This window comes from Pristis pectinata, chromosome 2 (genome assembly GCF_009764475.1).
Source record: "Pristis pectinata isolate sPriPec2 chromosome 2, sPriPec2.1.pri, whole genome shotgun sequence".
Classification (NCBI taxonomy): domain Eukaryota; kingdom Metazoa; phylum Chordata; class Chondrichthyes; order Rhinopristiformes; family Pristidae; genus Pristis; species Pristis pectinata.
Genome location: NC_067406.1, coordinates 7538457 through 7610545, shown reverse-complemented (window position 1 = coordinate 7610545; position 72089 = coordinate 7538457). Strand labels below are relative to the sequence as shown.

Below are 72089 nucleotides of genomic sequence, written 5' to 3'. Positions count from 1 at the left end.
AAGTTTTTCACTGTACCTCGGTACAAGTGACAATAATAAACCAATACCAATATCTTATCTTATACCCTCTAAACACTTCCTATCCATGTACCTGTCCAAGTAACTTTGAATGTTGTTAATGTACCTGCCTCAATCACTTCATCTGGCAGCTCATTCCATATACCGACCACCCTCTGTGTGAAAAAGTTGCCCCTCAGGTTCCTATTAAATCCCCCCTCTCACCTTAAATCTCTGCCCTCTAGTTCTTGATTCCCCAACCCTGGGAAAAAAGACTGTGCGCATTGACCCTGTCTGTGTCCCTCATGATTTTATTTGTTGTGTAAAAACTCATTCTCTCTTTCTGCTTGAACCAGGACTGGCCAGTTTTGCCAGCCATACCTCTCTGCCTTTCTATTTTGTTTGTATATTCAGGCCTGCTGGGCATGTCCCGTTAGGTCAGACTGCACAACATCACTCAGACTACAACAGATTACACAGACATAGAAGCTTATCTGTCTAGTCAGTGGCTACGTTATTTTGTCTTATCACAGACATTCCCCAGTCTCCACCCACTTCCCTCCCCCACAGGCACAGTACTGTAGTGGTTAGTGTAACGCTTTACAGCGTCGACGACCCGGGTTGAATTCCGGCCACTGTCTGTAAGGAGTTTGTACATTCTCCCCGTGACCGCGCGGGTTCCTCCGGGTGCTCCGGTTTCCTCCCATATTCCAAAGACGTATGGGTTAGGAAGTTGTGGGCATGCTACGTTGGCGCCGAAAGCGTGGTGACACTTGCGGGCTGCCCCCAGAACACCCTTCGCAAAAGGTGTATTTCACTGTGTGCTTCAATGCACATGTGACTAATAAAGAAATCTTATCTTCTTCTGCTACTTAGACTAACTTGTTTTCTCAGTTCTTTGTCCTGAAACGTTGACTGTTTCTCCCTCCATAGATGCTGCCTGACCTACTGAGTTTTTTTTTCCCAGTAGCTTCTATTTTATTTCCAGCATCTGCAGTCTTATTAAATTTTCATTTACTGCTGTGTAAAAACAAGTTGTTGTTGTTTCTCGGTGACAATTTTGCCAGTGAGAGTGAGAGAGGAACTTTCCCCGCCCTTTCTCCCTGAATTAGATTCGTGAGATCCAACCGGGTAAGGGAGATTTGGGTTGATAGATCACTTGTCAAACTCCTGAGTGTGTCAGATTCAATGGGGTGAGGTTGCAGAGTAGGTACTGCTGTAATATAGACACATAGCAACCAAACTGAGCACAGCAGGATCCCACAAAGAGGAATGCGCAGGTGATCTGTTTTATCTCAATTCTACATTCAGCTATTGCACACAGTGAACAGACCTGAGGAAGTTCGATGCAAAGTCTTTCTGAGGTCCCGCATGGTAGAATAGAACATAGAACATTACAGCACAGTACAGGCCCTTCATGTGCCTATCTAAGAGTCTCTTAAATGTCCCTAATGTATCTGCCCCCACAACCTCTGCCGGCAGTGCGTTCCACGCACCAACCACTCTCTGTGTAAAACATTTACCCCTGACATCCCCCCTATATCTTCCTCCAGTCCCCTTAAAATTATGCCCCCTCGTGTTAGCCATTGTCGCCCTGGGAAAAAGTCTCTGACTGTCCACTCGATCTATGCCTCTTATCATCTTGTACGCCTCTATCAAATCACCTCTCATCCTCCTTCTCTCCAAAGAGAAAAGCCCGAGCTCACTCAACCTATCCTCACAAGACATGCTCTCCAATTCAGGCAGCATCCTGGTAAATCTCCTCTGCACCCTCTCCAAAGCTTCCACATCCGTCCTATAATGAGGCGACCAGAACTGAACACAATACTCCAAGTGTGGTCTAACTAGAAGGATGGTCCAGAAGGTTAGAATACATGGGATCCAGGGTGAGCTAACCAATTGATCTAAAATAGACAGTGGTAGGAAGCAGAGGGTGGTAGTGGTGGTTGTTTTTTTTTTCAGATTGGAGGCCTGTGACCAGTGGTGTGCTACAGAGATCAGCGCTGAATCCACTGTCTACCATGTGAATGACTTAGATGAGAATGTAGTTGGCATAATTAGCAAGTTTGTGGATGATGGTGAAGAACGTCATCTGAGGCTACAACAGGATCAAGGCCAACTGCGAAAGTGGACCAAAGAATGGCAGCTGGAATTTAACTCAGACAAATGTGTTTTGGGAAGTTAAACCAGGGCAGGACGTACACAGTGAATGACAGTGTCCTGGAGAGTTCTGTAGAACAGAGAGACCTAGGGGTACAAGTACCTAGTTCTGTGGAAGTGGTGACACAGGTAGACAGGGTGGTGAAGGTAGCCTATGGGGCGCTTGCCTTCATCGGTCAGGGCACTGAGCGCAACAGTTGGGATGTCATGCTACAGCTGTACAAAATGCTGGTGAGAACACACTTGGAGTACGGTGTGCAGAACTGATTGCCGGTGTTTTGGAAGGATGTGATTAAGCAAGAGAGGGTTCAGAAAAGAGTCATTGTTGCCTGGACTGGAGGGCTTATAGAACATAGAACATAAAAGAGTACAGCACAGATCAGGCCTTTCGGCCCACAATGTTGTGGCGATATAGTTAATCCCTCCTACCCACAGAATGCCCATATCCCTCTATTTCCCTCTCATTCATGTGCCCATTCAAGCCCCTCGTAAAAGCCCCCAATGAATTTGCCTCCACCACCCTATCAGGCAACGCATTCCAGGCATCCACCACTCTCTCAGTAAAAAAACGTACCCCTGACTTATTATAAGGAGAGACTTCTAGAGGAAGTCAGCGGGTCGAGCAGGATCTATGGGGGGAGAGGAATTATCATTTCAGCTCAAGAAGCTGCAGAGAGTTGTGGACACAGCCCAGCACGTCATGGAAACCAGCCTCCCCTCCTTTACCTCTCGCTGCCTTGGTAAAGTAGCCAGCATAATCAAAGACTCTACCCACCTGGGTCATTCTCTCTTCTCTCCTCTTCCATCGGGTAGAAGATACAGGAGCCTGAGGGCACGTACCACCAGACTTAAGGACAGCTTCTACCCCACTGTGATAAGACTATTGAATGGTTCCCTTATACAATGAGATAGACTATGACTTCACAATCTACCTTGTTATAACCATGCACTTTATTGCACTGCACTTTCTCTGTAACTGTGACACTTTACTCTGTACTGTTATTGCTTTTACCTGTACTACATCAATGCACTCTGTACTAACTCAATGTAACTGCACCGTATAATGAATTAACCTGTACGATCAGTATGCAAGTTTTTCACTGTACCTCGGTACAAGTGACAATAATAAACCAACACCAATACCATAGAACCATAGAACACTACAGCACAGAAAGCCCTTCTAGTCTGTGTCGAAACTTTATTCTGCTAGTCCCATTGACCTGCACCCAGTCCATAACCCTCCAGACCTCTCCTGTCCATGTATCTATCCAATTTATTCTTAAAACTCAAGAGTGAGCCCGCATTTACCACGTCAGATGGCAGTTCATTCCACACTCCCACCACTCTTTGAGTGAAGAATTTCCCCCTAATGTTCCCTCTAAACCTTTCCCCTTTCACCCTAAAGCCATGTCCTCTCGTACTTATCTCTCCTAATCTAGGTGGAAAGAGCCTACTCGCATTAACTCTGTCTATACCCCTCATAATTTTGTAAACCTCTATCAAATCTCCCCTCATTCTCATACGCTCCAAGGAATAAAGTCCCAACCCGTTCAATCTTTCCCTGTAACTCAACTCCTGAAGACCCAGCAACACTCTACTAAATCTCCTCTGCAATCTCTCAATCTTACTGATATCCTTCCTATAGTTAGGTGACCAGAACTGCACACAATACTCCAAATCTGGCCTCACCAGTGTCTTATACAACCTCACCATAACATCCCAACTCCTGTACTCAATACTTTGATTTATGAATGCCAGGATACCAAAAGCCTTCTTTACAACCCTGTCTATCTGTGACACCACTTTCAGGGAATTATGTATCTGAATTCCCAGATCCCTTTGTTCCTCCGCACTCCTCAGTGCCCTACCATTTACTGTGTATGTCCTACCTTGATTTGTCCTTCCAACATGCAACACCAATACCCTGCGTCAGGAGGTCCCCCAACCTGATTGTGTCCCAATCCCAGCATTCCTGCTTCTCCCTCTTCCCCAAAGTCCACAAGCAAGACCGTTCTGGTTGGCCCATTGTTTCTGCCTGCTCCTGCCCCACTGAACTTACCTTTTCATACCTTGACCCCATCCTGTCTCCACTTGTCCGGTTCCTTCCCTCCTACATCCGGTTCACATCGCATTGCCTCCACCTTAGAAAGATTCAGGATAGACTGGGACTGTTTTGCCTCAGGCGAAGGAGGCTGAGAGGTGACCTCATACAGGTTTATAAAATCAAGAGGGGCATAGGATCAGGTATATGGTCTCAGCCTTACTCACAGCTTGGGGGAGTCTAAAACTAGAGGGCACTGGTTTAAGCTGAGAGGGGAAAGATTTATAGGGGAGGGACAAGTTTTAAGGGGGAGGGGCAAGTTTGGAAGGGAAAGATTTAAAGGGGAGGGACAAGTTTTAAAGGGGGGGCAAATTTGGAAGGGAAAGATTTAAAGGGGAGGGACAAGTTTTAAAGGGGGCAAATTTGGAAGGGAAAGATTTAAAGGGGAGGGATGTTTTAAAGGGGAGGGGCAAGTTTTAAAAGGGAGGGACAAGTTTGGAAGGGAAAGATTTAAAGGGGAGGGCCAAGTTTTTCTCACAGTGGGTCCTGTCCATGTGGAACTACCAGAGGAAGTGGTAGAGGCGGGTACAATAATAACGTCCAAAACACATTTGGACAGGTATATGGACAGGAAAGGTTTAGAAGGATATGGCCGTACGTGGGCAAATGGGACTAGCTCAGGTGGACAACTTGGTCAGTACGGAAGAGTTGGGCAGAAGGGCCTGTTTCCGTGCTGTATAACTCTATGACTCTAAAAAATGGAGCAGGTAGCTCTTAGTAAATTTGTAAATCAGTTTATTACCTTGATGAATGGAGCAGAGTCAAAGGACCTGACGTTCCACAGTGGGGAGAATGAAGTAGGATCAATGTAAATGGGTGGTTGATGGTGGGTACAGACTCTAAGGGCTGAATGGCCTCTTTGTTGTGCTGTATGACTCTATGACAATCCTGCTCCTTTGTTAAATCGGGACTTCACATTCAGGTGGATATAAAAGATTCCTCCTGTACTGTTTCAGTGAGCTCCACGACGTGCCTGAACCAACATCACTCAAGCAGCAGATAACCTGGGCGTTACAACCTTGCTGCTGATTAAGGAGGCAGCCGTGTGCTTCCTGCATAACAGCAAGGTGGTGCAGCCTCACAACGCCCGGGACCCAGGTTCGATCCTGACCTCAGTTGCTGTCTGTGTGGAGTTCGCACGTTCTCCCTGTGATCGCTCCAGTTTCCTCCCACATCCCAAAGGCGTGCGGGTCGGTGGGTTAATTGGCCGCGGTGAATTGGCACTGGTGAGGATCTGGGGGGAGTTGATGGGAATGTGGGGAGAATGAAGCAAATCGGGTTTAATATAGATTAGTGTAGAGGGGCAGTTCACGGTTGACACAGTCAGAATCAGAATCAGATTTTTTGTAACTGGCAATGACGTGAAATTTGTTGTTTTGCGGCAGCAGTACAGTGCAAGGCATAAAAATTTAGAGGTTAATAAAATAAGTAAATAGTGCAATAGTAAATGTAAATAGGGCACGGTAGCGTAGCGGTTAGCGCAAAGCTATTACAGCGCTAGCGATCGGGGTTCGATTGCTGTCACTGTCTGTAAGGAGTTTGTGCGTTCTCCCGCGTCTGCGTGGGTTTCCTCCGGGTGCTCTGGTTTCCTCCCACATTCTAAAGACGTATGAGTAGGTTAATTTGGGGGTTTAAAATGGGCGGCGCGGACTCGTTGGGCCGGAAGGGCCTGTTACCGCGCTGTAAATAAAATTTAAAAAAAAGAATAACAAGGTAGTGATCATGGGTTCATGGACCGTTCAGAAATCTGACGGCGGAGGGGAAGAAGCTGTTCCTGAATTACCAAGTGTGGGTCTTCAGGCTCCTGTACCTCCTCCCCAATGGTAGTAACGAGAAGAGGGCATGTCCCGGATGGTGAGGGTCCTCAGGGATGGATACAGCCTTCTTGAGGCACCGCCTCTTGAAGATGTCCTCGAAGGCGGGACTTGGTGGGCTGAAGGTCCTGTTTCGCTGCTGTATCTTCTCCATGACAACACTGAGATCATTTCATTGCCCGTAAAACACTTTGGGGTGCCCTGAGGAGGTGAATGGTGCTACGCCAATGCAAATTTTGTTTTCATAATTAAATCATTGTGCAGAGTTAGTAAACTGGAGTATCTTCAGCAGCTGAATGACTCACTTTGAGAATAATTGTCTGATACTTTGCTCCCAGCACCTCAGGGTGTAAAAACAAAGAGTTAAACTTCTATTTATACACTTCATTTATTGATTAAAATATACACATCAAAAGCAATTTCTCATCCACCGGGCAACTGTACACCCTTGGCATTCTCAAATATTACGTACAAAGCAGTGTCTACCAGGTTGGTATTAACAGAGAACGAGGCCATTTGGCCTGTTGTGTCTATGCTGGCTTTCAAAGAAATCCCATCAGTCCCATTCCCCTACATTTCCCTGAACCCATTCTCTCTCAGAAACCTACAAACCTCCCCTCCTCCCTCACCTACACTCCAGGGGCAATATACAGTGACCAATTGATGAACGAGTCGGACTGAAGGGCCTGTTTCTGTGCTGTATAACTCTGTGACTCTATACGGTGATAAATTGGGTGGTGAAGAAGGTGTTTGGCACACTGGCTTTCATCAGTCAGGGCACTGAGTATAGGAGTTGGGAAGGTATAAGACATTGGTGAGGCCTCACTTGGAATATTGTGCACAGTTTTGGTCACCCTGTTAGAGGAAAGAGGTTATTAAACTAATGTAGAAAAGATTTACCAGGATATTGCCTGGACTTGGGGGCCTGAGTCACAAGGAGAGGTCGCGTAGACTAGGACTTTATTCCCTGGGACGTAGGAGATTGAGGGGCGACCTGATCTCAGATTAAGAGGGGCATAGACAGGGTGAAAGCACATCGTCCTTTTCCCAGGGAGGGGGAGCTAAAAACAAGAGGACTGAGATTTAAGATCAGAGGCGAGAGATTTAGAACATAGAACAGTACAGCACAGGACAGGCCCTTCGGCCCACAATGATGTGCCGACATAGCTAATCCCTCCTACCTACAGAATGCCCATATCCCTCTATTTTCCTCTCATTCATGTGCCCATCCAAGCCCGTCTTAAAAAACCCCAATGAATTTGCCTCCACCACCCTATCAGGCAACGCATTCCAGGCATCCACCACTCTCTCAGTAAAAAACCTACCCCTCACATCCGTTCTGAACCTACCCCCTCTCACCTTAAATGCATAAAAGGGACATCAGGGGCAGCTTCTTCACGCAAAGGGTGGTGTGTATTTGGAATGAGCTGCCAGAAATAGCGATTGAGGCGGGCACATTAGCAACATTTAAAAGTCACCTAGATAAGTACATGGATAGGAGAGGTTTAGAGGGCTATGGGACTAGCTTGCCGGGCAACACAGTCAGCTTGGACGAGTTGGGCCGAAGGGCCTGTTTCCATGCTGGGTGACTCCATGCCTAACTAATCCACCAATCCGCACGCCTTTGGGATGTGGGAGGAAACCGGAGCACCCGGGGGAGACCCACGCGGTCACAGGGAGAACGTGCAAACTCCACACAGGCAGCAGCCGAGGTCAGAATCGAACCCTGGACGCCTTCACCGCCCGCTACCGGCTGCAAATTATTTTGCTTACAGAACTTTCCTTTTTTTTTGCACGTTGTTCGCAACGATGCAGAATAACGATTCTTTTGGTGACAGGTGGATCCGAGGAGTGATGAACAGATGGCATAAATATAGTAATAACATAATATAATAAAAATAGTAAATTGTCCCTTTTCTCTCTCCTCCTGAGCTACCCAGTTCCCCCTACACCCACCCCAGACCCCCATCACCCTGTTTCTATCCCCTCCCAACTCGCCCGTGCCGACCAAGATGCCCATCCAAGCTGGTTCCATTTGCCAGCGTTTGGCCCCTAACCTTCTAAACCTTTCCAATCCACGTACCTGTCCAGCTGTCTTTTAAAAGTTGTTATTGTACCTGCCTCAACCACTTCCTTCCACATACATACCACACTTTGTGTATAAAAGTTGCCCCTCAAGTTCCTATTAAATCTTTCCCTCTTATCTTTAAACTATGCCCTCTAGTTCTTGATTCCCCAAAAGACTGAGTGCATTTACTCTCTCTATGCCCCTCATGATTTTATACACCTCTAGCAGATCACCCCCTCAGTCTCCTACGATCTGAGGAATAAGTTCCCAGCCTGTCCAACCTCTCCCTACAATTCAATCCCTCAAGTCCTGGCAACATCCTTGTAAATCTTTTCTGCACTCTGTCATGAAACCACTTAGACTCATCCTATCACAGTCATTCTCTTCGTTTGACACCTCCTTCCAACCCCAACTTTCTCTTCCACTGAAAACGAACTTGCATCTCTGTCTGCTCCCAGTTCTGACGACAAGTCACAGGCCCCAAAACATTGATCACTTTGTCTTTCCACAGATGCTGCCTGACTGGCTGAGTTTTTCAAGCATTTCCTGTTTTTACTTATGATACATCGTTGTATCAGTCACTGCTATAAGTTGGTTGTGGTTTACCATCAATAAAGGGTTGGTTGGAAGCTCTGGCCTTGTTCCACCCTCTATTGTACAACCGTGGAGAAGGACCTAGGGACACTACTCTGCTTATCACCACGTCTGGGATCTTGCTGTGTACAGATTGTCAGCTGTGTTTCCTCCACTGCAGCAGCAACTGGACTTGAAAAATACTTGAGCACTTTTAGATGATATGAATGCAAATCGCTTTATACTCTCGCCACAGATGCTGCCTGTTCTGCTGAGTGTTTCTAGCATTTTTTTACCTTTGTTTCCATTATTCCACAGTATTTAGCATCGATCAGTGTAACACACTGACCAGAAACAAGCTCTGAAGCAAGTAAAACATAACAACCCCCTGCAAATCGAGCATTATATTAAATTTAAAAATGCAGTAGGAGGTATACAAGCGCTTGTTTTCAATGTAATCCTTGAAATGTTCAAAGACTGTGGAAAATATAACAAATCGCACATTCTTTTGCTAAAATTTGATAGCTTCACTTTGACCGAGTTCTCTCCTCCTGATGGTGTAAGGTTGTAATTTGCAGCTCAATGCTGTCTCCTTGTGGCCACTCTGTGTATGGCAAGTTAAACCAGCGATCGAATTTTTAGTTCAGTTCAGGTGTTTCCTGAAATCTGCACTCCTTTGTTTCTCAGGTGTTTCCTTGGTTATTATCTTTGTTTGGAAAAATCAGGTAATTCTAGTCATATAATAAAAAAATTACACAAACGTCTGCATTTGCAACTAAACTGGTAAACATAATTAGCCTTTTCTGTCACTCTTATCAGTTCCCCGATGATGCCTCTATTATCAGCCAGATCGACAAAAATGATGAGACGGAGTACAGGAAAGAGATTGCGAACCTGGTGTCAGAAAAACAATCTAGCTGGTAACACCAGGAAGACGGAAGAGCTGGTTGTTGATCTAAGGAAGCGGTCGAGGTTAATACAAGGTTAATGGCAGGACTCTAAGCATTGTTGAGGAACAGAGGGATTTTGGGGTCCACATTCATAGATCCCTCAAGGTTGCCATGCAGGTCAATAGGGTTGTTAAGAAAGCGTATGGAGTGTTGGCCTTCATAAGTCGGGGGATTGAGTTCAAGAGCCACGAGGTGATGTTGCGGCTCTATAGAACTCTGATCAGACCACATTTGGAGCATGTGTTCAGTTCTGGTCACCTCATTATAGGAAGGATGTGAAAGCTTTTGAGGGGGTGCAGAGGAGATTTACCAGGATGTTGCCTGGATTGGAGAGCATGTCTTATGAGGATAGGTTGAGCGAGCTAGGGCTTTTCATTTTGGAGAGAAGGAGGATGAGAGGTGATTTGATAGAGGTGCACAAGATGATAAGAGGCATAAATTGAGTGGACAGTCAGAGACTTTTTCCCAGGGCGACAATGGCTAACATGAGGGGGCATAATTTGAAGGTGATTGGAGGAAGGTATAAGGGGGACGTCAGGGGTAAGTTTTTACACAGAGAGTGGTGGGTGCGTGGAACGCACTGCCGGCAGAGGTTGTGGGGGCAGATACATTAGGGACATTTAAGAGACTCTTAGATAGCCACATGAATGATAGAAAAGTGGAGGGCTATGTGGGAGAGAAGGGTTAGATCGATTTTAGAGCAGGATAAAATGTTGGCACAACATTATGGGCCAAAGGACCTGTACTGTGCTCTAATGTCCTATGAGGTGAACACAACTCTTGTCATCATCAACAGAGGTGGTCGACAGCTTCAAGGTCTCTCACATCAATATCACCAGCAACCACACCTGCTCCTTTCACACTGACATGGTGGACAACAAAGTCCATCAGCACATGTACTTCCTTGGGTGTCTAAGAAAATAGTGGGCAGGCAGGGTCGTAACACTATTCCGGGGTTCAATTCTGGCTGCTGTCTGTAAGGAGTTTATACATTCTCCCCGTGTCTGCATGGGTTTCCTCCAGGTGCTCCAGTTTCCTCCCACATTCCAAAGACGTACGGGTTAGGAAGTTGTGGGCATGCTATGTTGGCACCGGAAGCGTGATGACACTTGTGGGCTGCCCCCAGAAAACTCCACGCAAAAGATGCATTTCACTGTGTTTCGATGTACATGTGACTAATAAAGATATCTTAAAAATTCAGCTTGTCCACAAGGATTCTCTCAAACTTTTGCAGATGTGCTATAGAAATTATTCTGGCGGGTTGTATCCCAACCTGGTACGGAAACTGCTCTGCTCTGGGCCAACAGAACCTGCAGAGAGTGGTAAACACTGCCCAGTCCGTCACAGGCTCTCACATCCTTCCATCCGTTCTGCCTTCACCGGGCGTTGCTTCAGGAAGGCTGACGGCATCATCAGGGATACCTGCCACGCTGGCCATTCCCTTCTCTCTCTTCTACCTTCTGGGAGAAGGTACAGGAGCTTGAAAGCCCGGACGACCAGACTCAAGAACAGCTTCTTCCCCACTGCTGTCAGACTCCTGAACCAATCACCTCTCTCTCACCCCCTTCCCAGTGGGTGCTGCCACATTCTCGAACCCTTAATTCTACCTCTTCTGTTATTGTCACTTCAGCATTTCTTTCTGCGCTACCTCAGACTGCACTGCAATCTTTGCCCCACTCTGCTGCTTTGCAGTTGTCGCTATATGGAAACCACACAGACACGGGGAGAACGTTTCCTCCGGGTGCTCCGGTTTCCTCCCACATTCCAAAGACGTATAGGTTAGGAAGTTGTGGGCATGCTATGTTGGCGCCGGAAGCGTGGCGACACTTGCGGGCTGCCCCCACAGCACTACGCAGAAGATGCATTTCACTTCGTGTTTCGATGTACATGTGACTAATAGAGAAATCTTATATTTAATATTACCATGTGTACTGCTTACTCTGAGAGCTTCACATGAGCAAGGTATTTCATTGCACCCTGGTGTATATGACGATAAACGAAACTAACCAACTAACTAACTAGCACTTTTAACTCGCCCGTAACCTTAATTACATTTTCCTTGCTATAGACCTGATGTGAAGGACTCATTTATTACCTCATCCGTGCCCTGGGCCATGTTGTAGAACAGAGGGACCTCGGATTACAAGTACACGGTTCCCTGAAAGTGGAGTCACAGGTAGACAGGGTGGTGAAGAAGGTGTTTGCCACGTTGGCCTTCATCAGTCAGGGCACTGAGTGTCGGAGTTGGGATGTTATGTTCGCCATTGTACAAGATGTTGGTGAGGCCACATTTGGAATATTGTGTTCAGTTATCGTCACCCTGATATAGGAAAGATGGCTTTAAGCTGGAAAGAGTGCAGAGGAGATTTATGAGGATGTTGCCGGCACTGGAGGGACTGAGTTATAGGGAGAGGTTGAACAGATTGGGACTGTTTTCATTGGAGCGTAGGAGAATGAGGGGTGACCTTATAGAGGTGTATAAAATCATGAGGGGCATAGACAGGGTGAATGCACACAGTCTTTTCCCCAGGGTTGGGGAATCAAGAACGTGGAAGACACAGGTTTAAGGTGAGAGGGGAGAGACTTAATAAGAATCTGAGGGGCAACTTCTTCACCCAGAGAGTGGCCAGTATATGGAACAAGCTGCCAGAGGAAGTGGTTGAGGCAGGAACATTAACAACATTTAAAAGGTACTTGGGCAGGTACATGGATAGGAAAGGTTTAGAGGGATATGGGCCAAACTCAGGCAAGTGGGGCTAGCTTGGATTGGGATCCTGGTCGATATGGACCAGTTGGGCTGAAGGGTCTGTTTCCGTACGCTATGACTCCATGTTTAGATTTCCTTTATGCTTTCGGATCAGCCCCCTCTCTTATAACCTTCTCCTGTCCACATGACCGCTGAATATTTTTTGATTCATTCTGGTGTTAGCTATCAGCTCTCATGCCCTGGCAGAATTTTCTGCAATCATTCTGCTCTTTTATTCTCACCTCTATTTTACTCTCGATCATTATGCCCATCCAGGGAATTCTGGCTTTAATTTACCTTGGATTCCCTGAAGTGCTCAGAAATTTCTTCAATATAATTCAATGATGCATCGCCCACAGCCTTCCAGGATGGGAATACTCTAAAGGTTCAGCAGGCTCCAAGTCGATGAATTTCTCCTCAACCCACCCTTAAGCTGCTGACCCTTTATCCATACCAAAAAGATGTGGTTGTGCTGGAGAGTGCAGAGGAGATTCACCAGGATGTTGCCTGGATTGGAGGACTTTAGTTGTGGGGAGAGATAGGATAGGCTGGGCTTGGGGCAGTCACGGTAGTGTAGCAGTTAGCGTAACGCTATTACAGCGCCAGCGACCCGGGTTCAATTCCGGCCGCTGTCTGTAAGGAGATTGTACGTTCTCCCCATGTCTGCATGGGTTTCCTCCGGTGCTCCGGTTTCCTCCTATATTCCAAAGACGTACGGGTTAGGAAGTTGTAGGCATGTTACGTTGGCGGCGGAAGCGTGGCGACACTTGCGGGCTGCCCCCAGAATACTCCGCGCAAAAGATGCATTTCACTGTGTGCTTTGATGTACATGTGACTAGTAAAGATATCTTTCCCTGGAGCAAAGCATGCTGAGGGCTGAACTGATAGAGGTTTATAAAATTATGAGGGTATTGGTATTGGTTTACTATTGTCACTTGTACCGAGGTACAGTGAAAAGCTTGTCTTGCATACCGATCGTACAGGTCAGTTCATTACACAGTGCAGTTACATTGGGTTAGTACAGAGTGCATTGAGGTAGTACAGGTAAAAACAATAACGGAATGCAGAATAAAGTGTCACAGCTACAGAGAAAGTGCAGTGCAGGTAGACAATAAGGTGCAAGGTCACAACAAGGCCTAGGTAGGTTAGACAGAATCTTTTTCCTCTGGTAGGGCGATCAAAAACAAGAGGGCACAGGTTTAAGGTGAGGGGAGGGAGTTTTAAAGGGGACTTTACACAGAGAGTGGCCATGGAAGTAGACAGGGTGGTAAAGGTGGTGTAGGGCATACTTGCCTTCATTGGTTGTGGCATTGAGTATCAGATTCAGGAAGTCATGATGCGGTTGTATAAAACCGGTTAGGCTGCACTTGGAGTATTGTGTGCGATTCTGGTCACCCCATTACAGGAAGGATGTGGAGGCTTTGGAGAGGGTGCAGAAGAGGTTCAGCAGGACGCTGCCTGGATTCAAGGGTATGAACTAGGAGAGGTTGGACAAACTTGGGCTGTTTTCTCTTAAGTGTCAGAGGCTGAGGGGAGACCTGGTAGAAGTTTATAAAATTATGAGAGGCATAGATAGGGTAGACAGTCAGAATCTTTCTCCCAGGGTAGAAATATCAAGTACTGGAGGACGTGCCTTTCAGGTGAGAGGAAAAAAGTTTAAAGGAGATGTGCGGGGTAAGGTTTTTTTTACACAGAGAGTGGTGGGTGCCTGGAACGGGCTACCAGGGGTGGTGGTGGAGGCAGATGTGCTTAAGAGGCTGTTGGACACATGAACATGCAGGGGTTAGAGGGATATGGACCATGTACAGGAAGAAGAGATTTAGTTTAATTTGTCATCATGGTATTGGTATTGGTTTATTATTGTCACTTGTGCCGAGGTACAGTGAAAAGCTTGTCTTGCAGGCTGATCGTACAGGTCAATTCATTACACAGCGCAGTTACACTGGGTTAGTACAGAGTGCATTGAGGTAGTACAGGTAAAAACAATAACAGTACAGAGTAAAGTGTCACAGCTACAGAGAAAGTGCAGTGCAATAAGGTGCAAGGTCACAACAAGATAGATCGTGAGGTCAGGTAGGCGCAGACATGATGGACCGAAGGGCCTGTTCCTGTGCTATACTGTTCTATGTTCTATATCTGGAACACACTGGTGGTGAAACCAGATACAGTCACCATGTTTGAGAGGCATTCAGACAGACACATAAATAGGCAAGGCACAGGAGTATCCTAATACAGGCACATGGGGTTACTGTGGATGGGCAATAATGTCAGCATGGACACAATGGGCCAAAGGGCCTGTTTCTGTGCTGTACAACTAGGACTCCACAGACCTGCCTGCCTTGCTGACTGTTTCCAGCATTTGCCGTTTTCACTTCAAAAGTAATTTCCCCACGGCACACATTCTGCAGGTTTTCTTTCCCCTCTGTTTTCCCACAGTCTGCCTCTCCCCATGTCTTGCCATCCACAAATACTGCAATTCCATTTCCCAATCTGGAATCCAAATGCTTCCCGTCAGCACACACATCCCCATCCAGTATACAGACCCCAGGAAGGCCAAAAGCCAGACAGCTGATGCGATAATTAGAAACCTGTTGAATCAAAGCTTGGCGTTATAATTTCAGATACTGAGGTACTGAAAGCCTTTTGCATTTGATGATATGTTTAATGAGTCTTTCCATCAATTAAGATACAACGCAATCCAGAATCCAAATCCTTGGTCAATGTCACCATCTAGTGGTGAGACTAGAAATGGCAGGACAATGCCACACAAACCCTCAGCCCTCAACTACCCCTCAACAGCCATCACACAGAGCTTAATGGATCAATCATAGAATCATAGAACAGTACAGCACAATACAGGCCCTTTGGCCTACAATGTTGTGCCGACCTTTAAACCTTGCCTAAGACTACCTAACCCCTTCCTCCCGCATATCCCTCTATTTTAAATTCCTCCACATGCTTATCCAGCAATCTCTTGAATTTGACCAATGTACCTGCCTCCACCACCACCCCAGGCAGCACATTCCATGCCCCAACCACTCTCTGGGTAAAAAACCTTTTCTGATATCTCCCTTGAACTTCCCACCCATTACTTTAAAGCTATGCCCTCTTGTATTCAGCATTGGTGCCCTGGGAAAGAGGCGCTGGCTGTCCACTCTATCTATTCCTCTTAATATTTTGTACACCTCTATCATGTCTCCTCTCACCCTCCTTCTCTCCAAAGAGTGAAGACCAAACTCCTTTAGTCTCTCCTCATAATGCATATTCGCAAAACCAGGCACAATTTGGGCTTGAATTTTACTGATGCTCAGTAAAGTTGGGTATTTTCAGTTATTAAATAAAACTCAAGCAGCAACTTTTCCCTTGTATAAAGAGCAAATAGATCAAAAGATTGAGAGAACCCCTCAGGCTCTCTCTTAACCGGAAACACTCAGCGTGTCAGGCGGCTTCTGTGGGAGGAGAATCGACCAGTGTTTCAGGTCCAGGACCTGAGTTGTTGCTTCTCTCTTTCCCAGTTCCAATGAAGGGTCTCAGACCTGAAACATTAACCTTTTCTCCTTCCACAGCTGGAGCCTGACTTGCAGTGTTTCCAACATTTTGTGTTTTTGTTTCAGATTAGTAAATTGTGTTATTATTGTCACCTGTCCTGAGGTACAGTGAAAAATTTTGTCTTGCATGCCATCCATACAGATCATTTCATCACATCAGTGCATTGAGGTAGTACAAGGGAAAACAATAAAGGGTTACAGTTACAGAGAAAGTTCAGTGCAGGCAGACAATAAGGTGCAAGGCCATAACGAGGTAGATTGCGTGGTCAAGAGTCCATCTTATTGTACCAGGAAACTGTTCAATAGTCTTATAACAGCTGGACAGAAGTTGTCCTTGAACCTGGTGGTACGTGCTTTCAGGCTTTTCTATCTTCTGCCCAATGGGAGGGGGGAAGAAGAGAGAATGTCCGGGGTGGGTGAGGTGTTTGATGATGTTGGCTGCTTTACCGAGGCAGCGAGAAGTGTAGACAAGAGTCCATGGAGGGGAGGCTGGTTTCAGCATCTGCAGACTTTTTTGTATTTTCAGATTCACCTTTTCTTTCATCCATTAACAGCAGCCGCGCAGCAGCACAGCAGATAGAGCTGCTGCCTCACAGCGCCAGAGACCCTGGTTCGATCCTGGCCCCGGGCGCTGTCTGCGTGAAGTTTGCACGTTCTCCCCGTGACTGCGTGGGTTTCCCCCGGGTGCTCCGGTTTCCTCCCACATCCCAAAGATGTGCAGGTTGGCTGGTTAATTGGCCTCTGTAAACTGCCCCTGGTATGTAGGTGAATGGCAGAATCTAAGATTTATTAGTCACACATACATCAAAACACAAACATACAAACTCCTTACAGACAGCGGCAGGAATTGAACCCGGGTCAGTGCTGTAATAGCGTTACACTAATTGCTAAGCTACTGTGAATCTAGGGGGAGTTGAGAGGAACGTGGGGAGGGTAAAATGAGATTAGTGTAGATGGGTGGTGATAGCCCACACAGGCTGAAGGGTCTGCTTCCATGCTGCGTTATTCCAGGCCAGCAAGCTGAGATTGCGGTCTGGGACAATCAGAAGGCAGAATGGTCGACTCCCATCTGGATCCCAAGGGCTGACAATCTTACAGGGGAAGCCAGCCTTGGTCCCACCCACCCCCAACGATGCTCGATGCCCAGACTGTCTGAAGTAATATCTGGACAAGCACTTGAATCTCTAAGGCAGAGAAGGCTATGTCACAATTGCTGGAAGGTGGCATTAAGTAGAGATGGGTACTTGGATGGCTAGCATGGATTTGATGGGCTGAAAGGCCTCTTTCTGTGCTGTTTGACTATCAAGTACAAAAACTAGGTCACATACTTTGGCTCTATTGTTTTCTGTGGTCAGGAATCGTTGGTACCGATATCACTGTTACCACACACATCTACCTTCATGTCTTATGCGGATAGGTTGAGTGAGCTAGGGCTTTTCTCTTTGGAGAGGAGGAGGATGAGAGGTGATTTGATAAGAGGTGTACAAGATGATAAGAGGCATAGATCGAGTGGACATTTTCCCAGGGCGAAAATGGCTAACCCAAAGGGGCATAGTTTTAAGGTGATTGGAGGAAGGTATAAAGGGGATGTCAGAGGTAAGTTTTTTTTTTACACAGAGAGTGGTGGGCGCGTGGAACGCACTGCCGGCAGAGGTTGTGGGGGCAGGTACATTAGGGATATTTAAGAGACTCTTAGATAGGCACATGAATGATAGAAAAACGGAGGGCTATGTGGGAGGGGTTAGATAGATCTTAGAGCAGGATAAAATGTCGACACAACATTGTGGGCCGAAGGGCCTGTACTGTACTGTAGTGTTCTATATCCTCCCTGACCCATGCCCCATTTACAGTCATTAAATCACAGAGTCATACAGCACAGAAACAGGCCCTTCAGCCCAACTCGTCCGTATCAACCAAGATTCCTGTCCAAGCTGGTCCCATTTGCCTGTGTTAGGCCTTCGCTATCCATTTCACTGTCCAAATGTCTTTTAAACATAGTTGTATCCACCTCCACCACTTCCTCTGGCAGCTCGTTCCACACACCCACCACCTTCTGTGAGAAAAAAGTTGCCCTTCAGATTCCTTTTAGAGTTCCCCTCTCATCTTAAACCTATGCTCTCCAGTTTTAAACTCCCCTGCCCTTGGAAAAAGACCACGACCATCCCTTATCTGTGCCCCTTGTGACTTTATAAACCTCTATAAGGTCACCCCTAAGCCTTCTTCGCTTCAGGGAAAACAGTCCCAGCCTGTCCGGTCTCCCCTTGTAACTCGAGCCCTCCTGTCCCGGTAACAATCTTTTCCACACCTTTTCCAGCTTAAAGACATCCTTCTTATAGCTGGGCAATCAAAACTGCACACAATACTCCAAGTGTGATCTCACCAATGTCTTGTACAGACATAACATGTACTCTTGTACTCAGTGCCCTGACCGATGAAGGCCAGTGTGCCCAACACTTTCCTCACCACTCTGTCTACTTCTATCACGACTTTCAGGGGGAACTAGGTACCTGTACCCCTTGGGGTCTCTGTCAGATCCTTGTCTTCCACAGTAATACAATGCAACACACAAAGTGCTGGAGGAACTCAGCAGGTCAGGCAGCATCTGTGGAGGGAAATGAACAGTCGACGTTTCAGGTCGAGACCCTTCGTCGGGACTGGGGAGAGAGATGGCCAGAATAAAAAGGGGCGGAGCGAGGGCTGGCAGGTGATAGGTGGATCTGGGTTTTGGGGGGGGGGAAAGGGGGGAGAGTGGGAATGATGTCAGAGGCTCGGAGGTGATAGGTGGGAGAGGCAAAGTGCTGAAGAAGACGGAATCTGATAGGAGAGGACGGTGGAGCATGGAGTAGAGGGAGGGAGGTGGGGTGGGGAACCAGTGGGAGGAGCGTGTGGGTAATGGGCTGAGGGCGGGGGGGGGGAGGGGAAAGGGAGACGGTGCTGGGGCCAGGTGGGATCAGGAGAGAAAACAAAAAGGGGGGAAAAAGGGGAACAGAGGGGACGAGCGGTTACCAGAAGTTTGAGATTTACGTGGATGATTCCCGGAAATGAAAGGGCTTACGTACAAGGAGCGTTTGTCGGCTCTTGGACTGTACTCACTGGCGTACAGAAGAATGAGAGGGGACCTCATAGAAACATATCGAATGTTAAAAGGACTGGACAGAGTAGATGTGGTTAAGTTGTTTACCTTAGTGGGGGAGTCCAGGACTCGAGGGCACAGTCTTAGAATTAGAGGGCACCCATGTAGAACAGAGATGAGGAGAAATTTCTATAGCCAGAGGGTCATGGATTTATGGAATTCGTTGCCACATACGGTTGTGGAGGCCCAATCATTGGGGTGATTGATCATTGGGATCATTGACAGGTATCTAATTAGTCAAGCTATCAAGGGATATGGGGGAAAAGGCCAGGAATTGGGGCCAGATAGGAATAGTTTAGTTTGACTCATGGAGCAGACTCGATGAGCCGAATGGCCTACTTCTGCTCCTTTGTCTTGTGATTTTGTGAATTCAAAGTGCATGTCGTCACAAAGCCGAGGTCCCTTCACTTCCAATCTCTGCCTCTTATTTACACACCAAAACACAGTAAATCAGCAGGCCATTCAGTCCCACTGCCCACACCTGTTCCGTCATGAAATAAGATCTTTCACCTCAGCACTCACCCCATTTCCTTTGACACCTAAAAATCTATCCACCTCTACCTTGACTGCATCTGCATTTACGTATAAACTTTTAAATCTCTCAAGCTTTCACAGAACTGGCATTGACCAATTCACCTCCTGTGGATGCTGCCTGACCTACTGAGCATTTCCACCATCTTTTGTTTTTACTTTGGACTTTCAGCATCTGCAACATTTCACTTTTTAAAACTGGTAACCCTGGGGCGCTTTTCCCAATGATGGAACCAAGTAATGAACAAGGATTGTTGGAATATATACTGTCCACAAGACACAAATATTGTTTTCTCTGGAGCGTTGGAGGTTGAGGGCAGACCTGATAGAAGTTTATAAAATTATGAGAGGCATCGATAGGGTAGACAGAGTCTTTTTCCCAAGATGGAAATGTCTAATACTAGAGAGCACAGGTTTAAGGTGAGAGGGAGAAAGTGGAACGGAAATTTATGAGGCAAGTTTTATTTTACACGGAGTGGTAGGTGCCTAGAACACACTGCCTGGGTAGGTGTTGGGAGCAGATACGATAGCAACGTTTAAGAGAAATTTAGACAGACACATGAACAGGCAGGGAGTGGAGGGATACGGATCACGCGCAGGCAGATGGGATTATTTTAAATTGGCATGTTCAGCACAGATATGGTGGGCCGAAGGGCCTGTTTCTGTGCCGTACTGTGTTCTACAAGAGCCACTATCGCTCGTTGCCTCAGGAACACTGACAACACAGAGCAGCGGGTGCAGGCGAACACCACCACTGCAGGCTCCCCTCCAACTCCCACAACTGCACAGGGAGCTGCGGACACAGCTCAGCACATCACCGAAACCGGCCTCCCGTCCACTGACTCCGTCTACACTTCCCGCTGCCTCGGGAAAGCAGCCGACATAATCAAAGACCATTCCTACCCTGGATGTTCTCTCTTCTTCCCTCCCTCCCCCCCCGGGAAGAAGATACAAAAGCCTGAAAGCGCGTACCACCAGGCTCAAGGACAGTTTCTATCCCGCTGTTGTAAGACTATCGAACGGACCTCTTGTAGAGATGAAATCTCGACCTCACAATCTACCTCGTCATGGCCCTTGCACCTCATTGTCTGCCTGCACTATCTCTGTAGCTGTTAAACTTTATTCTGCATTCTGTATTGTTTTCCCCTTTGGACTACCTCAATATACTGATGTTTAGAATGATCAGTATGGATGGCATGCAAAACTAAGTTATTTTTTAACTGTATCTCGCTGCATGTGACAATAATAAACCAATTACACCACCTTGACCTTGAAATACATCACCAGTCCTTCATCAAGACTGGAACACCCCTCCCCAACCAGTCTGAGGGACCAGCTTCACCAGATGGGCTCACCAGCAACTTCTCAAAAAAATAACTGGGGACAGGCGATAAATGCTGGCAGTCGGGGGACGGGCGATAAATGCTGGCCTTGCTGGAAATGTCCAGATCCTGAGTAGGGCTGGATAGGCTGAACTGTGATCCAACGCCAGCAATAAACTACACCCATTACTATTGGACGAGAACCACCCAGTGATTGGAAAGGTTGGCTCATGTCTTTCTTCACACTCAGTGACAGTCTGTGGAATCAAAATAGAACCCTTGCCCCCCTCTCAGAGGGCCATGCCAATTAAAGGTCAAAGTTCAACCACATCTTGTTTTAATTAGACAGGCCTCACGACCCCGATTGTCAACATAAGGCAAATGTGTTTTCACAGCCACACAGTTTATAAAGTTTATCATTTCTGTTTCCCAGCAGATGTTGCGATCCGCACGAGCTCATCCTTCCTCCTGTAAACCGAGTTCAGTTCCCGAGCTGCCGTCCCTTTCGGAAAACGGCGAAGGCTCCGTGTTCTCTGGCGGCATTCCTGCCGGGTCCGGGAGCAGCGTCGGGTCCTCCCCGCCGATCGGCGACCCACTGCGCCGGCCGTCCATTCCCTCCCCTCCCTGGGGGCCGGGCGCGAGGTTCAGCTCTTTGGGAGGAGCCTCCTCATGGTCGGGGCTCTCCTTCCCTGCTCCCTTCCCCGGCTGCTCCCCGCCCCAGATTACTTCCTGGTCGGCTGCCCCCGGCTCAGCGGTTTCTCCCACCTTGGGTGCCAGAAGACCTGGAGGCTCTTGGTCCTCCTGACCCCACGGGGAACTCCCCTGATCCTCTCGCAGGGGCTTGCCATCTCCAGAGGAACTGTTCGCAGAGCCTGAAGCCTCTGTTGGTCCATCCAGTCGATCGGAAGGCGCAGAGGCCGCCTCATCGGCTGCAACGGGGTTCTCGAGATCTGGCTCCTCATCCCTGGCTGGCGGAGGGGGCTCCTGCAGGGGGGAGGACGGCTTGATGAGCTGGTGGCACATGGGGCAGGTCTTCTGCACATAGAGCCAACGACGGAGGCAGGAGGAGTGGTAATAATGGCCACACAGAGTGATGATCGCCGTCCTCATCACCTGCCAGAGAGAGAATCCACCGTTAACATTGTGTGTTCAGTGGACAGTCAGAGACTTTTTCCCGCAGGGTGCCAATGGCTAACACAAGGGGGCATAATTTTAAGGTGACTGGAGGAAGGTATAAGGGGGATGTCAGGGGTAAGTTTTTTTCTTACACAGAGAGTGGTGGGTGCGTGGAACACACTGCCAGCAGAGGTTGTGGGGGCAGATACATTAGGGACATTTAAGAGACTCTGAGAGAGCCCCCATTCCTCTATCATTCATGTGTTTATGTGGGAGGGAAGGGTTAGATAGATCTTAGAGCAGGATAAAATGTTAGCACAATATTGTGGGCCGAAGGGCCTGTACTGTGCTGTAGTGTTCTATGGCAAAATTGGTATTGGTATATTATTGTCACTTGTACCGAGGTACAGTGAAAAACTTGTCTTACATACCAAGCATACAGGTCAATTCATTACACAGTGCAGCTACATTGAGTTAGTACAGAGTGCATTGAGGTAGTACAGGTAAAAACAGTAACAGTACAGAGTAAAGTGTCACAGCTACAGAAAAAGTGCAGTGTAATAAGGTGCAAGGTCACAGCAAGGTAGATCGTGAGGTCATAGTCCATCTCATCGTATAAGGGAACCATTCAATAGTCTTATCACTGTGAACGGCCTCTACCTGCACTGCACTTTCTCTGTAGCTGTGACACTTTACTCTATACTGTTATTGTACAGCATCAGAATCAGATTTATTATCACTGACTTATACGAGGTGAAATCTGTTGTTTTGCGGCAGCAGTAGTGCAAAGACATAAAATTACTATAAATTACAAAAATAAATCAATAGTGCAAAACAAAAAGAAATAACAAGGTAGAGTTCATGGACCGTTCAGAAATCTGATGGCGGAGTGGAAGAAACTGTTCCTGAATCACAGACGCAAGAGAGACTGCAGATGCTGGGAATCTGAAGCAACACTCAAAGCGCTGGGGGATTTCAGTGGGCAGGCACGGTAGTGTAGCAGTTAGCATGATGCTATTACAGCGTCAGAGACCCGGGTTCAATTCCAGCCGCTGTCTGTCAGGAGATGGTACGTTCTCCCCATGTCTGCGTGGGTTTCCTCTGGGTGCTCTGGTTTCCTCTCACTTTCCAGCTAAGGGTTAGGAAATTGTGGGTATGCTATGTTGGTGCTGGAAGTGTGGCAACACTTGCGGGCTGCCCCCAGAACACTCTACGCAAAAGATGCATTTCACTGTGTGCTTCAATGTACATGTGACTAATAAAGAAATCTAATCTTAAATGGGTGTTTGATAGTGCAGACTCAATGGGCTGAAGGGCCTGTTTCTGTGCTGTATCTTTACGACTCTACGATGAGATAAAGCAACCACAGTGGTGCAGTGGGGTAGAGCCGCTGCCTTACAGCTCCAGGGGCCTGGGTTCAATCCTGATTTTGGGTGCTGTCTGCGTGCTGTGCTTGTCCTCTTCATAATCTTCGGCCTGGTGATGTTTGCCGCCAAGATCTATTTCTACCTCAGCTGCTTCCAATGAGGGCCTGATCTTCGTCTTCCTCACCAGGTACAATTGACCCCCGTCTGTCTTCACTTGAAGATGACCAAACTCTTTAAGAAGCAACGCTCCTCTTTACTCAGTTAGAATTTTGGATTCATAGAGACATAAGAGACGGCAAATTTTGGAATCTGGAGCAACAAGCAATCTGCTGGAGGAACTCAGCGGGTCAAGCAGCATCTGTGGGGGGGAGAGGAAGCGCCGACGTTTCAGGTAGAAACCCTGCATCGTGATTGAGAGTGGAGAGGGGAGATGGCCAATATAGAGGAGAAAGTGAGTGGTGAGACAGGAGTCTGAGGTGATTGCAGCATCCGCAGTCTCTTGTCTCTCCTAAGTAGGGGAGTTGATGACCAGGTGGGAGACAATAAACTGTAGAGTTTCGGGGTGGGGGGGGGTGGATTGGATCAATGTCAAATTCGAGTTTATTGCCATATACACAAGTACATGTGTGCACAGGTGCAGTGAAAAACTTAGTGAAAAACATTCACAAACATAAATTTTACAAAATTATACAATGAAGAACACAATTAGAACAAAATAAAAAGTCCTCAATAACTTTCCAATTTAGAGGAGTGGAGTTGACGACATAATATTGCTCTGTTTCTACTGAGAAATTTCAGTCCAGTCTTTTGTTCTGTCTATTTTTTTTGAATTTTTTCTTTTTAATTTGGTTTGATATATTGTTTATAAATTTTTTTTATTGATTTGGGTTTTTTTTCTTTTATATACACAATAAATCTTCTTTCCTTTCTTTTATATTATACTTACTAAGAGATCGTGAGATCTACAGATTTTTTTTTATATTTTATTATTTATGCCATGATTGTTCTCTTGATCTCTTTGTATTACATGTACAAACATCGATGTTATACATTAATCTGCATTAATTTAGAAACTAATAAAAAGAAGAAAAAAGAAAAGTCCATTGTCGTGCAAGTGGTCATAGTGTTGCTAAGCTGAGGTAGCGGATGTTGTCTATTTGGACTTTAGCAAGGACTTCGACAGGGTCCCGCATGGTTGGCTGGTCTGGAAGGTTAGGTCCCATGGAATCCAGGGAAAGCTAGTTGGGTGGGTTCAAAATTGGCTCGGAGGTAGGAAGCAGAGGGTGGTGGTTGAAGGCTGCTTCTCGGAATGGAGGCCAGTGATTAGTGGTGTGCCGCAGGGGTCGGTGTTGGGACCCTTGTTATACGTTATTTCCATAAATGATTTGGATGCGAATGCACAAAGCTTGATCAAAGTTTGCGGATGACACGGAATTAGGAGTTATTGTCGATAGTGAAGAATGTCATTGTAGATCTTGATCATTTGGGGAAGTGGGCTGAGGAATGGCAAATGGATTTCAATACAGATAAGTGTGAGGTGACGCATTTTGGAAAGTCAAACCAGCGTAGGACTTGTACTATGAATAGTAGGGCACTGGGGACTGTCATGGAACAGAGGGACCTAGGGGTACAAGAGCATAGTTCATTGAAAGTGGCGTCACAGGGTGGCGATAAAGGCAAGGTTTCAGGACCCGGGCGAGGTTCTACCTGGTAGCAGATGGCGCAGACGTCACTGTGGTCCTGCAGCTGCTGGGCAGTGGCCTGGGGCAAGGCGCTGATCTTCTTGGCGGCCTCCCGGCGGAGGAGGAAGCTGTTCCAGCCGGCCCGGGCCCTCAGCCACACGTTGAAGTAGGAGTGGACGATGATGACCGAGGCTCCCATCCAGCTCCACTCACCCAGCACTGACTCCAGTCCTCCGTAGGTCACCACGCAGACGGCCACCAGGAACTCCAGCACCCGGCACCCGCTGTTCACGTAGTAGATCACGTCCTCCAGGTCCTCGATGGGCTCCCTCCTCAGGCTCTCCACCAGGAACAGCCCGTAGATGAAGAGGGTCCCCGTCACCTTATTTAAATTACAAAAATAAACTTTATTCATCATAAAAGAAATATATACAAAAGAAGAAATAGTGCAAAACTTTCATGATCCAAACATTCAGTTATGTTCATGTTTTTTTTTGTAAACCATAGCACCATTGACACCCACGTGGCCCCCTGGGGTGATACAACCTTGAGGGGCTTCACCACCAGTCTCAACCCCTCCATGTTCAGTAGCGGAAGGAGCAGAGACTGTGGCCCTTCCCCACACAGCCTTAGCGTTAGCTGCACCCAGCTTCAGTGCATCCTGCAGCCTGGACTCTGCCAGTCAGCAGCATTCCCTTACGGACCTCTCGCTGTGCTGGAAGACCAACAAATTTCGGGCAGACCAAAGGGCATCTTTCACCGAGCTGAGGACCTTCCACTTGATATCTGTCTCGGTGTGTGTCCCCGGGAACAGCCTGGAGATCAGAGTCCTCTGTTACCTGCACTGCACTTTCTCTGTAATTGTAACATTCGTTATTCTGCACTCTGTATTGGTATCAGTTTATTATTGTCACTTGTACCGAGGTACAGTGAAAAACTTGTCTTGCATACCGATCGTACAGATCAATTCATTACACAGTGCATTAAGATAGTACAGAGTGCATTGATGTAGTACAGGTTAAAAAAAAATAACAGTACAGAGTAAAGTGTCACAGCTTCAAAGAAAGTGCAGTGCAATAAGGCGCAAGGTCACAAAAAGGTAGATCGTGAGGTCATAGTCCATCTCATCGTATAAGGGAACCATTCAATAGTCTTATCACGGTGGGATAGAAGCTGTCCTTAAGTCTGGTGGTACGTGCCCTCAGGCTCCTGTATCTTCTGCCTGATGGGAGAGGAGAGAAGAGAGAATGACCCGGGTGGCTGGGGTCTTCGATTATGCTGGCTGCTTCTCCAAGGCAGCGAGAGGTAGAGAGTCCAAGGAGGGGAGGCTGGTGTCCGTGATGCTCTGGGCTGTGTCCACAACTCTCTGCAGTTTCTTGCTGTCCTGGGCAGAGCAGTTACTGTACCAAGCCGTGATACATCCAGATAGGATGCTTTCTATGATGCATTGATAAAAGTTGGTGAGAGTCGGGACAAACCGAATTTTTTTAGCCTCCTGAGGAAGTAGATGCACTGATGAACTTTCTTGGCCATACCATCTATGTGATTTGACCAGGACAGGCTGTTGGTGATGTTTTACTGTGTACCACCTCAGTGCACTGTTGCAATGAATTAATCTGTATGAACAGTATGCAAGACAAGTTTTTCACCGTGACAATAATTAACCAATTTATGCAGCTTCTTGGGGTGAACCAAGCCAAGGACTCTTGCATCCTTCAGACCCAGGTCTGATGGAAGGTCACCCACCTGAAACAACAACTCTGTTTCTCTTCCTACAGATGCTGCCTGACCTGCTGTGTATTCACAGCATTTTACAGCCTGTAAAGAGGCGGGTGAGCTGTCCCGGTCACCTGCAAGAGGAGAGTTTCAGTGAAGTGTCCCATTTCCGGAGTACAGTGACTCACTCGCCTGTGGGGGTCGGTGCTGGACTCCATCAGAGAAACAAGGGCAGGGGAAAGACATTGCCCGGGGAAAGATGGACGAACGTTCAGCACACAGTCTGAGACACTCCATCCCCTCCTCTCCCCTCCCCTAACCCTGGGCTGGAGGTGGAGAGCTTGAAGCACCACTCACTCTTTTCCCCCTCTCCGAGTGGTGAGAGGGGAGTCCGAGGTGACTGGTGCACTGAGGAGGGATGAAAGATGACCCGAAGGTAGGGGAGGGGCAGATGGGGTTGGGAGACAGTTACGCGTCATAGAGCACTACAGCACAGAAGCAGGCCCTTCAGCTCATCTAGTCCATGCTGATCTGATCTTCTGCCTACTCCCATCTACCTGCACCCAGACCATATCCCTCCAAACCCCTCCATCCATGCACCTACCCAACCTTCTCTTAAGTGTTACAATTAAACCCGCATCCACTACTTCCGCTGGCAGCTCGTTCCACACTCGCACCGTCCTCTGAGTGAAGTTGTTCCCCCTCAGATTCCCCTTAAATATTTCACCTTTCACCCTGAACCTATGTCCTCTAGTTCTAGTCTCACCCAACCTGAGGGGAAAAAGCCTGTATGCATTCACCCTATCTATACCCCTCATAATTCTGTACACCTCTAAGATCTCCCCTCATTCTCCTGCGCTCCAGGGAATAAAGTCCTAACCTATTCAACCTTTCCCTATAACTCGGGTCCTCGTCCCGGCAACATCTGTGTAAATTTTCTCTGCACTCTTTCAAGCTTATTGATATCTCTCCTGTGGGTAGGTGACCAGAACTGCACACAATACTCTAAATTCAGCCTCACCAACATCTTGTACAACTTCAACATAACATCCCAACTCCTGTACTCAGTGCCTTTACTTATGAAGGCCAAAGTGCCAGAAGCTCTCTTTACGACCCCATCTACCTATGATGCCACTCTTAAGGAACGATGGATCTGTATTCCCTGGTCCTTTGTTCTACCGCACACCTCAGAGCCCTACCATTCACAGCGCAAGTCTTACCCTGGTTTGTCCTCCCAAAGTACGTCACCTCACACTTGTCTGCGTTAAATTCCATCCACCCATTTTCCAAGTTGGTCAAGATTAGTGTGCGTAACTATTTCTTTCCTGATCTAAAGTTTGCATGCTCAGCCAAGATCCAGACTAATCCTTGCCCAGAAATGGGACAGACACTGTGACCACGAGACATGTGACCACCCTTCACCCCTTTCCAGCCCACCCACCTGCAGAGAAGTGAGGGCACTGCTGGAGACAATGATGAGTAACCAGAAGTCCATCTCGAAGAACTGCGCAATCTTGTAGGCCATGAAACTCGGGAAGACCAACAGAAAAAGGCACATGGTGACCGCTCGGAAATGCTTCCAGAAACTCCTGGCAGGGGAAAAAGAAAGAGAAGAAAATAACAAGTGGGAGACTGTAACCAGTAATGACGGCCAGGATAGGAGTTCAGAGATTTACCACCTTCTGCAAGATGAACTTCCAACACATTACAGCTTTAAATGACCACATCCTCATCGAGCACAGAATCAGACCCTTCGGCCCATCTTGTCCATGCCGACCAAGCTGCCTAACTGAGCGAGCCCTGTTTACCTGTGTTTAGCCCAAATCCCTCTGAACCTTTCCTATCCAGGGGCCTGTCCAAATGTCTTTTAAGTGTCATAATTGTACCTGCCTCAACTATTTTTTCTGGCAGCTCGTTCCATATACCCACCACCTTTTGCGTGAAGAAGTTGCCCCTCAGATCCCTTATAAATCTTTCACCTCTCACCTTAAACTTCTGCCCTCTAGATTTTAGTTCCCCTTCCCTGGGAAAAAGAATGTGTGCGTTCACGCAATCTGTGCACCTCATGATTTTATACACCTCCATAAAGTCACCCCTCAGTCTCCTACGCTCCAAGGAATAAAATCCTAGCCTTCCCAATCTCTTCAGTTTAATCATGGCTGATTTGCCCCAGGCCTCAACTCCTCTTAGTAATAGAGTACAGAATACAGTAATACAGAAAATCTTAATAATAATCTTAGTTATACAGTAATCACAGAGTAATACAGCACAGAAACAGGCCCTTCGGCCCAACTGGTCCATGCCAACCATGGTGCCCACAAAGTTAGTCCCATTTGCCCACGTTTGGCCCATATCCCTCTAAACCTTTCCTATCCACGTACTGGCCCAAATGTCTTTTGAATGTTGTTATTGTACCTGCCTCCACCACTTCCGCTGGCAGCTCGTTCCATATATCCACAACCCTCTGTGTGAAAAAGTTGCCCCTCAGGTCGCTTTTAAATCTTTCCCCTCTCACTTTACACCTATGCCCTCTTGCTTTAGACTCCCATACCCTGGGGCAAAAGACTTTGGCTGTTCATGTTATTAATGCCCCTTGTAGTTTCATAAAACTCCATAAGGTTACCCCTTAGCCTCCTACGCTCCAGGGAAAAACTCCATCAATAGGAAGAGTCTCAGATCCGAGGGCACAGCCTCAGAATAAATAGACGTCCCTTTAAAACTGAGATGAGGAGGAATTTCTTCAGCCAGAGGGTGGAGAATCTGTGGAATTCGTTGCCACAGAGGGCAGTGGAGGCCAAGTCACTGGGTGTACTTAAGGAAGAGATTGATAGGTTCTTGATTGGTAAGGGGGTTAAGGGTTATGGGGAGAAGGTAGGAGAATGGGGTTGAAAACAAATCAGCCATGATTGAATGGCAGAGCAAACTCGATGGGCTCAATGGCCTAATTCTGCTCTTATGTCTTCTGGTCTAAAAATACCCCAACCTATCCAGTCTCTCCTTGTCACCCAAGCCGAGTAACATCTTCAAATCATTTTTGCAGCCTCCCCAGTTTATTGACATGCTATGTTGTAACCATGTCCCCTTTGTCTGGGATTCTCCAAGTAGTGGAAACCCAATCTCACACCATAACCGGAGGAACAGAGACTCCAGGAAAGAGTAGGGAATCGGGAAGTGGCTCCAGGAAGTGTGGGGAGCAGGGATTGGGAAGTGGCTCTCAGAGAGGTGTGATCCGGAAGTTATGCTTGGGGGCTGGTGAGGGACTACAGTGGAGATCAGGAAAGAGAGGAAAGTGGAGATTGGGGAAATAGGGAAGTAGTTTCCGGTTGGAGGTGAGGGAGTCAGAACGGGAATCTCCAACTGGTTTTGGGGGAGGAAGAGCGAGCAGGAATTGGAAACTGGTTTGGCAACTCGATCTGTGGGTTGGCAAGGAGCGATAGACACGAATCAGGAAGAGTTAACGTACTGTGCTGCTGCTGCAAAAAGCTAATTTTCATGTCACTTATACCCTGCGTGTGCATGTCCAGGACAAGAAACTGGAATGGGGAGCAGATCTCCGGAAGGACAGGAACTTAAACCAGGAGGAAGATCGTGCTTTGCACTGCCCCAGGATAGAGAGCAACTGACAACGGGCCAAATGGCCTCCTGTGATACCGGAAAGGTCAGGAGATAGAGTCATGGAGTCATCCTGGTCCTGCCACACCTGTGCCTCTATTTCCTCAGGATAAGGATATTCAGTGTGTAACCGATGACCCTCACCAATTTTTTTCAGGTACAAAGTAGAAAGCATCCTATCCGGATGCATCACAGCTTGGTATGGCAACTGCTCTGCCCAGGACCGCAAGAAATTGCAGAGATTTGTGAACGCAGCCCAATCCATCACGCAAACCAGCCTCCCCTCCATTGACTTTTACATTTCCCACTGCCTCGGTAAAGCAGCCAACATAATCCAGGACTCCTCCCACCCCGGACACTCTCTCTTCTCCCCCCTCCCATCGGGCAGAAGATATAAAAGCTTGAGAGCACGTACCACCAGGCTCAAGGACAGCTTCTATCCCACTGTTATCGGACTCTTGAACGGACCTCTCATACGATAAAGATGAACTCTTGACCTCACAATCTACCTCGTCGTGGCCCTTGCACCTGGTTGTCTGCCTGCACTGCACTTTCTCTGTAACTGCAACACTATATTCTGCATTCTGCTTTTCTTCTTACTACGTCGATGTACTTATGTATGGAATGATCTGTCTGGATGGCACACAAACAAAAGGCTTTCACGAGGCATCTCGGTATGTTTGACAATAATAAACCAATTTAGCATGGAAACAGGCCCTTCGGCCCAACTTGTCCATGCTGACAAGGACACCCATCTAAGATATTCCTATTTGCCCGCGTTTGGCCCATATCCCTTTATTCTGAGGCTGTGCCCTCGGATCTGAGACTCTTCCTATTAATGGAGTTTTTCCCTGTAGCGTAGGAAGCCGAGGGGTAACCTATCCACATACCTGTGCAAGTGCCTTTCAAGTGTTATTATTGCCTCAACCACTTCCTCTGGTTCTGCCCTTTATGGAACAGGTGGGCAAGGGTGGGAATGCTCTGACCCAAAACCACTGGAAGGTGTCCACATCATGCAACCAAATGGAAAATGCCCCGGATTTCGTTCCTGATCCGTGCTCAGTTTGATTCAACTCAGCCAAACCCAGTGTCCGGGGTCAAGGACACAGGCGACAGGAGATGAGCCCTGGTTCTCCGAATGCTCAGCAATTGCCCGCAGACTGTACGTGGCCAGAAACCTCTGTTTGACCGAGCCCATCAGCTGGTGGGCAGTCAACATCCAGCGTCACAGAACTGTACAATACTGAACCAGGCTATTCAGCCCATTTCTCCTATCCCAGCATGGCGTGGCGACACTTGCAGGCTGCCCCCAGAATATTCTACGCAAAGATGCATTTCACTTTGTGTTCTGATGTACATACAACTAATAAAGAAGTCTTTTCTCATGATTTAATGTATTTTAAAACAAACCTTAAATCTTATATTCTCTATCACCAAGCTCACTTAAAAATAATGACACCGGAGAAGAGGTACTGGATGGTATTTGAGGTTCCGAATCGACCAAGGTAATTAGGAAGGAATCACAACTTTTAAGTAACATGTGAAACACAGACCCTACCCCATGGATCAGTGAGGTCGCAGCTCACCCTGCATCTCACCCACTTTCCATTCAATGTTAAGATCCTAGAACAGGAACAGGCCCTTTGGCCCATCATGTCTCAACTGAACATGATACCAATCTAACTAATCCCATCTGCCTGTACTTGGTCCGTATCCCTCTGTTCCCTGCCTGTGTCTATTCCCTGCCTCTGACATGTGTCTGTCTAAATGCCTCTTAAATGTTACTGTCATATCTGCATCTACCACATCCCCTGGCAGTGCATTCCAAGCACTTAACACTCTCTTTCTCTACCACAAATCTCCTTTAAGCTTTGCCCCTCTCACCTTAAATGTATGCTCTCTAGTATTTGACATATCTACCCTGGAAAAAAGACCATCTACTCTATCTATGCCTCTCATAACTTTATAAACTTCAATCAGGTCTCCCCTCAACCTCTGAGACTCCAGAGAAAACAACCCCAGTTTGTCCAACCTCTCCTTTTAGCTCATACCCTCTAATCCAGGCAGCACCCTGGTAAACCTCTTCTGCCAAAAATTCACTAGTGTCGGCCTCGAGTATCCACACCCCTTGGGTGGTATGAGCCACAGAAGCAGGCCCTTTGGCCCACCGTGTCCGTGACCATGACAAAACAATTCCAAAGATGCACAGGCAGCCACGTGAAGCAATTTCTCCTCCCCTCTGTCCTAAAAGAATGGAAACCCCCACTGTAAAACAATGGCAACTGGATCCAACCTGGACTCTCCAACCTCTTGAAATGACCCAAGCATCAACCCCATCCATCCCCGAGAGAATGGTGCCTTGATGAGATCGCCTTGCAGCCTCTCTGTTGGGGAGGGAGGGTCAGGTTCATTGTCATGGGCACACATAGCCAGGGTATAAATGCCACGAAGATTAGCCTATTGCAGCAGCAGCATAGTACGTCACAAACACAAATTAACGTAAACTTAGATTAACATAAATTGTACATAACTTACACAACAAAATAAACATAACACTAGTGCAAGTTGAGAGAGAGGAAAGTGAAATATAGTCCGAGGTAGAATAACGGTTTTTCAGGTCGGTTCAAGAACCTGATGGCAGTGGGGAAGAAGCGGTTGTTGAACCTTGAGAGAAGATAAGATATCTTTATTAGTCACATGTACATCGAAACACACAGTGAAATGCATCTTTTGTGTAGCGAGTTCTGGGGGCAGCCTGCAAGTGTCGCCACACTTCTGGAACCAACATAGCATGCCCACAACTTCCTAACCCATACGTCTTTGGAATGTGGGAGGAAACCAGAGCACCCGGAGGAAACCCACGCAGACATGGGGAGAACGTACAAACCCCTTACAGACAGCGGCCGGAATTGAACACGGGTTGCTGGCGCTGTAATAGCATTACGCTGACTGCTACGCTACCATGCCTGTCCAGGTGTGGGTCTACGGGCTCCTGTACCTCCTGCCTGGTGGCAGCATCGAGAAGAGGGCACGGCCCGGATGGTGGGGGGGGGGGGGGGTCCCCGATGATGGACGCCGCCCTCCTGAGGCAGAGGTTCCCCACGCCCACCGCTCACCTGTTCCTGGAGGCCCCCAGCGCGAGGACAACGGGGTCCGTGATCTCCAACATGGACTGCAGAATGGAGGCCACGATGATGAAGAGAATGATGCTGAGGAGGAAGGTGCGTTGCAGGATGTGCAGATCGATCAGGTCCGTCTGCAGGGCCAGTAGCAGGAATGTCACACCCTCTGTCACACCTCTGGAGAGAAGAGAGCATTAGCACAGGGGAGAGGGCACTGGCTCACCACAGACAACCCCATGTTCAGTCCTCAACTAGCGGCGTCTGTATTGTGGAGGTCGTGGCTGTCACGTGACAGCACTGCCCCCTACTGTCAAAAGGTACATCACTGTCAATCGTTTGGCTCCAGCCCCACCCATTAGTGCACACCTAATTATTGGACCTTTGAGCACCTTTCTTCTTGGCCTCGAACTATTGGTCTGTCTGAACTACCTGGGCTGGACACGCCAGCCCTCCAGCACTATAAACAGTGCTACACGTGCGTGGTTTTGTCTCTTTGACTGCTCTGAGGAATCGTGGACCAATGCTGGAGAGATCACTGGTAAGGTGTGCACTTCCATAGTTAACAGCGTCCCAATTAGAATTCCCAGTTAGCGGAGAGCTGTGCCTGCACTGAATCAAGGGGTGGCAGGTATCGTACTGACCGTTCCTTGAACATATGTACGCTGTTAGGTGTGTGTGTGTATTTTGTTGCAATTTTCTCACGCTTGCCATAAACTGTGTGTGTGTTATCCCCATTATTCTCAAAGACAAAACAGGGAAAATGGTAAAGTCCTTCCTCGCCAGACTTCCTTCCTTTTCTCTCGTAGCAGCGTCAGAGGGTTCAAGACCCAATTGAAAGGCGGGGCAGGACAAAGCGAGTGCCGCACTGTCAGAGATGCCGTCTTTCCGCTGAATGATTAAGAAGGAATTAGACATCCCACTCCGGAGAAGGGTAGGTGAGTTCTCCTGCTGACGTCAGACAACATCCACCCCTCAAGCAAAAGATGGAGGAGCAGTAAATGGCAGGAATGCTTAGAGGATCAGGCAACGGGTGCGGAGAGAGAAGCAGGGCAACAAACAATCTGCGGGGTGGGGGGAGATCAGTGGGATCGAGCAGCATCCTGCCCTGAGGCAGGGTTTCCACCCGAAACATAGACAATCCCTCTCTTTCCCACCCCCCCCACAGACGCTGCTCGACCCGCCGAGTTCCTCCAGCCGATGGCTTGTTGCGCCAGATTCTGGCATCACTCACACCTCTGAGAAACAGGACAATCCCGGTGAAAGGCCATCGACCCCAAAAGTTAAGTTTCTCTCTCCGCCTGCCTGCTGAGTATTCCCAACACTTTGTGGGGCCTTTTCCGTCCCCTGGCCAAGTTTTCCGGCATCCACGATAATTTTCTGTTACACTGCCGGAAGAGGCTGCTGCTCAAGTTCTGGCTGCACTTCAGCCCGACGTTGTTGTTCTACGGTCAGCCGGTGTGGCACGGGGCGGGTCATGCAGGGGATCTCCTGGTGGGTCTTCTGCCGGGCCTGGCCAAGCTGGCCATCCATGGGTCCTGCCGGCAGGCGGCCGAGGGTTCCGGCCAGTCCGCTTGCCTGCCCGTCTTCTGGGCTTGCGTCCGCGCGCGGGTATCCTCGGAGAGGGAGCACGCAGTATCCGCGGGCACCCTGGTTGACTTCCGCGCCCTGTGGGCCCCTTGGGATCGCGTGTGGTGGACGGTGTGAATGTGATTCTTCTCTGAAGTGGTGTGTTTAGCAGGTGTTTTTCTCTGCTGCGTTGCGTGTGTGTTTTGCGGACGTTTAGTTAGCGTTATTTTGCTGTAGCTCTGTAGATGCTTAGTTTGTTTTCTTCTCTTTCTGTATTAGTTGTAGTGTATTGACACTGGTTGTCCTATCGTAGTGCTTTTAGTTAATAAACGTTTATAAAAAAAGATTTCTGGACTTTGTCACAACAGTTGTTTGTAGGATTGCGGTGTGCGCAAAATGGCTGCCATGCTTTCCCACCCTATTATTTGGGTGCCAAAGGTTCTGGGAGCACAGGGGTACCAGAGAGCCCAGGTGCACAGCCCTTACCTGTGCATGAGGTTGCCGTTTAGAAAGCCCGAGTAGCCCTGGAGGTAAAACTTGCAGAGAGCGAGCAAGCCAAGTGACAGGCGAGAGACAGCGAACGTCAGGCCAATCATGGAGTACGGTGTCACGCAGCAACCAGCCACGCTGTCAGAGGGCAAAGGGAAAATGGTCAAAGCAGCACTGAACGTCAGCCAAGATCCAGGCAATAGCACAACCCACCAGCCCAGATGAAAGGGCCCTGATCTGAAACATCGTCAGCCCGTCTCCCACTCTTAATGCTTGTCATCGGCTCTTAATGCAGGGTTTCGACCCCAAACTTCAACAATTCCTCCCCGCCCCCCCCACCCCCCACAGATTAGACATTTATTTAACAGTCACATGTACATCGAAACACAGTGAAATGTGTCTTTTTGCGTTACTGAGAATGTGCTGGGGGGGCAGCCCGCAAGTGTCGCCACTCTTCTGGCGCCAACACAGCATGCTCACAACTTCCTAACCTGTACGTCTTTGGAATGTGGGAGGAAACCGGAGCACCCGGAGGAAACCCACGCGGACACAGGGGGAAGGTACAAACTCCTTACAGGCAGTGGCGGGAATTGAACCTGGGTTGCTGGTGCTGTAATAACGTCACGCTAACTGCTGCACTGAGTTCCTCCAGCAGATCGTTTGCTACTTTACTCCTTTCAGTCCTGAAGGCCCTAACTGTGAAAGATAGCTGGGAACGCAAGGGTTAATGACTGGCAGTGTAAGGGTTAATAGTATGCTTTTTTAGTATCGTTCTCATTGTGAAAGGATTTAAGGTAAAGAATGATTTCATTACGGTGTGATTTAGTTAAGTCGTTTAAATGACAGGTGCAAGTGGGAGAAGGTAGTTTTTCTACCTATATCTTGCTATGTTCGAAACTTTATGTAAACAATTGCCTGTGTAAGAGTAGTTTCTCACCTAGTGTTCCCACGAAAAAAGGTATAAAAATACACTGTAGCCGAGCCTTCTTTGAGTGGGTCTCGGTATAGAGTTAGAGTTACATGGTTACTCTGTCTCTGTATTTTTCCTCACTCCCGCTAGCAAACGCTAATAAAGCATTTATCGGAAATTCTTTGGATCTGCTGCTGTCTGATTCTTTCCAGAAGTGTGGGTCGACTTTGACATAACCCTTATTCTGAGACTGTGACCCCCAATTCCAGACTCCCCAGCCAGGGGAAACATCGTCCCTGCTTCCAGCTTATTTGTTGCTCAATCTGCCAGAGGAACTCAGTGGGTCGAGCAGCAATGATTGGGGGAAAGGAATTGTTGATGTTTCAGGACAAGACCCTGCATTAGGATGGTGCATTCTGATGCAGGGTCTTGACCTGAAACATTGACAATTGCCTTCTCCCCATCAATGCTGCTCGACCCGCTGAGTTCCTCCAGCAGATTGCGTGTTGCTCCAGATTCCAGCATCTACAGTCTCCTGTGTCTCCAAACGTTACTGGTGCTGGATAAGAATGTAAAGTTACGGTCAGATCATGATCTTGTGAAGTGGTAGAGCAGGCTCCTGGTCCTAATCTGCAGGAGGTTCTCATGTATGGTCCTCTGAGACTCAAACCCACAGACCGCGGTTTCCCCAGACGATAAAGGCTCCCGCAACTGGCTACTTGAAACACATGAAAAGTATTTCATTGGCTGTGAAGAGTTTGGCGATCTCCACGAGGAGAAAGGTGCTAAATGAAAGCAAGACCAAACAGGGTAAAAAAAAAATCAGGAAATCCAAAATATTCCACCTACAACAAAATGGTACGGACATTAAGTTATCCAGTTTTAGGTAACCCTCCTCTCTGGTGGGTTTTCCCCCAACTCCCCGCTCCCCATCTGATCCTCCCATATTTGTCCCCTTTCCCACCACCCCCTTCCAGCCCCCCTATCACCCACCCAGTTCCATCCACTCACTGCACACATAGTTTGCCCACAGGTTCCCCAACCCCCTCCCCTGGCTGGTTCTGGCTGGTTCCACCTGCTGTACACCTCTCCCCCAATGGTTCCCACTCTCACCTACTTCACTTATCAGGGTCCAGCACTCTATGTTCCTGCTTATCTCCCTCCAGCAGCCGGCTCCAACCTTCACACACCCCTCCCTCCACCTTTACAGCACCAGCGATCCGGGTTCAATTCTGGCCACTGTCCATACGGAGTTTGTACGTTCTCCCCATGTCTGCGTGGGTTTCCTCTGGGTGCTCTGGCTTCCTCCCACATTCCAAAAGACGTACGGGTTAGGAAGTTGTGGGCATGCTATGTTGGCGCCAGAAGCATGGCGACACTTGAGGGCTGCCCCCAGAACACTCTACACAAAAGATGTATTTCGCTGTGTGTTTCAATGTACACATGAACAATAAAAGATATCTTATCTCTCTTGCTCCCCCCTTGCCTGCCTCTATCTATCACCCGTCTGCCTCCATTTCCCAACTCCACTCCCCCCTTCCCATCACGTTTCACCCCTCCTCTATCTACCAACCTGCTGTCTTACCCCACTTCTCCTCTTTATACCGGCCATCTCCCCTCTCAGTCCTGATGGAGGGTTTCGACCCAAAACATGGACAATTCCTTTCCCCTCCACAGATGTTGCTCGACCCGCTGAGCTCCTCCAGCAGATCGTCTGTTGCTCCAGATTCCAACATCCGCAGTCTCTGTGAATCTAAAATTCTAACTGACCGAACAGGAGTGTTGCTTCTTCAAAGAGTTTGGTCGTCATCAAGGGAAGACAGACAGGTCAACTGTACCTGGTGAGGAAGACGAAGATCAGGCCCTCATTGGAAGCAGCTGTCTGGCTCTGGGAGCTGAGGTAGAAATAGATCTCGGCGGCAAACAGCACCAGCCAGAAGACCGTGAAGAGGACGGGCACAGCAAACTGGTTCCACAGCATTATGCCCAAGCCCAGGATCCCGTACAGCTCGCTCTGCTGCGCAAAAATCACAAGGAGTCACCGCCCGCTTTCACCAAGCAGATAATACACACCCAGCTGTCCATCATCTCTCTCAAACCAGCCACCATTCCCTCACTTAAAAATTCCTTTATACAGGACGCGGGCATCGTTGGCAAGGCCAATGTTCATTTGCCCATCCTTAAGTGCCTGAGCACCAAGTGGCTCAGCCAGTGGAGCTGCTGCTTCTCGTCTTAGAGACCCAGGTTTGATCCTGACCTCCGGTGCTGTCCAAGTGGAGTTTACCCATCCTCCCTGATTGCGGAGGCTTCCTCCGGGTGCTCCAGTTTTCCCCCACGTTCAAAAGTCATGATTAATTGGCTATTGTAAATTGTTCAGCACAGACTAGAAGGGCCGAATGGCCTGTTTTGTGCTGTGGTGTTCTATGGTCCTTGGTGTAGGTGGTCAGTAAAATCTTAGGGATTATGGATTATGATCCTCAAGGGTGATCAGGAACAGGCAGTAAATGCCCACATCCCAACAAACTTCTAACTGGAACAGCCAGCTCCAATTTTGTCATGCACTTGTCTCGGGACTCACCCACAAGTAACACCTTAATCACTCTCACCGGACAAGGCTCCAGAAGGGTCTTACCTGCACAATCTCGCGGTAGGCCGACTTGGCCAGGTGGTACGGCACAAACATGTTGCGGAGCAGGAAGTAGATCACCTCAAAGGTGGTGAAGACCATGGTCAACTTGTTGAGGAGGAGGAGAACACCAAGAGGCACCATGCAAAGCCGGGCCAGCAGGGGCAGCAGGTGAGCGCTGAACAACCAGAATGGCTTGGACTTCATGAAGTAGGAACAGAAGGAGGAGACCAAGAGCTGACCTGGGAAGGGCACAAAACAGTCAAGGTTGGAAAATCCTGACCAGATTCACAAAATCCAAGGAGCATTAAAACAGGCCACTTGCTTAATACCAAGCTAGACAAACACCTGTTCTGACAAACAACACTTCGTATTCTGCCTTGGTAGTTGCAACTATATAGGTCCCTGGTCAGACCCCACTTGGAGTACGGTGCTCAGTTCTGGTCGCCTCACTACAGGAAGGATGTGCACAGGAGATTTACAAGGATGTTGCCTGGATTGGGGAGCATGCCTTATGAGAACAGGTTGAGTGAAATCAGCCTTTTCTCCTTGGAGCGACGGAGGATGAGGGGGGACCTGATAGAGGTGTATAAGATGATGAGAGGCATTGATCGTGTGGATAGTCAGAGGCTTTTCCCTAGGGCTGAAATGGTGGCCACAAGAGGACATAGGTTTAAGGTGCTGGGGAGTAGGGACAGAGGAGATGTCAGGGTTAAGTTTTTTTTTTACTCAGAGGTTGGCGAGTGTGTGGAATGGGCTGCCGGCAACGGTGGTGGAGGCGGATACGATAGGGTCTTTTAAGAGCCTTTTGGATAGGTACATGGAGCTTAGAAAAATAGAGGCCTAGCAATTTCTAAGGTCGGGACATGTTCGGCACAGCTTTGTGGGCCGAAGGGCCTGTATGTGCTGTAGGTTTTCTATGTTTCTATGTCTCCAAGCTGACGGCATGAACATCGATTTCGCCAGCTTCCGGTAACCAGTCCTCTCTGTCCCCCAGTTTTCCCTTATCCCACCAGCCCTATCACCCCTCCCCTCTCGATCTACCCATCACTCTCACATTCCTTCCTCCGGTTCCCCTCTGCACTTCCTTCCCTTCATTCTGTGCTCCTCTCCTATCAGATTCCATCTTCTTCAGCCCTTTGTCACTTCCACCGATCACCTCCCAGCTTCTTACATCATTTCCACTCTCTCCCCCCCCCCCAACCCCCCACCTGCCCACCACCCCCCTCTCACCTGGATCCACCTATCACCTGCCAGCTCTTGCTCCACCCCCTCCCTCTTTATACTGGCTATCGCCCCTCTTTCCTTCCAGTCCTGATGAAGGGTCTCAACCCAAAATGTCGACCGTCTATTTCTCTCCACAGATGCTGCCCGACCCACTGAGTTCCTCCAACATTTCATGTGTTGCTCTGGATTTCCAGCATCTGCAGTCTCTCTTGTGTTTGACAAGTAACAATCTGGAGAAGTCTCCCCTGGAGTAAAGAGGTGATTTGGTGTACAGTATCAAACCCACCTTAGATGAGGAGACAAATGGGAGCGGTTCTCTGAGCAGATGGTTCAAGGAGCAGAGCAAACTGAAATAGAGACACAAGGGAAGGGAGGCAACCAACTCATCCATACAGATGGTGGAAACGGAGTGAAGAGTTTCCAAAAGGGAAATGGGATGGACAACGAGAGAATAATTTGCTGTGTTGGGGGGAAGGTGTGAGGGAATAGTTCGGATATTGCTCAATCAGGACTTGGCATGGACTAAGTGGGCTGACCATTACCTTAACGATTCTATGATTCAAGGCTGACTGATGGTTAGCACTGGAGATCTGGCAATACAAAGGGGGGGGGGGGGCCAACTGAGCAGTGATAGCATAATGCCCATGGGGCCGAATGGCCTCGTGTGCTGTACAGGCCTCTCACTTGTAGCATTCACTCATTCTCGTTTCTCAGTGAATTCACACCCCACGTGCAATGACAGTATGGACACCCTACCTGTTAGCGTACTGACAAAGCGTTGGAGAGCAGCCAGGTCCAGAAACACCGCTCCGTCGTACCCGGACTCCACCTCTCGCAGAACATAGTCCCTTTGGAGAGAACACAACAGAAGATCAGCCAGCCAGAATCCCCTGAAAATCCATGAAGCACCTGAGGAAATCTGTTCTTTAAGGCGATATGGGCAGCAGTTTCCCCAGTGATCTGTGCCACACACAAAAAACAGGGACCATTAAAACAGGCCATTCGGTCCAACTAACCCATGCTGGGGTATTATCTTCCAAACCAGCACACTTTCTCCCACGTTTTTAAATGGCTCGCTGTGCATGGATCTATTTTACTTGATACAATGGCTACACAGAGTAATCGGGTCCACATTCCACCTCTCTCGGGGAAGGTTTATTCACAATTATATTCCATCATCATACCGTACAATCATGGTTTTTGCCAGCTAAACCCAGCCACCTGCCTTTTCTTCACAAACGTCATTCCCCGAGGCATAAAACAGTCAATAAACTTTAACTGCTGGTAATTGTCACATGTACATTGAAAAACTTTGTTCTGCATGCCATCCATACAGATCATTTCATCACATCAGTGCACTGAGGTAAAACAAGGGAAAACAATAACAGAATGCAGAATAAAGTGTTATGGTTACAGAGAAAGTGCAGTGCAGGCAGACAATAAGGTGCAAGGGCCACGACAAGGTAGATTGTGAGGTCAAGAGTTCATATTTATTGTATGAGAGATAGAACAATACAGCACAATACAGGCCCCTCGGCCCACCACGTTGTGCCGCCCTTCAAACCACACCTAAGACTATCTAACTCCTTCCTCCCACATATCCCTCTATCTTAAATTCCTCCATATGCTTATCTAACAATCTCTTGAACTTGTCCAATGTATCAGCCTCCACCCCAGGCAGTGCATTCCATGCACCAACCACTCTCTGGGTGAAAAACCTCCCTCTGACATCTCCCTTGAACTTCCCCCCCCAATACCTTAAAGCCATGTCCCCTTGTTTTGAGCATTGGTGCCCTGGGAAAGAGGCGCTGGCTGTCCACTCTATCTATTCCTCTTAATATTTTGTACACCTTTATCATGTCTCCCCTCATCCATCTTCTCTACAATGAGTAAAGCCCTAGCTCCTTCAGTCTCTCCTCATAATCCATACTCTCTAATCCAGGCAGCATCCTGGTAAATCTACTCTGCACCCTTAATAGTTTAATAGTCTTACAACAGCAGGATAGGAGCTGTCCTTGAGCCTAATGGTACGTTTTTTCAAGATTTTGTATCTTCTGCCCGATGGGAGGGGGGAGAAGAGAGAATGTCCAGGGTGGGAAAGGACCTTGATTACGTTGGCTGCTTTACCGAGCAGCGGGAAGTGTAGACAGAGTGAGGGGAGGTGGGTTGGAGGCTAGTTTTCACGATGGACTGGGCTGTGGCCAAAAGTCTCTGCGGTTTCTTACGGGCTTGGGCAGAGCAGTTGCCGTACCAAGCCGTGATGCATCCAGATGGGATGGTTTCTACTGCGCCTCTGTAAAAATTGGTGAGATTCAATGGGGACATGCCAAATTTCCTTAATGTTTCCTTAACCTGTTTCCTTCCACAGAGTTACTGCCTAACTGACTGCTTTCAGCATTTCTTGTTTTTATTTCAGTTCTGCAGCATCTGCAGTTTCTTTGTCTCATGCATGCTAAGTCATTTAATAAGATATTAGCTCCTCTGACCTTGGCTTCAGTTCCATGTTCCTGCCAGTTCTCTTCCACACTTGGCACAGAGGAGAGCTCGTAAGGCCAATACCACGCTCTGATAAGAAAGCCACTGGCACTACGTTTATGATACAACGTGAGATACTTCTTGACCGCACCAGGGATAAATTCAAATTACATTCACCCAACCCAGATTCCTCTGTAGTTCCAAACATCCATCCATCGCAGCATTGAATGACTCGAACTCCACAGTTCTCTAGGGTCGAGAATTCCAAAGATCGACGTAGGTTTTTTTTTGGTTTACAGGGGAGTCGAGATTATGGGGACTCGGCAGGAAGCAAAGAGGTCATCCATTATCCTATCCAGATGCATCACGGCTTGGTACGGCAACTGCTCTGCCCAAGACAGCAAGAAACTGCAGAGAGTTGTGGACACAGCTCAGCGCATCACAGGCATCAGCCTTCCCCCCAACGAGACTTTCTACATCCCTCACTGCCTCAAAAAGCAGCCAGCATAATCTACCTCATTGTGCCCTTGCACCTCATTGTCTACCTGTACTGCACTTTCTCTGTAACTGTGACACTATGTGCTGCATTCTGTTAGTGCTTTTCCCTTGCATTACCTCAAAGTACTTATGTTCTTAAATGATCTGTATGGATGGCTTGCAAAACAACTAAATTTTTCACTGTATCTTGATACAGAAGATATCTATTTATTAGGTCACATGTACATCGAAACACAGTGAAATGCATCTTTTTTTTGCGTAGTGTTCTGCGGGCAGCCCGCAAGTGTCGCCATGCATTACTGAGAATGCTCTGGGGGCAGCCCGCAAGTGTCGCCACTCTTCCGGCGCCAACATAGCATGCCCACAGCTCCTAACCCGTACGTCTTTGGAATGTGGGAGGAAACCAGAGCACCCGGAGGAAACCCACACAGACACGGGGAGAACATACAAACTCCTTACAGACAGTGGCAGAATCGAACCAGGGTCACTGGCGCTATAATAGTGTTACGCTAACCGCTACACTACTAAGTCGAAGAATGAAGAAACAAGTGCAGATTCAAAGGGCGTGGTCTCTGAAGTTGGATCTACACCTAAAAACCATCCAAGACTAACCTGCAGGTCTGGTGTCCGACATACAGAAGCAAGGCTGTCAGCAGGTACAGGTATAGCTTCACCAGGTGCTGGAGGGGTAGCACAAGAACCACCATACCAAGGAGGTGACCTGCAAATCAAGCAGAACAAGGCTCAACAGCAAAGGCAAGGAACTCACTGTCATCAACTCCTGAAGAACTCTCCCACATCTCAAATATTTACCCATCCTTCTCTTAAACAATGCAATGGTCACTGCCTTTGGCAAATCATCCTGTGTTTTATTTCCCCCCAATTTATTCATAAGATATCACTGGATTCTTGCCAGCATTTACCACTTGTTTCATGAGGATAGGCTGAGCGAGCTGGGGCTTTTTCTCTTTGGCGCGAAGAAGGATGAGAGGTGACTTGATAGAGGTGTACAAGATGATAAGAGGCACAGATCGAGTGGACAGTCAGAGACTTTTTCCCAGGGCGACAGTGGCTAACATGAGGGGACATAATTTTAAGGTGATTGGAAGAAGGTATAAGGGGGATGTCAGGGGTACTTTTTTTTTTAAACACAGAGAGTGGTGGGTGCGTGGAACGCACTGCCGGCAGAGGTTGTGGGGGCAGATATATTAGGGACGTTTAAGAGACTCTTAGATAGCCACATGAATGATAGAAAAACAGAGGGCTATGTGGGAGTGAAGGGTTAGATAGATCTTAGAGCAGGATAAAACATCAGCACAACATTGTGGGCCAAAGGGCCTGTACTGGGCTGTAGTCGTCTATGATCTATGAACTGCAGAGGGAAGGGAAGAGTTGGCCTCGTTGGTGGGCCTGGAGTCACATTTTGGACAGACCAGACGACAAAAGATTTCCCTCCCAAGGGAAATTAGAACATAGCAAAATGGGAGGAATAGAGTATTTGGCCTTAGAAGCCTGATCCACCATTCAACATGACCATGGATGATCCTCCATCTCAATACCACGTTGCCAAGCTCTCCCCACACCACTTAATTTCTTTTGAGGCTCAAAATCTACCTTAGTAAATATGTTTAGCGAGGTGGCCTCCACAACCTTGGAATCATAGAAACATACCACTTCAGCCCACCTCATTGATGCCAACCGTGATGTCTATCAAGCCCATTTGCCTGCATTAGGCCCACATCCCTCCAAGCCTTTCCCATCCCAGTATCCATCCAAACGTCTTTTAAACATTGTAATTGCATGTCTCCACTACCTCCTCCGGCAGCTAATTCTGGATAAGCACCACCCTCTATGTAAAAACCTATCCCCCAGATCTCTTTTAAATTTCTCCTCTCTCAGCTAGTTCTAGTTCCAGACCACCCTTCCCCTAGCAAAAGGACTATCTGCGCCCCTTATAATTTTATAAACCTCTGAGGCAATCCCTCAGCCTCCTACCTTCCAGTGAGAATAAGCCCAGCCTTTCCAATCGCTCCTTATAACCACAGCCCTCCATTCCAGGCAACATCGTGGTGAATCTCTTCTGTACTCTCTCTATTGCTACATCCTTCCTGTAGTGTGGTGACCAGAACTGAACACAGTACTCCAAGTGCGATCTAAACAATGTTTTGTATGACTGCAATATGATGTCCCAAGTATTTTACTCAATGCCCTGACCTGTGACGGTGAGCATACCAAATGCCTTTTTTCATCACCCTATCCACCTGTGTTGCCACTTTCAGGGAGCTATGATCTTGTACCAGAAGGTCTCTCTTCTGTGGCAGAAAACTCCACGGTTTCAGCACTCTGAGTGAAGAAATTCCTCCTCATCTCCATCCAAAGTATCGCATCCAGTTTACTGAGACTATGACCCCAGGTTCTGGACTTCATCATCAGGGAAAATATCCTTCCTCCACTGAGACTGTCCACCCCTATCAGAGTTTGTGAAAACCTTTGATTTGATGGTTAAAGTACAGATATTGGCTAATATTATTGTGTGTTAAGGGTTTTTCTCTGTCCTTTTTTTTTTAAACCAAACAGCTTCGATCTTGGTAGTGGGTTTAGATTTTTTTTATAATAAAATTATTCCAATTTAATTGTTATTAACTATCATTTTTGTTTATCAATATGGGGTATTGTGATTTCAAGTATGATCTAACACAATGCATTTTGTAGCATTTTATTTTTTTTCTGATTCATGTACTCTGTACTTTCTATATGGAATCAATAAAAATATTGTAAAGAGAAAAGAAAATTTGCTACACGAGATCATTTCTTATTCTTCCAACTCTGGAGAATACCAACTTAATCTAATCTCTCCTCATACGACAGTAACCACTTTATTCTGCATTGTTATTGTTTTTACCTGCACTACCTCAATGCACTGCTGAGATGAGTTGATCTGTATGGACTGTATGCAAGACAAGTTTTTTCACTGTACCTCGGTACATGTGACAATAATAAACCAATTTACGACCCCAGGAGTCAGTCTGGTGAATCACCATTACACTCTCTTAAACATAAGGAGACCAAAACAGCACACAATACTCCAGGTGTGGTCTCACAAAGGCCTTATATAATTGCCAATGAAAATCCAAAAACTGTGGATGCTGGAATTCTGAAATAAAAACAGAAAATGCTTGAAACACTCGGCAGGGCAGGCAGCATCTGTGGAGGGAGAAACAGTTAATGTTTCAGGTTCTGGAGCCTGTCAGAACTTCTAACACCTGACACCCAAAAGAGACCCATGTATTTTTACTCTGTTTCCTATCTGTCGACTAATTCTCAATCCAAGCCATTACTTCCAACCCTTCTCTTTAAACTAGCATCCCAAACTCATGGGACTTTATCAAAGTCCTTCCAAAAATCCAAATACATCACATCCACTGGTTCTCAGAGAGTCATACAGCACAGAAAGAGGCCCTTCAGCCACCACATCCATGCTGACCATTGTAGTAATACACTTGATACCATTGAAGTGATACACTTTGGGAGATTGAATTCAAAGGCAGAATACAAGGTTAATGGCAGGACTCTTAGCAGTGTGGAGGAACAGAGGGATCTTGGGGTCCACGTCCATAGATCCTTCAAGGTTGCCGTGCAGGTCGATAACGTTGTCAAGAAGGCATATGGAGTGTTGGCCTTCATTAGTTGGGGTATTGTTCAAAAGCCGCGAGGTGATGTTGCAGCTCTATAGAACTCTGGTCAGACCACACTTGGATTATTGTGTTCAGTTTTGGTCGCCTCATTATAGGAAGGATGTGGAAGCTTTGGATTGGGTCCAGAGGAGATTTACCAGGATGCTGCTTGGATTGGAGAGCATGTCTTATGAGAATAGGTTGAGTGAGCTAGGGCTTTTCTCTTTGGAGAGAAGGAGGATAAGAGGTGACTTGATAGAGGTGTACAAGATGATAAGAGGCATAGATCGAGTGGACAGTCAGAGACTTTTTCCCAGGGTGAAAATGGCTAACATGAGGGGACATAATTTTAAGGTGATTGGAGGAAGGTATAAGAGGGATGTCAGGGGTAAGTTTTTTATTAAACAGAGAGTGGTGGGTGCGTGGAACGCACTGCCAGCAGAGGTTGTGGGGGCAGATACATTAGGGACATTTAAGAGACTCCTAGATAGACACATGAATGATAGAGAAATGGGGAGCTATGCGGGAGGGAAGGGTTAGATAGATCTTAGAGCAGGATAAAATGTCGGCACAACATTGTGGGCCAAAGGGTCTGTACTGTTCTATGTAATTATCCATCCACAATAAACCCTTTTACAAGAATTTGGCCCATAGCCTCTTATGCTTTCTATTCTATCAGTTACATCCTCGAAAATCCCAGTAGGTTTCGCAAATAGGTTTGTTGTGCTTTGTTGCCTTTATCAAACAATTTTCTTGTCATAAATCCATGCTGACTTTGTAGTTAATTGTCTTAACTTTGACAAGTTCTCCCTGTGACTGTGTGGGTTTCCTCTGAGGGCTCCGGTTTCCTCCCACATCCCAAAGATGTGCAGGTTAGTGGGTGAATTGTCCGCTGTAAATTGATGCCAGTTTGTGATCCTTTAGCCACGACGACACCGGGGTTAATTTACAGCGGTCAATTAACCTGCCAACACATCTTTGGGATTTGGGAGGAAACCAGAGTACCAATGAATGAACAAACTCCACAGACAGCACCAGAGTCAGACAGCAGAGAAACAGGCCCTTCAGCCCAACATCCATGCTGACCAAGATGCCCATCTAAGCTGGTCCCATTTGCCAGCATTTGACCCATATCATTCTAAACCTTTCCTATCCGTGTACCTGCCCAAGTGTCTTTTAAATGTTGACCCAATATGTTGACTGTCCACTTCCCTCCACACATGCTGCCTGACCCACTGAGTTCCTCCAGCAGCTTTGCACATTGCTTTAAATGTTGTCATTGTACCTCCCTAAACCACTTCCTCTGGCAGCTCGTTCCACATCGAGGTTAGGATTGAACCTGGATCCTGGGAACTGTGAGGTAGCAGAACAAATGGTTCACTCATGTCTTTTAGGGAAGGAAGCCTCATCTGATCCAGACCCAAATGCATCTCCAATCAACACTCCAAGATAGGCGACTGTTAACTGCCCTCTGAAGTGACCCAGTTTTATCCATGCAGATTGCGGCCCTTCAGGAGGGTATGTAAGAATAACCACCAGTTTTGGCCACAGTGGTGATAAGATAAGATCTTTATTAGTCGCATGTACGTCAAAACACACAGTGACACATCTTTTTGTGTAGTGTGTTCTGGGGGCAGCCCGCAAGTGTCACCACGCTTCCGGCACCAACATAGCATGCCCACAACTTCCTAACCCATATATTTTTAGAATATGGAAGGAAACCAGAGCACCCGGAGGAAACCCACGCAGACGCGGGGAGAACGTACAAACTCCTTACAGACAGTGGCCGGAATGGAACCCGGGTCGCTGGTGCTGTAATAGCATTACACTCACTGCTACACTACCATGCCTGCCACAGTTGCTTCCATCAGGATTCATACAGACAAGAGAAGGCAGCAAGCAATCCTTACCCAGGTAGTAGACATTCCACAGGACGTACTTGTACTTGATTAGCATCTCCTCATTCCTGGCTCGGATCTGTTCGGCAAAGAGACCAACGTCCCACTTGTACAGCAACTCCAGCATCATGAGACTGGGGATCCGCAGAACCACATTGGCCACAGTTTCTGCCAAAGGCATCCTCCCAGTTTACTGCAATCTGCTGCTTTATCACCGTGGCCTTTGGGCTGAGTGGTCCCGGGAGTAGGCGGCAGGTGGCCTGTGAACCCCAGTGTGGTGGGGACCAGCAGGTAACATGCACTGGGCTGCTCAAGCCTGTCCCGCATATACCTTGCATTAACAGCCTGCCCTGTATACATTAACTCCTGCATTCACCACCCACGCAGCCTGGGATACACCATCCCTTCAAATCACTGCTCACCCTTTCCTCGCATATACCTACCCACTACTCTCTGTTTGGGCCATGTATGTATGTCCCCCAGAGTCCAGTAAACACCCCACACTGGCAAATAAATACCCCACACCTCACTGCTTAGGCCCTCTATATGCCACAACTGCCCAGTACAAGCCACACAGTACTCTCTCTTTGCCCTGTCTATTCCCCACGCTCACTGTTTAATCCAGTCTACGCACTCTCCCTTTCTCTCTAACCACTTATCCACTCTGTCCTATCTCTCTCTCTGTTCAAAGAAGAATTGAGTCAGTGTTCCTTCTCCAATGCCTCTGGTCAACACCTCCGGTCAACACCTCCCTCTCCCTCCCTTCTGTCCCACACTCCCTCCCCTCCCCTCTCTTCTCTCCCCCCCCTCACTGCGCTCTCTCCCTCCCTCCCTCACTGCCCTCTCTCTCTCTCTCTCACTGCCCTCTCTCTCTCTCTCTCTCACTGCCCTCTCTCTCTCTCTCACTGCCCTCTCTCTCTCTCTCACTGCCCTCTCTCTCTCTCTCACTGCCCTCTCTCTCTCTCTCACTCACTGCCCTCTCTCTCTCACTCACTGCCCTCTCTCTCTCTCTCACTGCCCTCTCTCTCTCTCTCACTGCCCTCTCTCTCTCTCTCACTGCCCTCTCTCTCTCTCTCACTGCCCTCTCTCTCTCTCACTGCCCTCTCTCTCTCTCTCTCACTGCCCTCTCTCTCTCTCTCTCACTGCCCTCTCTCTCTCTCTCTCACTGCCCTCTCTCTCTCTCTCACTGCCCTCTCTCTCTCACTGCCCTCTCTCTCTCTCTCACTGCCCTCTCTCTCTCTCTCACTGCCCTCTCTCTCTCTCTCACTGCCCTCTCTCTCTCTCTCACTGCCCTCTCTCTCTCTCTCACTGCCCTCTCTCTCTCTCTCACTGCCCTCTCTCTCTCTCTCTCACTGCCCTCTCTCTCTCTCTCTCACTGCCCTCTCTCTCTCTCTCACTGCCCTCTCTCTCTCTCTCACTGCCCTCTCTCTCTCTCTCACTGCCCTCTCTCTCTCTCACTGCCCTCTCTCTCTCTCACTGCCCTCTCTCTCTCACTGCCCTCTCTCTCTCACTGCCCTCTCTCTCTCACTGCCCTCTCTCTCTCTCTCACTGCCCTCTCTCTCTCTCTCTCACTGCCCTCTCTCACTGCCCTCTCTCTCTCTCACTGCCCTCTCTCTCTCTCTCTCTCACTGCCCTCTCTCTCTCTCACTGCCCTCTCTCTCTCTCTCACTGCTCTCTCTCTCTCTCTCTCTCACTGCCCTCTCTCTCTCTCTCTCTGCCCTCTCTCTCTCTCTCACTGCCCTCTCTCTCTCTCACTGCCCTCTCTCTCTCTCTCTCACTGCCCTCTCTCTCTCTCTCTCACTGCTCTCTCTCTCTCTCTCTCACTGCTCTCTCTCTCTGTCTCTCTCACTGCCCTCTCTCTCTCTCTCACTGCCCTCTCTCTCTCTGTCCTCTCTCTCTGTCCTCTCTCTCTCTCTCTCTCTCTCTCTCTCTCCTTCCCCACACACCAACCCCTTCTCTCTGCTGCTCTCCCCGGTGTCCGCCCGGCTCTCAGACACCTCCTGCTCCTTCCCCCTCTCACTCACTCAGCACCGCCACTTCCTTCTCTCTGACCCCACCAGCCCCGAGCCAAACTCCTCCCGACCGCCTGGCCGGCTCTGACCAGCCCGTCTCCCTGTCCCTGTCCCGCCCTGTGCCCCCTCAGCTCACCCACTCCCCCAGCGCTGCCACTTCCTCCATTTTCCCTGAACTTTTACCCTGCTGAGGAGGCGCAGCCTGGCCCTGGCCCCGCCCCCCGGCCGCGCCGATTGGTCGCCGCGGGCTCGGGGCTGTACCAACGTTCCAAAGTGTATCAATCAGCGTGAGTGACAATGGAAGGGGCGGGGCTGCGGGGGGGGCGGGGCTGGGGGAGAGGGGGGAGTGAGGGGTAAAAACCGAGGGGGAGAATGAGGGCAAAAACAGGGGGAGTGAGGGGTAAAACAGGGGGAGTGAGGGGCAAAAACAGGGGGTGAGGGGTAAAAAGTGAGGTGGGTAAAAACTGAGGAGAATGAGGGGCAAAAGGGGAGAATGAGGGGCAAAAGCGGGGGAGTGATAAAAACTGAGGGGGTGAGGGGCAAAAACGGGGAGAATGAAGGGGTAAAGCAGGGGGAGAGATTGAGGGGTAAAAAGTGAGATAGAATGAGGGGTAAAAATTGAGGGAGAGAGTGAGGTAAAAACTGAGGGGGGAGTGAGGGGAAAAAACTGAGGGGAGAATGAGGGGCAAAAATAGGGAGCGAGTGAGGGGTAATAAGTGAGGGAGAAAGGGTAAAAACAGGTGGGAGTGAGGGGTAAAACTGAGGGAGAGTGAGTGGTAAAGAGTGAGGAAGAGGGGAAAAAATTGAGGGACAGGGGTAAAAGCAGGGAGAGTGAGGGGTAAAACTGGGGAGAATGAGGTAAAAACTGAGGGGGAGAGAGAGAGGGGTAACAACAGGGAGGAAATGAGGGTTAAAAACTGAGAAGAGAGTGAGGGGCAAAAAGTGAGGGGGAGAGTGGGGGTAAAAACAGGGAGTGTGTGAGGGGTAAAAACGGGAGAGAGTGGGTAAAAAGGGGAGAGGGGCAAAAATGGGAAAATAAGGGTGTGAAGACAATGATGGGTAAAATGAGGGGCAAAAAGCGCAGAATGAGGGTAGAAAACTGTTGGGGAGAGGGGCAAAAATGGGGAGTGTGAAAGGTAAAATCTGGTAGGGAGTGATGGTCAAAAGTTGAGGGGAGAGGGGCAAAAACTGAGGGAGAAAGAGGGAGAAAACAGAGACAGAAATGGGGAGAGTGAGGGTCAAAAACTGGGAGGGGGAAAGTGAGGGGAGGAAACAGGGATGAGAGGAGATAAACTGAGGGGAAAATTAAGAGGAGAGATTTTGGAGTAACTTTATGCAGTTTAATTTACAGGTTGGTGTTTCACTGACCATCTATAATTTCCTTGAAGAAGTTAATGATGAGTTGGCTTCTGCAAGTCCTCTGTGAAAATACTGCCATGCTGCTTTATAAAATTTACTCATTCAAAAGGATCTGGGCTTCATAAGGTTTATAGGGAATACAGACCAGAAAAGAAATACGGTGGGCAAAATGGGACAATGAAATGACCTTAGCAAGTAGGATTAAAGAAAACATTAAAACTTTTTATAAGTATATTAGAAGCAAGAGGACAGCTAAGAAAAGAGTAGATCCCCTTAGGGACCAAAAGGGTAATCTATCTGTGGAGACAGGAGATGTGAGTGAGGTCCTAACTCAATACTTCTCATCGTTATTCACCAGGGAGAAGGATGTGGAGGCTGCAGAGTTAAGGAAGGGGTAGATAGATAGATAGATTTCTTTATTAGTCACATGTACATCGAAACACACAGTGAAATGCATCTTTTGTGTAGAGTGTTCTGGGGCCAGCCCGCAAGTGTCGCCATGCTTCCAGCGCCAACATAGCATGCCCACAACTTCCTAACCCGTACGTCTTTGGAATGTGGGAGGAAACCGGAGCACCCGGAGTAAATCCACGCAGACACGGGGAGAACATATAAACTCATTACAGACAGCTGCCGGAATTGAACCTGGGTCACTGGCGCTGCAATAGTGTTACGCTAACCGCTACACGCTGACATTCTAAAGCATATCTGTATCAGTGCGAGAAATATTGGAGCACATTAGGGTGGATAAATCCCCAGGGCCTGATGGGATCTATCCCAGGGATAAGCCAGGAAACTACAGGCTGGTGAGCCTTACATCAGTGGTAGGGAAGTTGTTGGAAAAGATTCTGAGGGACAGGATATATGTTCATTTGGAAAGGCTGGGATTGGTTCAGAGGAGTCAGCATGGTTTTGTGCAGGGGAGATCACATCTCACAAATCTGATTGAATTTTTTTGAGGAGGTAACTAAGAGCGGTAGACTTGGTTCACATGGCTTCTGACAAGGTCCCGCATGCTAGGCTGGTCCAGAAGGTTGAAGCACAAGTGATCCAATATGTGTTGGCAAACTGGATCCAAAATTAGCTTGGTGATAGGAGGCAGAGGGTAGTGGTGTATGGGTGTTTTACTGACTGGAAGTATGTGACAAGTAAGATACGTATATAAGGTATTAGTCACATGTACATCGAAATGCACAGTTAAGTACATCTTTTGCATAGAGTGTTCTGGGGGCAGCCCACATGTGTCGCCATGCTTCCAGCGCCAACATAGCATGCCCACAACTTCCTAAACCGTACGTCTTTGGAATGTGGGAGGAAACCAGAGCACCCGGAGGAAACCCACGCAGACACGGGGAGAACGTACAAACTCCTTACAGACAGTGGCCGGAATTGAACCCGGGTCGCTGGCACTGTAATAGCATTACACTAACCGCTACACTACCGTGCCTGCCACAGGGATCGGTGCTGGGGCCTTTTTTTTTGTAATATATATCAATGACTTAGATGAGAATGGAGGTGCTCTGATTGGTAAGTTAGCAGATGACATGAAAACTGGTGGAGTTTTAGACAGTGAAAAAGATTGTTTAAGGATATAGTGGGAGATGGATCAGCCGGAAAGTTGGGCAGAGCAGTGGCAGGTGGAATTTAATCCAGACAGGTAATACACTTTGGAAAGGATATATAGAGTAAATGGCAGGGACCTTCGGAGTGTTGATAGCTCGCTGAAAGTGGCAGCACAGGCAGATAATATAGTGAAGAAGGCATTTAGTATACTCGCCTTCATTGGCCGAGGCATTGAGTATGAGGGTGGGGATATCATGTTGCAGCTGTACAAAACATTGGAGTATTGTGTACAGTTCTGTTTGCCACACTACAGGAAGGATGTGGTAGCATGAGAGAGTGCAGAAGAGATACCACAGGATGTTGCCTGAAATGGAGAGCAGTAGCTAGAGAGATTGGATAGGCCTGGGTTTATTCTCATTGAAACGTAGGAGGCTGAGGGATGACCTTATAGAGGTTTTTAACATTACAAGAGGCATAGATAGGATAGTCAGAGATTTTTTTCGGGGCAGGGGAGTCTAGAACTAGAGGGCACAGGTTGAAAGCAAGAGGGGAGAAATTGAAAGGAGATCTAAGGGTAAGTTTTTCCAGAGGGTGGTGGTTATCTGAAACAGGCTGGTAGAGGCTGTTCAATTATAATGTTTAAAAGGCATTTGGACAGGTAATCGGATAGAAAAAGAGTAGAGAGATACGGGTCTAATGGCACGGTAGTGTAGTGGTTAGTGTAACGCTATTACAGCACCAGCGACCCGGGTTCAATTCCGGTCGCTGTCTGTAAGAAGTTTGTACGTTCTCCCCGTGACTGCGTGGGTTTCCTCCGGGTGCTCCGGTTTCCTCCCACATTCCAAAGACGTACGGGTTAGGAAGTTGTGGGCATGCTATGTTGGCGCCAGAAGCGTGGTGACACTTGTGGGCTGCCACCAGAAACACTCTACGCAAAAGATGAATTTCACTGTGTGTTTCAATGTACATGTGACTAATAAAGATATCTGACCTGATCTTATCTAATGCAGGCAAATGGGATTAGCACAGATAGGCATCATGGTCAGCATGGAAGAGGTGGACCGAAAGGTTTCTGTGGTGTACGATTCTATCATTCTAAGGTATCACTGTATCCAAATTTGGTACCTGGGTCAATGATGGGTGAACCATCCAATATTATACTTTTTCTGTGTGAATGTAGTGATTATTATACAAGTGAGAGTCTTGTTGGGCCATTTCAGAGGACAGCTAAGTGACCAACATATCTAGAGTCACACATTGGGAAACCAGATAAGGAAGGGAGATTTCCTTCCCTGAAAGACTTCAGTGAATCCATTGGGCATTTACAACAATCCTGTGGTTTTGTGATCATCATTTCTCAGACATTTTTATTTAAAAAATTAAAGACTATTAAATTTTGGTCACTGCATTATAGGAAGGATGTGGAGGCTTTGGAGAGGGTGCAGAAGAGGTTTACCAGGATGCTGCCTGGATTAGAGGGTATGTGCTATATGAAGAGGTTGGACAAACTTGTTTTCTCTGGAGTGGTGGAGGCTGAGGGGAGACCTGTTAGAAGTTTATAAGATTGAGAGGCATAGACAGACATCTCTTTCCCAGGGTCGAAATGTCTAATGTTAGAGGGCATGCATTTAAGGTGAGAGGGGGTAAATTGAAAAGAGATGTGCAGGACAAGTTTTTTACAAGACAATGGTGGGTGCTTGAAATACAGTGCCAAGGTGGTGGTAGAGGCAGATACAATGGAGGCATTTGAGAGGCTCTTAGATAAGCACATGAATGTGCAGAGAATGGAGGGATATGCACATTGTGCAGGCAGAAGGGATTAGGTAAGAATCAGGTTTATTATCACTGACATACATCGTGAAATTTGTTGTTTTGCAGCAGCAGTACAGTGCAAGACATAAAAATTACTATAAGTTACCAAAAATAAATAAAATAGTGCAAAAAAGGAATAATGAGGTAGTGTTTGTTGGTTCATGGACCGTTCAGAGATCTGATGGTGGAGGGGAAGAAGCTGTTCCTGAATCATTGAGTGCGGGCCTTCAGGAGTGTGTTCCTCCTCCCCGAAGGTAGTAACGAGAAGAGGGCATGTCCCGGATGGTGAGGGTCCTTAATGATGGATGCTGCCTTCTTGAGGCACCACCTCTTGAAGATGTCCTCGAAGGCAGGGAGGGTTGTGCCCGTGATGGAGCTGGCTGAGTCTACAACCCTCTGCAGCCTCTTTCGATCCTGCACATTGGAGCCTCCGTACCAGGCGGTGATGCAACCAGTCAGAATGCTCTCCACCGTACATCTATAGAAATTTATAAGTGTGCCATTAGTTTAATTAGTTCGGCCCAACTGTTCTATTCCACATCAGGCACGGTGGGATTTGAACTCACATCTTTAGGTTGTTTAGTTAAGCATCAGGGTAAGATGACTGCGTGGGTTTCCTCCAGGTCCTCCGGTTTCCTCCCACATTCCAAAGACGTACGGGTTAGGAAGTTGTGGGCATGCTATGTTGGCGCCAGAAGCACGGCAACACTTGCGGGCTGCCCCCAGAACACTCTACGCAAAAGATGGATTTCACTGTGTGTTTCAATGCACATGTGACTAATAAAGATATTTCATGATTTAATATATTTTAAAACAAATCACCAAATCATTGTAGTGCAGAAGGGAGATGTTGAGTCCAGCAGATCTGTGGCAGCTCTTCACAAAGCAATCCCATGTCTCTCACCCCATAGTCCTGCAAACTATTTTCCCTTAACTGCCTACCTAGCTCCCTTTTGAAAGCCCTGGTCGTCTCTCTCTTTCCTCCACCTTTACTGGCATTGAGTTCCCACATGTAACATGGAAAGTTTTTCTTCACATCCCATTGGATCTTTTGCGCATCACATTAAACCTGTGCCTCCGGTCCTTCAACCATCTGCCAATTAGAACAACTTTCCTCTCTTTACACCTTCTAAGCCCATTACATGCTTGTCCACCTCTGCTGTTTTGAACTGAGCAATCCAGCTTCTCTGGTGGATCCATCTAAGCTCACAACTCGTATTATTTTCTGATTACAGTCCCCCTCTGGTTACAAACACCCGCACATACGAACAAGCTGACTGGCGAATTTTCGACTGTACGAAAATTTTCTGCTGGATTTTCAAACAATTTCTGAAACAAGTTAAGCTTCCCTGACTTTATAACAGAGCTTCACCGGTGAGTGTGAGGTGAATCAAGTGGCCAGTGCGGTTGGAGCCTGACCTCATTACTAAATGCAGCCGAGACGGAGGTGATTAGTGGTTTTAGCCGCTGTGCTGGCAGTTCAGAATCAGATTTATTATCACTGACATATGATGTGAAATTTGTTGTTTTGTGGCAGCAGTACAGTGCAAAGATATAAAATTACAATACATTACAAAAATTAGTGCCGAAAAAAGGAATAACGAGGTAGTGTTCATGGGTTCATGGACCAATCAGAAATTTGATGTCGGAGGGGAAGAAGCTGTTCCTGAATCACTGAGAGTGGGTCTTCAGACTCCTGTACCTCCTCCCTGATGGTAGTAACGAGAAGAGGGCATGTCCTGGATGGTGAGGGTCCTTAGATGGATGCCGCCTTCTTGAGGCACTGCCTCTTGAAGATGTCCTTGATGGTTGTACCCGTGATGGAGCTGGCTGAGTCTACAACCTTCTGCAGCCTCTTGCGATCCTGTGCATTGAAGCCTCCATACCAGGCAGTGATGCAACCAGTCAGAATGCACTCATTCTCCTACATTCCAAAGAATAAAGACCTAGCCTGGCTAATCTCTCCCGAAACTTTGCCCCCTAGTCCTGGCAACATCCTTGTAAATCTTTTCTGCATTCTTTCCAGTTTAACCACATCTTTCCTATACAGTGACCAAAACTGGAATGAAAGGGCTTACGTATGATGAGCGTTTGTCGGCTCTTGGACTGTACTAACTGGAGTACGGAAGAATGAGAGGAGACCTCATAGAGACATTTAAAATGTTGAAAGGACTGGACAGAGTAGATGTGGCCAAGCTGTTTCCCTTGGTGGGTGAGTCCAGGACCAGAGGGCACAATCTTAGAATTAGAGGGTACAGGTTTAAAACAGCGATGAGGAGAAATTTCTTTAGCCAGAGGGTGGTGAATTTATGGCATTCCTTGCTACGTACAGCAGTGGAGGCCAGATCATTGGAGGCATTTACATAAGAGATAGATAGATATCTAAATACTCGGAGTATCAAGGGATATGGGGATAAGGCCGGAAATTGAGGTAAGGTTTTTTTTGGCCCCCCCCCCCCAATTTCTCATTTCTTTTTTCCTTTTCTTTGGAGCAGACTTGATGGGCCGAATGGCCTACTTCTGCTCCCTTGTCTTATGATCTTGTGAACTGTACACAGTACTCCAAGTGCAGACTCACCAACGACTTATACAACTGCAACATAATGTCCCAACTCCTACACTAAAATGCCCTGACTGATGAAGACCAGTGGGCTAAATGCCCTTTACACCACCCTGTCTACCTGTGACGCCACTTTCAATGAACTATGCACTTGTACTCCTAGGTCCCTCTGTTCCATTACACTCCCTAGTGCCCTACCATTCATGGTACAAGTCCTATGCTGGGTTGACTTTCCAAAATGCATCACCTCACACTTATCTGTATTGAAATCCATTTGCCACTCATCAGCCCACTTCCCCAACTGATCAAAATCCCCCTGTATCCTGATAACCTTCTTCACTATCAACAACACCTCCTAATTTCATGCCATTCACAAAATGAATCATAAGGGTCCCACCACAGACCCCTGCTGCACACTAGCAACTGGCCTCCTTTCCGAGAAACAACCTTCAACCACCACCCTCTGCCTCCTACCTCTGAGCCAATTTTGAATCCACCTAACTAGCTCTCCCTGGATTCCATGGGACCTAACCTTCCAGACCAGCAGGACCTTGTTGAAGGCCTTGCTAAAGTCCAAATAGACAACAACCTTACCTTCATCAGCCTTCATCAACCACGACTTTCCACGCACAAAGCCATGCTGACTCCTCCTAATCAGACTCTCTCTACCCAAATGCTGGTAGATCCTGTCCCTCAGAATTCCCTCCCAGTTATGTTCCCACCACTGATGTCAGGCTGACTGGCCTGTAGATTCTCATGCTGTTCCAGGGTTACGTAATGAGTTAAAAAACTGCTTTCAAGATCCATGTCCCTCTTATTCCTTCTGTTCTCCTCCGGTGAGGTGGTACCATAAGGATGATCCATTCCAACCCTGGACTGAAAGGCCTGGATAGAGTGGACGTGGAGAGGATGTTTCCATTAGTAGGAGAGTCTAGGACCAGAGGGCACAGCCTCAGAATAAAATGATGGCCCTTTAGAATAGAGATGAGGAGGAATTTCTATTCTAAAGGGAATTCATTGCCACAGACGGCTGTGGAAGCCAAGTCATTGGGTATATTTAAAGCAGAGGTTGATAGGTTCTTGACTAGTAAGGACATCAAAGGTTACAGGGAGAAAGCAGGAGAATGGGGGCCGAAGGGCCTGTACTGTGCTGTAATGTTCTATGTTCTATGTTTTAATGGGCTCGAGAGGGAATAATAACGCAGCCACGATTGAATGGCAGGACAGAACTCGATGGGCCAAATGGGCTAATTCTGCTCCTTTGTCTTATGGTCTAACCCCAACCCACTACATGTGCCTTCATACCGTAGTAGCTGGACTACTGGTTGCTACAGTGCCACCTTCACTTTCCCCTTCACCAATAGTGCAATGTCCAAGTTATTGGTACTGATCCAAATGGATACAAGGAGCTTGGAGTTAATCATTAGGACTGTGTCCTTTGGGGCTTGCCCATTCAAATGCCTGTTTCAAGTCATGGAGTCATAGAGTAATACAGCATGGAAACAGGCCCTTCAGCCCCACCCAGCCATGCTGACTACTGTGCCCACTAAGCTAGTCCCATTTGCCCACGCTTGGCCCATATCCCTCTAAACTTTTCCTATCTATATACAAATATCTTTCTGATGTTATTATTGTACCTGCCTCAACTACCTTCCCTGGCAGCTTGTTCTATGTATGCACACTTTGCTCCTCAGGTCTTTTTTAAATCTTTTCCCTCTCACCTTAAATCTATGCCCTCTAGTTTTTAGTTCCCCTTCTCTGGGTAAAAGACTATATGCCTTCTCCCTATCTATATCCCTCAATGTTGATTGCTCTTGACAGTACATGCAAGAAGCTCATTCCTCACATTGGTCTCAGAACCAAGCCTCAGCACCTTCACTGCCTTAACCTAAGCCTTGAGTTATTTATTATTACCACAGAGACAGCCAGTTCTTCTGCCTACCAATGAGGCCTTGGATGTCAGTGAACATGTCTTAGAGTTGATCCATTGTTTCTAATCTCACTCCTACCAAATGACCACTGTTGCTTCTGAGTTATTCGGTCTCTGAGACCTTAGGTCTTAGAAGAGCAGGTTAACTTCTGAAATCATCACTGCTGATTAAAACAATATAAGATTTCTTTATTATTCACATGTACACTGAAATACACAGTGAAATGCATCTTTTGCGTAGAGGGTTCTGGGGACAGCCCGCAAGTGTCGCCATGCTTCCGGCGCCAACATAACATGCCCACAACTTCCTAACCCATATATCTTTGGAATGTGGGAGGAAACCAGAGCACCCAGAGGAAACGCAGTCACGGGGAGAACGTACAAATATGTTACAGACAGCGGTGGGAATTGAACCCGGGTCGCTGGTGCTGTAATAGCATTATGCTAACTGCTGCACTACCTTGCCTCGCTGAAAGGAATTAGGGAAATTGAGGGAACGTACCATAGGGTATTGGAATTAAATAGGAATTAGTTTATTATTGTCACATGCACTGAGGTACAGAGAAAAACTGCATGCCATCCATATAGATCGTTTCAAGACATAAATACATCGAGGTAGTACAAGGGAAAAGCAATAACAGAATGAAGAATAAAGTGTTACAGTTACAGGGAAAGTGCAGTGCAGGCAGACAATAAGGTGCAAGGCCATGACAAGGTAGATTGTGAGGTCAAGAGTCCACCTTTATTGTACAAGAGATCCATTCAATAGTCTTATAACGGTGGGATAGAAGCTGTCCTTGAGCATGGTGGTGTGTGTTTTCAAGTTTTTGTATCTTCTGCCCAGTGGGAGGGGGGGAGAAGAGAGAATGTCCAGGATGGGTGGGGTCTTTTATTATGTTCGCTGCTTTACCGAGGCAGCGGGAAGTGTAGACAGAGTCCATGGAGGCTAGTTTTCATGATGGACTGAGCTGAGTAGTTCCTCTTGCGGTCTTAGACAGAACAGTTGCCATACCAAGCCGTGATGTTTCTGGATAGGATGGTTTGCTGCCAAACGAGTTCATCCTGTGATCAATCATTCCTGGAGATTCCTTCACAATCAGTTTCCTTGCTTATATTTTCTTAACATTCCCAATGAACTTCACAGACTATTAACCATCATAGTATGTGGCAACCTCCAAATGTTGGTTCAGACTGAAAACACTGTGCATTCTCCTGTTCTGGGATGGTTCACAGAAACCATCAGGATTCATAGAGTTAAACAGCACAGAAACAGGCCCTTCAGGCCAACTGGTCCATGCCAACCAAGATGCCCCATCCAAGCTAGTCACATTTGCCCGCGTTTGGCCCTAAAACTTTCCTATCCATGTACCTATCCAACTGTCTTTTAAAAGTTGTTATTGTACCTGCCTCAAGCACTTCCTCTGGCAGCTCATTCCATGTATGCACCACCCTTTGTGTAAAAAAAGTTGCCCCTCAAGTTCCTATTAAATCTTTCCCCCTCTCACCTTAAACCTGTGCCCCAACCCTGGGAAAAAGACTCAGGCATTCACCCTGTCTATTCCCCTAATGTTTATAAACTGCTAATGACCACTCCGTCCCTCTGCAACTGTCTCTCCATCCTCCCACCTTCCATAACATTTCCCATCTCCCTTTGGAGACCTCATCAGCATGTCCCTCCAACGTTAACTGACATGTCTGGTCATTCGCAGGAAACCACAGGGTTGAATGAGAAGAGCTGAGGGACTTGCCTCATGCCTACTTGTAAAGCCAAAGGTATTGGTATTGGTATTGGTTTATTATTATCACTTGTACCGAGGTACAGTGAAAAACTTGTCTTGCATACCAATCGTACAGGTCAATTCATTACATAGTGCAGTTACATTGAGTTAGTACAGAGTGCATTGATGTAGTACAGATAAAGACAATAACAGTACAGAGTAAAGTGTCACAGCAACAGAGAAAGTGCAGTGCAATAAGGTGCAAGGTCACAACAAGGTAGATCGTGAGGTCAGAGTCCATCTCATCGTATAAGGGCACCTTTCAATAGTCTTATCACAGTGGGATAAAAGCTGTCCTTAAGCCTGGTGATACGTATCCTCAGGCTCCTGTATCTTCCACCTGATGGAAGAGGAGAGAAGAGAGAATGTCCCGGGTGGGTGGGGTCTTTGATTATGCTGGCTGCTACACCAAGACAATGAGAGGTAAAGACAGTCCAAGGAGGGGAGGCTGGTGTCCGTGACGCGCTGGGCTGTATCCACAACTCCCTGCAGTTTCTGCAGGTCACACATCCACCTGGCATTCCAGCAGCTCGGTATGCTGTGTTCAGACCACGGTGTGTGCAAAGCACGATCCATGTGGCCATGATTTTTGTTTCACTCTTTCATTAGTTTATGCTTTTCACATCCATTATAATGTTGCCAGGACTCATGGGTTTGAGTTATAGGGAGAGGTTGGGCAGGCGAGGACTTTATTCCTTGGAGTGTAGGAGTCTGAGGGGTAACTTTATAGAGGGTTTATAAAATCATGAGGGGCATAGAAAATGTGAATGCTCTCCGTCTTTTTCCCAGGATGGGGGGGGTTTCTAAAACTAGAGGGCATAAGCTTAAGGTGAAAGGGGAAAGATTTAAAAGGGACCTGAGGGGCAACTTCTTCACGCAGAAGGTGGTGCATATATGGAACGAGCTGCCAGAAGTGGTTGAAGCAGGTAGAATAACAACATTTAAAAGATATTTGGACAGGTTCATTGATAGGAATCTTTAGAGGGACAGGGACCAAACTCAGGCAAATGGGACGAGCTTAGATGGGCACCTTGTTGGCACGGATGAGTTGGGCTGAAGGGCCTGTTTCCAGGCTGTGTGCATCTATCACTCTATCCCTTCCCTCCTCATATCCCTCTTCATAAGATCACAAGACAAGGGAGCAGAAGTAGGCCATTCAGCCCATCGAGTCTGCTCCAAGGAAAAGGGGAAAAGAAAAAGAAATGAGAATATGGGGGGGGCACAAAAAAAACACTATTCTAACCCCAATTTCCGGCCTTATCCCCATATCCCTTGATACCCTGACTAATTAGATATCTATCTATCTCCTCCTTAGATGTCTCCAATGATCTGGCCTCCACTGCTGTACGTGGCAAGGAATTCCACAAATTCACCACCCTCTGGCTAAAGAAGTTTCTCCTCATCTCTGTTTTAAACCTGTACCCTCTAATTCTAAGATTGTGCCCTCTGGTCCTGGACTCACCCACCAAGGGAAACAGCCTAGCCACATCTACTCTGTCCAGTCCTTTCAACATTTTAAATGTCACTATGAGGTCTCCCCTCATTCTTCCGTATTCCAGTGAGTACAGTCCAAGAGCCGACAAATGCTCATCATATGTAAGCCCTTTCATTCCGGGAATCATCATCGTAAATCTCCTCTGAACCCTCTCCAACATCAGCACATCCTTCCTAAGATATGGGGCCCAAAACTGTGCACCGTATTCCAAATGAGGCCTCACTAGCGCCCCATAGAGCCTCATCCCTTTTTTTATACACTATACCTCTCGAAATGAATGCCAACATAGCATTTGCTTTCTTTACCACTGATCCGACCTGGTGGTTAACTTTTAAGGTATCCTGCACGAGTACCCACAGGTCCCTTTGTACTTCCGTACTTTGAATTTTCTCTCCTTCTAGATAATAATCTGCCCGTTTATTTCTGTTTCCAAAGTGTACAACTGCACAGTTCTCAACATTGAATCTCATCTGCCATTTCCTTGACCATTCTCCTAAACCATCTAGGTCTCTCGGCAACCTTCCTGTCTCCTCAATACTCCCTACTCCTCCACCTATCTTGGTGTCATCCGCAAACTTAGCCACAAAACCATTTACTCCATCATCCAAATCGTTAATGTACAAGGTAAAAAGAAGCGGACCCAACACCAACCCCTGCGGCACACCACTAGTAACCGGTAGCCAACCAGAACGAGGTCCTTTTATTCCCACCCTTTGCTTCCTGCCAACCAGCCAATGCTCCACCCATTCTGTTATCCTGCCTGTAATTCCATGACCTCTCATCTTATTAATCAGTCTCTTATGCAGCACCTTGTCGAAGGCCTTTTGAAAGTCTAAATACACAACATCTACCACCTCTCCCTTATCCACCCTACCTGTGATTTCTTCAAAAAACTCCAATAGGTTGATCAGGCAGGATCTTCCCTTAACAAAACCATGTTGGCTAGGACCTATCTTGCCTCGCACCTCTAGGTATTCCATAACCCCATCCTTGAGGATCGATTCCAATAACTTTCCCACCACTGACGTCAGACTAATAGGTCTGTAATTTCCTTTATGCTGCCTCCCACCCTTCTTATACAGCGGAACTATATTTGCGACCCTCCAGTCCTCCGGAACCATGCTGGAGTCTATCGATTCCTGGAAAATTATCACCAATGCCTCCACTATCTCTAAAGCCACCTCCTTCAGAACCCAGGGATGCCCCTCATCCGGTCCAGGAGACTTACCAGTCTTTAGCCCATTTAGTTTTCCTAGCACCTTCTCTCTAGTAATCTTAACTGAACTCAGTTTCATTCCTTGAGACCCCTGACTAACCGGTATATTGCTGATGTCCTCCACGGTGAAGACCGATGCAAAATACTCATTTAGTTCTTATGCCATCTTTTTATCATCCATTATAGTCTCTCCCGCACCATTATCGATTGATCCTACATCAACCCATGTCTGTCTTTTACTCCTTATATATTTAAAAAAACTCTTAGTATCCTTTCGAGTGTTATCTGCCAACTTCCTTTCATAATTCATCTTTTCTTTCCTAAGGACCTTCTTAGTTTCTTTCTGCAGGTTTTTAAAAGTTTCCCAGTCTTCTGTTTTCCCACTAATTTTTGCTTCCTTGTATGCCCTCCCTTTTGCTTTTATTTTAGCCTTCACCTCTCTTGTTATCCACATTTGTGCCTTTTTTCCATTCAAAACCTTTTTTCTTGGAATATATCTATCCTTCATTTTCCTTATTACTTGTAGAAATTATTTCCATTTCTGCTCCGCCATCCCTCCAGCTAGCTTACTCTTCCAATCAATTTGGGCCAACTCCTCTCTCATACCACTGTAATTTCCTTTGTTCCGCTGAAATATCGATACACCAGTTATCAGCTTCTCTTTCTCAAATTTGAAACTGAACTCAATCATATTGTGATCACTAGTTCCCAATGGTTCCTTTACCTTCAGTTCCCTAATCACCTCCAGTTTGTTACACAGCACCCAATCCAAAACAGCCAATCCCCTGGTGGGTTCATCAACAAGTTGCTCCAAAAAACCGTCCCATAGACATTCCACAAACTCACTCTCCTGAGATCTACTGCCTTGATGGATTTCCCAGTCCACCTTCATGTTAAAATCCCCCATAATTATCTCCACATTGTCACTCTGGCATGCTTTTTCTATTTCAAACTGCAACTTATCATCCACTTCCTGACTGCTATTAGGGGGCCTATATATGACTGCTACTATTTTACCCTTGCTATTTCTTAGCTCCACCCATAAGGATTCCGCCTCTTCTGACCCAATGTCCTTCTTTTCTATTGATTTTATATCATTACTAACCATCATGGCCACACCTCCCCCTCTGCCTACCCGTCTATCCTTCCTATACACTGTGTACCCCTGGACATTCAGTTCCCAATCACATCCGTCATAAAGCCATGACTCGGTGATTGCCACAATGTTACGGACTCAGTGAATGTCCCTTTAAGATAGAGTGTGTGTGTGTGTGTGTGTGTGTGTGTGTGTGTGTGTGTGTGTGTGTGTGTGTGTGTGTGTGTGTGTGTGTGTGTGTGGCGTGCTTACGTCAATAGAAGATAAAGGACGTAATGACGTTGTTGAAGAAGTCAGAAGAAGAAAGGAGAGAGAGAGAGAGGAGGGAGAGAGACACCAGCCTGCTAGTGTTCTCTATCGATGGATGAGAAACAATAACTGTGTCTGCCACTGAAATCCATGTATGGAAGTTGGAAGTAATCCGGTGGAGTTCACTTTGTTGCTGACCTGTAGAAGGAAACAGGTATTTGTGTGTGGACGACCACGATTCGGATGCTTTTCAGGGTGAGGAAGTCACTACCGAGTAAACACTGAAGTGTCGTTTGGGTTCCATCGTGGAACATTTGGATTTCGTATTTACTCTCTCTATGTTTTTCTACATCTACATCTTATCTTCAGACAACGGTGGTTGTTGAAGAAGCCCTTGCTCATGTTTCACCTTATGGCTTGTGGAACTGAACTTTAAGAACCATTCCTGAACTTGGAGTTTGGGACTTTGCCACACACACACGAAGAGTTTAGTTTTTGGGGTTAACATTCAAGGTTTAACATTTTTGAATTCTAACATACTAACATTTTTACTTTTATTTTACGTATGATCATAAGTAGTGATTAATAAAATAGTTTTTAATACTGAATCATGCTCAGTGTGTTTCTTTTGTTGCTGGTTCGTGACAACAATGTCGTATTTATTAACATGTAGTTGTGCCACTAGGTCATCTACTTTATTCCTAATGCTATGTGTATTTAAATATGGTACATTTAGTCCAGTATCTGCTATTGATTTTGTTGTACTTCTATTGTTCAGCAAATTATCCTGACATTTCACCTGCCTGTCCTTCTTACCATCCTCACTACACACTATTTTAGACATGTTCCTATATACCTCATCCTCTATCCTAACATCCTGTATCCTAACATCCTGATTTGTTGTACTTCTATTGTTCAGCAAGTTATCCTGACTTCTCACCTGCCTGTCCTTCTTGCCATCCTCACTGCACACTGTCTTGGACTTGTTTCTATAAACTTCCTCCCTTACCCTAACATCTTGTATCCTAACATCCTGGTTTCCATCCCCCTGCCAGATTAGTTTAAACCCTCCCCAACAGCTAAATTAAACATTCCCGCCAGGATATTGGACCCTTTGGAGCTTAGGTGTAACCCATCCTTAGTGAATAGGTCATGCCTCCCCCAAAAAAGGTCCCAATGATCCAGAAATCTGAAGCCCTGCCTCCCGCACCAGTCACTCAGGCACGCATTCATCTGCCAGAGCTGTCTATTCTTTCTACCACTGGCACGTGGCAATGGTAGTAATCCTGAAATTACCACCCTTGAGGTCCTACTTCTCAACTTTCTCCCTAACTCCCTGTATTCCTCCTTCAGGACCTCTTCTCTTTTTCTACCTATGTCATTGGTACCTACATGTACCAAGACTTCTGGCTGCTCACCCTCTCCCCTCAAAATATTCTGGACCCCGTCCGTGACATCCCGTACCCTGGCACCAGGGAGGCAACACACCATCCGAGATTCATTGTCGGTTTCACAGAGTCTGTTATCCGTTCCCCTCACTATAGAATCCTCAATAACCACTGCATTTCTCTTTCCCCGCTGGACCACAGTACCAGGTACGGTGCCAAGGTCCCGGTTGCCAAGGTCCTCTTTACCTTCCCTTTGCCTCTCCCCTGTTCCCTCACATTTCCCTCCTCACTTTCCTCTCCTACCCTCTATCGCCCCTCCTCATATTCCTCCTCTCCTCTTGCCGCATCTCTCTCCCCCTCTGCTCACCTTTCCCCTCCTTCCTTCTCTCTCCTGACCTTTTTCCATTTCACACCTCCTCCCTGTCCCCCTTCCTTCCTCCATTCTGCCTCCCTTTTGCCCAATTTCAAAATGTATCTCTTTCTTTCTCTTTTCTGCTCATAAGGAGTTGGCTTAGGTTCAGCTCAGTGTTCACAGAGATAATCTCCTACTATAGAATTTCACGTCAGTTTTCATTAAGAGAATGTTTTCCTTTAATAAAACCTCACAAAGATTTATAATGGAATAGATAAGACACCTGCTGCACCATAGGCATTATACTGTCACCAAAGAGAGGAGACGCTCTTGTAATTATAATAACCTCGATGTTCTTCTTGCAATGATTCAGTCCTGTGTTGCATTGGCTGGAGTTATTCAGATACCAGAAACAGGACAAATAAAGGAGCAATATTGTCAGCGCTTACACCTGCTTGAGATGGGCCAAAGGAGCTGGGTACATAAGTGGTCAAATTATTGGTGTTAGCGGTAGACAGGGTGGTGAAGAAGGTGTTTGGCACGCTGGCCTTCATCAGTCAGGTCATTGAGTTTAGAAGTTGGGATGTTTTGTTGCAGTTGTACAAGACTGTTGGTGTTTAGTTTTGGTCATCCTTCCATAGGAAAGATGCCATGAAGTTAGAAAGAGTGCAGAAAAGATTTAGGAGGAAGTTGCCAAGACATGGGGGACTGAGGTATGGAGAGAGGTTGAGCAGGTTGGGACTTTATTCATTGAATGAGGGGTGATGTTAGAGAGGTGTGTAATATCATGACACGGCATAGATAGGGTGAATGCACACAAACACATGCAAATGGGATGAGCTTAGATGGGCATCTTGGTCAGAATGGACAAGTTGGGCCAAAGGGCCTGTTTCCATGCCATATTATTCTATGACTCTTGTTACGGACTCAGTGAAAGTCCCTTTAAGATAGAGAGTGTGTGTGTATGTGTGTGTGGGGCGTGCTTACGTCAATAGAAGATAAAGGACGTAATGACGTTGTTGAAGAAGTCAGAAGAAGAAAAAAGAGAGAGAGAGAAGGGAGAGAGACACCAGCCTGCTTGTTTTCTCTATCGATGGATGAGAAACAATAACTGTGTTTGCCACTGAAATCCATGTATGGAAGTTGGAAGTAATCCGGTGGAGTTCACTTTGTTGCTGACCTGTAGAAGGAAACAGGTATTTGTGTGTGGACGACCACGGTTCGGATGCTTTTCGGGGTGAGGAAGTCACTACCGAGTAAACACTGAAGTGTCGTTTGGGTTCCATCGTGGAACATTTGGATTTCGTATGTACTCTCTCTATGTTTTTCTACATCTACATCTTATCTTCAGACAACGGTGGTTGTTGAAGAAGCCCTTGCTCATGTTTCACCTTATGGCTTGCGGAACTGAACTTTAAGAACCATTCAGGAACTGGGAGTTTTGGACTTTGTCACACACACACACACGAAGAGTTTAGTTTTGGGGTTAACGTTCGAGGTTTAACATTCTTGAATTCTAACATACTAACATTTTTTTTTACTTTTATTTTACGTATTATCATAAGTAGTGATTAATAAAATAGTTTTTAACACTGAATCATGCTCAGTGTGTTTCTTTTGTTGCTGGTTCGTGACACTCTAATGTAGAACACAGAACATAGAACAGTATAGCACAGGAACAGGCCCTTTAGCCAAACAAATTAAGCTAATGACACCTAATTCTGACTGCCTACACAGGGTCCATGTCCCTCAATTCTCTGCATATTCAGGTGCCTATCTAAGAGCCTCTTGAGTGCCTCTGTCATATCTGCATGCACCACCACCCCTGGCAGCACCACCACTCTCTGTGTAAAAAACTTGCCCCACACATCTCCATTGAACTTTCCCACTCTCACCATGCCCTGCATGTAATACAGAGAAAGGTGACCATCTATTCACACACAGCAAGATTCCAGTCTGCTGAAAATCTAAAGACTGTGGCATCCAATTATTACTGAATTGTGGCACCTAATTTTACCTTTGGCTCAGCATCTGGGCATCAGTTGTTCCTGTCTTTGCTGGTGTGTGGGTGTTGCCAAAGATAAAACTGAATTAGGCAATTTATTTAAATGGTGATATGTGAAGAAATTGGTTCTAAATTTCCTCTTGTTAAGTTAATCCCTCAGCACTGTGCCATACTGTCACAGCGGCATTGAAATCAATTTTTTTTAAATTTTATTTACAGCGTGGTAACAGGCCCTTCCAGCCCAATGAGTCCGTGCCACCCATTTTAAACCCAAATTAACCTACCCGTACGCCTTTGCAATGTGGGAGGAATCCGGAGCACCCGGAGGAAACCCATGCAGACACGGGAGAACATACAAACTCCTTCCAGACAGCGGCGGGAATCGAACCCCGATCACTGGCACTTTAATAGCTTCACGCTAACCGCTATGCTACCGTGAATTCCCTAATTCAGTCCTATCTCTGCAACACCCACATGCAGACAAAGACAGGGGACTGCTGATTCACGGCTGCAGGAAGAACGTTGTCCAGGGGGTCAGGAGCATCTCCATCTCTTGTTTCCCAGGACAAATACAAATGAGTCCATGAGGTGGAAACTTGCTATGCACAAATCGACTCTCATAATGCCGTGCGATACATCATAGAACATTGCACAGCACAGGAACAGGCCCTTCCGCGCACAATATCTGTGCCGAATACAATAACAAATTAAATTAAATCCTTTCTGCCTGCACATGATCCATATCCCTCTATTCCCTACATGTTCACTGGTCTCTCTAAAAGCTTCTTAAACATCACTATCATATCTGCTTCCACCACCACCCCTGGTGGCCCATTCCAGGCACCCACCACTCTCTGTGTAAAAAAACTTGCTCTGCACATGTCCCTTAAACTTTCCCCCCCTCACCTTAAATGCATGCCCTCTGGTGTTTGACATTTCTACCCGGGGAGAAAGATTCTGGCTGTGTACTCTATCTATGCCTCTCATAATGTTATAAACCTCTATCAGGTCTCCCCTCAGCCCCTGACACTCCAGAGATAACAACCCACGTTTGTCCAACCTCTCCTTAGAGCTTATACCCTCTAAACCTGGTAAGCCTCTTCTGTACCCGTTCCAAGGCCTCCACATCCTTCCTGTAATGGGGCAACCAGAATTGCACACAATACTCCATGTGTGGCCCATCCAAAGTTTATATAGCTGCAGTCAGTGAATACACCAGCCTCAGCAGAAAGCCCTTTGATCTCCCCTAAAGAGCCCAATGAGTAGAAATCTATCCTCTGTCACTTTCTTGTGTGAGCCACATAGCATAATATAGGCCATCCCTGAGCAACAAACAGGTACCATTTTCACGGACATCCATAATTCGATTTTGTTCGTAAGTCAGAAAATGCACAGAAGTCACTCAATATGGTAACCATACCGCCACAGTCTTGTACTGAATGGCGTCAAAAGCACTTAAGGCTGATAAGAAAGAACAATTACTAGAAGTGGAAAGAGAGAGAGGAAACTAGTTCTATTCTTTTTGGCTTTATGAGGGGCAGGTTGTGCCTCACGAGCCTGATTGAATTCTTTGAAGGTGTGACAAAGTACATTGATGAAGGTAGAGCAGTGGATGTGATGTACATGGATTTTAGTAAGGCATTTAATAAGGTTCCTCATGGAAGACATTCAGAAAGTCAGGAGGCATGGGATCCAGGGAAACTTGGCTGTGTGGATTCAGAATTGGCTCGCCCATAGAAGACAGAGGGTGGTGGCAGATGGAGTGTATTCTGCCTGGAGGTCAGTGACCAGTGGTGTTCCGCAGGGATCTGTTCTGAGACCCCTGCTCTTTGTGATTTTTATAAATGACTTGGATGAGGATGTGGAAGGATGGGTTAGTGCGTTTGCTGATGACACAAAGGTTGGTGGTGTTGTGGATGGTGTAGAAGGTTGCTGTAGGTTACAACAGGACATTGATAGGATGCAGAGCTGTGCTGAGAAGTGGCAAATGGAGTTCAACCTGGAAAAGTGTGAAGTGATACACTTTGAAAGAATGAATTTGAAGGCAGAATACAAGGTTAATGGCAGGACTCAGCAATGTGGAGGAACAGAGGGATCTTGGGGTCCATGTCCATGGATCCCTCAAGGTTGCCACACAGGTCGATAGGGTTGTTAAGAACGTGTATCGTGGGATGGCCTTCATAAGTCGGGGTATTGAGTTCAAAAGCCACAAGGTAATGTTACAGCTCTATAGAACTCTGGTTAGACCACACTTGGAGTATTGTGTTCAGTTCTGGTCGCCTCATTATAGGAAGGATTGGAAGCTTTGGAGAGGGTGCAGAGGAGATTTACCAGGATGCTGCCTAGATTGGAG

General features: G+C 47.1%; 1 protein-coding gene across 3 annotated transcripts; it reads right to left on the bottom strand.

The window, feature by feature from the left end:
- Window positions 1–21263: 21263 nt before the first annotated feature.
- LOC127587416 (RING finger protein 145-like) lies at window positions 21264–49683 on the bottom strand. 3 transcript variants are annotated; one of them, XM_052045716.1, is made up of 10 exons: window positions 48934–49683; window positions 43962–44070; window positions 41133–41224; window positions 39156–39391; window positions 38362–38540; window positions 35611–35751; window positions 33553–33735; window positions 28266–28413; window positions 25134–25490; window positions 21264–22056 (listed from the first exon to the last, which is right to left on the bottom strand). In XM_052045716.1, exons 1-10 carry the CDS (start codon window positions 49100–49102, stop codon window positions 21400–21402), a joined length of 2271 nt encoding a protein of 756 aa, XP_051901676.1. In that variant the 5' UTR covers window positions 49103–49683; the 3' UTR covers window positions 21264–21399. The 3 variants fall into 3 exon arrangements, with proteins under 3 accessions (XP_051901676.1, XP_051901684.1, XP_051901694.1); XM_052045724.1 differs by having other exon boundaries at window positions 38362–38537; XM_052045734.1 differs by lacking the exon at window positions 43962–44070 and having other exon boundaries at window positions 48934–49009.
- Between the last annotated feature and the right edge of the window lie 22406 nt (window positions 49684–72089).

Excerpts from the sequence above, each read along its gene's own strand:
- LOC127587416 (XM_052045716.1), bottom strand. The coding sequence starts at position 49,102 with ATGCCTTTGGCAGAAACTGTGGCCAATGTGGTTCTGCGGATCCCCAGT. Across the intron at positions 35,752-38,361 it reads ATCTTCGTCTTCCTCACCAG|CGTGGCTGGTTGCTGCGTGA; the intron begins GTACAGTTGACC and ends GCCCTCTGACAG. Across the intron at positions 25,491-28,265 it reads GTGCCCTCACTTCTCTGCAG|GTGACGGGGACCCTCTTCAT; the intron begins GTGGGTGGGCTG and ends AATTTAAATAAG.